Raw genomic sequence first — 72,089 nt, 5'->3', positions numbered from 1 at the left:
TAACACATATGATATGTGGATGTCGGGCTAAGGATATGAGTAACATCTCACTATTATAAAACATTTTAACTTCACGCAAGACAAGACAGTGAGGCAGGAAAATTGGTGATGTACAGGCTTTTAAATTATTGACACGCAGAGCGAAAAGCAGCACAAAGCCAGCACAAAGTCCACTTCTCCTTAGCGTTCATTCAGCTCCCCACCCCCTTGACAATGCAAAGTGGCAGGAGCTTACTGCGCTTCCGGGGAGGGGGGGTTTGAGCGAAGGTGCGTTCAGCTCTCACACACCCACACACCTCCTTCCGAACGCGCAGAGCGACAAGCAGGCATTTTGGCAGAAGCAGCACAAAGTCCATTTCTGCTCAGCGTGAGTTCAGCTGCCCCCTTCACAAAGCGAGTGCAGACACATTGACGTCTGATCGCTGTGTGCAGTGTGCAGTGTTGGTCTGAGGTGTTTAAGAGTGTAGAAAGATTTAAAAGCATAGGAAGTGTTTATAAGAGTGTGGGAAAGGTTAACAAGAGAGTGAGAAAGGTTTATAAGAGTGTGGGAAGGGTTTATAAAGCCTTAAAATATGTATAAATAATAAAATAAATATAGGTCGCTACTTTGCGGATTTTCACCTATCGCGGGGGGCTCTGGAACGTAACCCCCGCGATAGGTGAGGGATTACTGTACAAAGATTGATTTTGTGACTGAGAGACCAAAAAAACAAGCGCAAGAAGCACTTCAGAAAAAACTGGTCGAGATGTCAGCTGGTGAAGGAGATGCAGAGAGCAACAGCGAACCACAAGAGAAAAAGATTTGCACTCAGATGTTGCTGCATCATTCCTGGAGATGTATGAAGAAATTCTTGAAGAAAATTTGTATGTGGCTGTAAAATCACATTCAACTGCCGCCGAGTTAAAATAACAGAATCACAAACTTTTTAACAATAGTCATACTAATTGGGAAGACCAGACATCCCGAATTAATAATAATAAACTTAGGAATAAATTAAAAAAAAAGAAAAAAACCCAAGCCATACACTGCTGCTTCCTAATATCCAATCAGTATTATCGTGCATTTGCCAAAAACTCGCAGCTAGCACGGCGGCTTGTTGGGACCAAGCGTAACTTAAGAGTGTGGGCCAAACTGCTCCGCAAACATTAGCTGAGAAGAAGAGGAACATGTTAATGGCATCACCTCACCTTGTTGTCAGGTGTTTTTTTTTTTTTTTTTTTTTTTTAATTTGTTTGCCAGATGAACAACAAAACTGTTATTGCAGTGGCGCAGTTTGTGGGTTTTCCATTTTAGACATTCTAGTATCTGCGGAAAAATATTGAAGGAATTTAATTTAGTGGGTACTTAACAAAAAGGAGGAACAGGTTCGTCTGCTTGGTAAAATACAGCTTCAAGTTTTGTACCTTGTGAAAGATTTGTCTCCTAAGCAAGGTTATTATAGTTTTGCCTTTTTCTATTAGTTTTTATTTCTATATTTTTTCTGACCTTACTTGGAAATTCAGTTTAGTTTTAGTTTTCCTTCATCGTGTATTTTTAGTTTTAGTTTAGTTTTTATTTCACAAAGACATTTCTATTTTATTTTTATATATATTAGTTTCAGTTTTAGTTTTAGTAATTATGGCATGGAGTGCCTACGGAGTTAGTTTTGTGTCACAATCAGTCAGAACTGTACACTTAACAGATTTGGATATGAGTTTAATGTTAGTGGAAGCTTACTACACTGCCTGGTTTACTATCTGGTTTTGTTTTTGTCTGATAAAAACAAAAATAATCAAAACTAGACAATGAATATGAACAATTTTACACAATTTTATAATTTTTAAAATATTTTCTCATGAAAATCACAGGGGCTTTGGACGAACAGGGCTCTTAGACTTGGATGAGTGTGCAGACCCCACCTAGCTGTATTGACGGAAACAAAGAACAACAAGCATGTAGTGTCAAGGTTAGGGGCAGTGAGTCTTGAATAGACCACCATAAAGGACAGTAAACCCATAATGAGCAGAGCAAGAGCGGGTAATAGGAGTATGGACAGGCATAAAACAACAGAGACCGCGTCTGAAGTTAAGAACAATATATACATTATCTAAACCTGTTTATCCAGAGTAGGATTGATGGAAATCTGGAGCCTACCGCAGCAGGGTTCAATGCAAGGCAGGAAAAATCCCTGGTATGCAATATGTATGATAAGGCTGATGTTAAGAACAAAAAAAATATGATATTTCAACTATCTACTTTGAGAGAGAAAAACATTGAAAAAAGGGAGACAAATATTTTAAAATATAATTCTGCTAATGGATTACTTTCACAGTATCAGGTATTTTGAGTTGTGAATATGAACTAAAAAAGATAAATGAATAAATATGGAATAAATACAAAAACCCATTAGCATGTTTGGTTTTTCATCACTTGTCAGACTCTCTACTTTTGTTTGTATCGCTTCGTTGTTAAACGATGTTTTTAAAGCAAAAGTGATTGGTCAGCAACAATATGCTGATCTTACCTGTATATGATGACCTAGTCAGTCTCTCAATCAGTGCCATTTTATTTTGAAAAACCAGGAGTGCTCTCCCTTTGACTTTCTTGTATACTCAGATATGGGGATGGATATTTGAGGAGTAAACCGCAAGACAATGATTATATTTTTATATTATGTACATTAAGGAACCATCAACAACAAATCAAATTAATAATATATTGAACAATTATTATACTGCGGTGGGCTGGCACCCTGCCAGGAGTTTGTTTCCTGCCTTGCGCCCTGTATTGGTTGGGATTAGCTCCAGCAGACCCCCCGTGACCCTGTAGTTAGGATATAGTGGGTTGGATAATGGATAGATGGACAATTATTATAAAAGTAAAGTTAAATAAATTGAACTCTGCAGCTGTATAAGTAAAAAAAAAAAATTAAGTATGTGTTCAGGTAAAGTACCACTTCCGGTTGATGGATTGGCCCAAAAGTTAATACAGATCTATAACTGTGGTGTAACAACCACATGCCGAATTTCATCCATCTATCTAGTTGCGTTTTTTAATTATCGTGTTTACACACAAACAGACACACACATACATGCGCGCACGTACACACACAATTCCAAAAAACAGTATTGTTGGACACTGGTTAGTCTATAACGTCAAGATTCATCAAAATATCGAGGTTGAATTTTTTCATGATTACTATACTTTCTCTATACTTCGTATATGAGAAAGTAAAAACGATTTCTCCTGTGCGAAGTGGCAGGTGAACTGCTGTCAATAAAAAGCAGACACCTGAGAAATAAACTGAAACGTTACTCACTCGTGATTTTTTTGTCCATATGGTAAACGTTTTGTTGACCACTAAATTCTGATTTCAGCCGTATGAATTACATCTTGATATACAACGAGCACAAAGAAAGGCAACGCGCAAATCGCTTTCTATTTCTCACGCTTGACGCACCCGCACTCAGCTTGCTCTGTCACCACAAATGCTGTGTGAACAGCCACCCTCCGTCACCAGCCCCCGTTCACTGGATGAATATATGCGGGCAGCTCGTGGTGGACGACTTTCTGTTTTAGAGAAAGTTTACGAGGGTTAAAGACTAACAGCAAAAACGAAAACTAAAAATATTTTGGTAAATTATTATTTTATTTCAGTTAGTCTTTCCAGCTACTTTTATAGTTTCATTTAGTTTTAGTTTTTCATTTCAGTTTTGTTAATTATTTTATTTCAGTTTACGAAAATGTTTTTTTAACAATAGTTTCAGTTTTGATTTTAGTTTTCGTTAACTATAATAACCTTGCTCCTAAGTCTAAACTGTAGAAGATTTTAAGACAAGATCTACTCCAGTTTTAATCTAAGCATTACTTTAAAACAAAATCACCCTAAAATAAACACACTATATACAGCAGTCTCTCAATATTTCAAGGCACACCTGTGTTTCACTGTGGAACAGCTTGTGCTGAATCTCTTAAAAGTACATCCACATCACACTTTATACAGAATGCCCTTTACATGACCCAAAGCACTATACATCACAAGTTTGAATTAATGGCGGTGGTTGGTACAGGCGGTTGTCTTGTTTTTCTTTACCACATATCTGGTCAAACTATTAATAATTTACTTTATTATAATATAGGTAAATGTTTGTAAATTTGTTGTTGTTTTGTTTTTTTATATAAACTTTTTAAGCTGAATAACTCTCTCAGCGAGCCCCCTGTCTCCAGTAATAACTGCACCCTGCAGTATTGGAAAAGCAGTGCTGCCTGTTTCCCAACCTTGGCCAAGGCAGCGATGGCACCTTGTACCAGTGTAGACACTAAACACCTTTAAGCTTTTTCAAATACAGTAAATGAAAAGAGAAGCAGTCTTGCTGGTGAAAAGGCAGATATGCTTCTTTTTGTTAAGAAAAAACTACCATTTGTTCTTTTCAAGAAGCTAACTTAAGACCAGAGTTACTGGCTTCATTGTACCATTTGTTTTAGTTTTACTTAAAGTAAATATACTGTATGTCTGACTATAGCACAAAGAATATGCATTATTTTTTTTTCCCCAATGCCATGTTCTGTAATGACATGGTGTACTGATATGCTTAACTTACCAGAATGTGTACATTAAGCAGATTTTGCACATGACCTGAAGTATTTTTTCTATAGATACAAGCCATATCTTGCTCTAGCACCTCCTAGTTCAGTGATGTTGGCATGGTGGAGGTCTCATGTGCCTCTGTCTTCCTTAGAGCTCCATTGTCTGGAGATGCGAGATCCTGATGGACCAGTTTGCTATGGGTAATCATCAGTAGAGGGGCCAGAAAAAAAACATCTCATTATTGACCCTTAAATTTAATGAAAGTGGATCTTGCCCAGAAGAGGGATTCTAGTCCTGAAAGTGGTGTTAACATAAGAGTGGCACAAAGGGGTGACCCACACAGCCTGGTTGGGCTCTGCATGATACAGTTACATGTAGCAGTCACCAAATTGGACTTAGCTTCCATCTCACCACCATAGTCCAGTACAAAACAAATTGGGAATTGGGGCAAAAACCAGAGTACCTGTACAGGTCAGGAAAGAGCTATAGACCATCATAGGGTACACTCACATTCAAGTCCACGACCACACCAAGATAAGTCAGACTTGCCATGCCTCTAAACCTGAGCATCTTTAGAGAAATGGAGAAAATAAGAATAAAAGAGCAGACATGGAAACTGCATAGAGAATTAAAAATCAGGCTGAGATACAAATTCAGTCAGCTAGAACTGTGAGGCAGTAACAGAACCCACAAATCTCTATTAACTTCTCTAATACTCACTAACAGGCATTACTGGTTTGGCTTTAGCAATAAAATCTGGGAGTTTGTCATATTTCATAACGAAAGAAAAGTAAATAACTTTTACATAATTGTCCATTCAAGCAATGCATGGATTGTCAAAAGCAACATCCAGTGCTACCACGAATGGCCACATGTAACAGCAGCACCCGTGTTTGGTTTTCTTTGTTGTTATTTTTTTTTCTGGAGATCTTCGATAACCAAAGTGTTGAGGAAGGTTTGACTCGCCTACCTGCGACAGCAACTGCCAGACCTGCGCCCTTTGTCTCCCAGAGTGCCTGATCTAATTGCTGAGCTGCCAACAGAGCTACAGAGAGGAGGCTGAGGTAAAAAGAGCAGGTGTCCGACTCCACAACAAGATAAGAAGCACACATCATAGCTGCCTTCTGTCACTATGGGCATGAAAAGATCAACGGTGAATAAAATGGATGAGCTCTCAGCTGGTCAGGAGCCAAACGGAACACAAACTCAGCAGTTTCATGTGCTTCAGTTAGATGAGGCTTAGAGCTGAAACACCAGACTCTATGGGTGCACTGGATGGATTTAAAATTGTGTGGATGCACAGAAGCAGAAACAAAAGTGGTAGGAAGAAAGAAGGTGGACTTGCCATTGTTGAGAATGAAAAATGGTGCAACACTGGACACATTACTATTAAAATTAAATCCCATTGGGATTAATGTGAATTTCCCATTGGGATTAATAAAGTATCTATCTATCTAAAGCACCGGGCCTGAATGTAGTGCTTTTATGGGGTGGGGGTGGGTTGCTTACAATCTTATTAAATGCTGAGTTTTCACATGCCATTGTGCTGATAGTTAATATCTCCCCTCGGCAGATGCAGCAATCACAACAGACACAGTATACTCTGTAATAAGCAAACTCTACTGACCATCCCCGTGCTTTCATCACAATTTTTGGGGTGTTTGACCCTGTTTCACTTTCATCCACCCTCACTGATTTTTGTAGCATTTTGTAGAGTGTACAGCAAAGGAAAACAAGACCCTAGACTTCTTGTGCACCAGTATTAAAGAGGCATATAACTCTGGTGCTTTGCAAACTTTATGCCAATCAAACCATAATTTGTTACAGCTCATACCCACATATAAACTCATTGTCCAGCAGCTGCCAATTACCACTAGGACCATTCAGGAATGGACAAGAAAAACTGAGGAGGCTCTGAAAGACATCTTTGAGAACACTGAGTGGGAAATGCTTTGTGACTCACACTGCCAGGACACTGGGGGTCTCAGCCACTGTATCACAAATTATATCAACCTTTCTGTGGATAGTACAGTCCTCACAAAGGCAATGTACTGTTTCCCTAAAAACAAACGATGGATCGCAAAAAACCTGAAAGCCTAATGAATATGAAGAGAGCCTGTATGTCTGGAGATGAGGAGTTGCAGAGCACACAGAGGGCTGGACTGGCAAGAATGAGTCAAACCCGTTGAAGATCTGCTTCAGTTCATTGTCTCTGCTCTTGTTACCTTCCTCTGCATGTTTTACAGCTGCCAGTGATGATCCTCACCCCATTCCACACTTCCTTCATATTGTTTTGTTGTAACTTGTGGTCGCGTTTGTCTCTGTAATGGGCTTTCTTCTCACAGAGCTGACACTTCAGTTCTGACTGCACCACCTTGATTTCATCTCATCATCAGCAAAACAAAAGAGCTGCTGGTGGACTTCAGGCGCGCCAAAGAGCCTCAGAGACCAGTCGCCATTACAGAGGAGAACACAGAAGTCGTGCAGAGCTACGAGTACCTGGGGGTTCACATAAACAACAAACCGGACTGGTCTGATAACACAGTGGCGCAGGTTAAGAAGGGCCACAGCACACCGAACATCCAAAAGAGACTCCGGGCTTTTGATGTATGAAGCAGTTGCGTCTGGGTGCTCTTAAAAATGGGACTCGACCACGTGAACTGAATCGAAGACACACACCAATGAACAAAAGCACGTGGGAGGCCACAGGGGGATTCACTCGAGCAAAGTCCGCAGCTGAGCTGAAGAACACGAACGCACCGCGCGCCTCTCACTCAAGTCGCGTGCAGTAAGTCTGAGTGGAGCGAATTAAAACTCATACATGCATAAAGTGCGCCCCCAAAACCCGAAGCACTTACCCTCCGTTTGTCGGCGATGGAAAACTTTCTAACCTCGTTGAAACCTCTGACTCATCCCCAGCAGTCTTCCTCTCGTGCAGTTGTCGCTACAATGCGGGGAAGCAGCTTAGCTTCAGTAGCCGTCGCCCTGGGTGACGTCAGCCGTACGCGACCATAGCTACACGTGACAGTTTGCTCAACAGTTGAAGGCGAAATTAAAACGTCGACTATGCGCCGGGAAACTTAACAGCTGTTCTATCTAATCATGCCATCCATAGAGGAGGTCTTTCTAGGATTACTATACATGTTCACATCCTTTTTAAAAAGACTTGTGATTTATGCCAATGCTTGGAGACTCCAATAATATCTACTTGCAGAGCCACAGCACCATACGTTACAGCGATTGTAGACATTAGTGATGGGCTGCTCGATACTGAGGTTTCGACACTGTGTCGATCTTTCGACGCACTGGAGTTCAAAGTACCGCTTCGAGGCTTGTTTCAAATGCGCCCGTCACGTGATTTTGAGGCACGCTAGCGTAATGACGTCATTGATATCTGCGCAGTCAGCAGTCGATTTGGTCACTTACTCGTTTGCTGAACTGCTTTAGCTCAAAGTGTAAAAGCAGTTGTTCTTGCCACAGCGATAAGGTGCGCTAACCCGAGTTCAAATACTAATTGGGACTCACATATGTTGACATAAGGACCTTGTATAAAACAGTTAAGTAGTACTTGTCCGTAAGTTAACAAATATATTTTGGAGACATTATGAACGATTTACATGGGGCACCTTTTTCCTTGGTGTGGAATCGTGTCCACCTATAATCTGTAACAAATTAATGAGCATATTTTGCGTAAGGTAGCACGTATTATAACAATCCAGAATCTATTCTACCCCATGTCGATCATATCAGAGAAGCTAAGAAACGCTTCACTAAAGCCGACGTGGTCATTACACCAGTATATGCGCAAGACACTCGTCATTAAACGTTTTTACTATTCAGTGATTCCCAGATGTGTAGCTGAGTTGTATTATTGATTTCCAAAAAACAATGTGAGTAAAAGTATCTGTTGCATAACTAATCACAACTGACTTTGTCAGCAACATCCTTTCCTTCTGAATGCATCTTATCAAAGGCTGCGCTGGGGGGTAAATAAGTAATCTTACAAACTGCAGCACAACAGATAAATCATTGATGTAAATAAAATTATTGAAAGACTAAGCTTTTGTCGTTTCTGTATTCTTAAACCATCTTCCAGTTCCACAATCCCCCGCAGTCACTGTCACATTTAACGTTCCCTGCTCCTCACCTGTCTTGTTACCCAAAGCATCAACACTCAGTTTCATTCAAGGCTTTACTGTCCTTCCTTTCATAAACATAAAATAAGACACACATTCCCTCTACATACGTGTCCAATAATAATAGTAAACTGGCAAGAACGAGAAAAAGCACAAGATGGGAATATTCATGACAAGAGCCTCGGCATCAGGGTGAGGATGTGCCTTGTCACCCATTACGTGAGCTCGTCTGCCACCCTTCAGTTGTACTGGCACACGTTACACTGGGGGGCAAATGCAATGGAGAATACCGACAGTGTACACCTTCAGAAGTGGAATAAATCGACTGTATAAGTAGAACATTTCACATAAACTATGAGTTTTGTTAATCATAAACAATGCAACATAACTATTATATGTGTTGTTACTTTTTATTTATTCTCACCAAACGTTACATATCTACATGGGAACTGAACGGGTAATATGTTTATAATCATTCTCACTAAAATACACTGTTAAAATATATTAATGAGCAAACTGAGACACATTGGCCTTTAGGAAATATCAAAAAGCGTGTGCGCTGTCATTTAGGACAGAATGCATTGTTAACGTCACACACTCTCTACTGACGCGATGTCACGAAAACAAAGAAACAGCACAGTCCATGCAAACTCATATCCTCCTTGATTTATGACCTTATGATTAATTGTCAATATCAAATCAATAAAGTCATTTTAAGAAGATAACAAGTCTGCTATAGTCAGTTCATTTAACGCTCCTTTTAAAAAGTTTGCTTATACAGAATATAAATCAGAATCTCAATGATACGGGACTCGCGAGTAGTAACTAATAATATGTGACACTGAGAAATTATAATTCCTAATAACGGGAACAAGTAAAAACTATGACTTCCTAAAACAGACACTGTAAACGTAGGCATTTTAATAAATAATTTAGGAGACTTGTGTGTGCATTTCAATATCAATTTAAGAACTACGTAGGCTACCTGTTCTACTGTAAACGGTAGCTCAAGCAGCACTTAACAGTAAATAGTCTAACAGGACAATGACTGACTGAAACGAAGATGCTGCGCCGCTACAATAAAGGGTCACACTGTCATTCTGCATGTTTAGAAGGCGCTGATTGGCTGAAACTGTTTATAGCGAATTGTCTCAAATTGGAAGTGCCGTATAGCGATCAGAAACGAAAAGACACATTTAGGCATGCTGCACAGTAGTTTGTTTTTCTACAATACAAATTCAGTACGACACCAGGGTCTCCAAACACACAAATATGAAGCTTATTACGTTTTACAGTGAAACTCTTTACATAATATAATAGGGACGAGTGCCCCCTGCTCGACTATGGCGGCCTAACCTTCCCTCGACAGCTCGATTCGCTCGCTATCCATCCAAGTTCGAAAATATTGTTAAACTAGTCATTTAGCCCGTTACAATAACGGGCGCTAGAACGGTAGTGCATAAACATTAGTAGGAACAGTCTATATTAAATGGCAAGGGACCTTGACCTCATTCTTTTTGTTGGTCGTATTTTTCTTTCTTTCAGCCTTTCTTTTCTTGATGTTTACTTTCTGAGCTGACCGTTCTTCGTGGGCTGCCGTCGTGTATTGTGTGTCTTTAATTTTCTGTGACAGTAATACTGTCTTGTACGTCCGCTGGCTTGTACGTCCTTAATATACCTTTAATTTTCTCTGGCGGTACACTGTAAAAAGTAGTGTGTTAAAATTACTTAAAAAAAATAAGGCAACAAATTACAAGCAATATTTTTGAGTAGATTTACTCTACTGAACTATTGAGTATACTTAATATATTAATTTACTCAAATTTACCTAAAATAAATGAGTTTGACTAAATATAAGTAGTAGCAAAAATAAGTTTTTTTGCTCAGATTTTCATTTGAGTTACACACAAAAAAAAAGTAATAATCCAACATTCTGTGCTCCACAGTAATGACTATAACAAACAAATGATAAAATTGCATATATCTTGATTTATTCAAACATACCCAGATAGTCAAACAAACTGAGTTATATTTTCAAATTTAAACATTTGATACTTGAGCACCAGGAACCTTTGCCAGAAATCTCTTTTGAAATTAAACAAACTTTTATCTTTAAGGAGATTGCATGACTTTTTAAAATTTGTTCAATTTTCTGTGTATTAACCACTGTTTTGGTAATAGATGTTTAGCAACTTTAACATTATAATATGACAAATGTATCTTTCCATCCTCCTAAAACCAATAAATTCGATGATACATTAAATTGGTGTTGATTAGTTGAACATTTCAGTGAAAAAACTATCCATTAAACTTAACATTCCTTTTCAAATTGAACATAAGAAAACTGACAAAATGGATATCTTAATATCCAAAGAATCATCCTAAATAACACAATTACTACCAAACTTGTATTAGAAGTGCCCGAATGGCCCACAATTTTCCACAACCACTAGCAGAGCTTATCTGGCTAATCAGAAAAATCAAAAATCCCTTGAAACCCCAAATGTAATGTAATTTAAGAAAAACTAGGGTCTTGGTAGATCTTGATAGGGTCTGCCACTGTACAGTTGTAAGACAGGTTTCTTTATCTGATTAAAAACTATGTCAACTTGATTAAATGGAGCAGGACTTTGTGTCAACAAAAATTTTAAGCAGCATTTTCTTGAAGTACCCTGTGATATAAAATCACACATACACATTTCAGAAGAGAACACATTTCAGACATTTTGAATGAAATAATCCTATTGCACAACTCTTTATAACAAAATAAGAGTATTGCTTCTCCATAAACACATTAATGTTAATTGGTGCTGAACTGGGCACAGAAGTCATAACAAAGGCAAGAAATAGTCAATATAATACTTTTAGACTAAAAGTTTGTTCTTAAGAGCCTGCACTTTGGAGGAGAGATTTGAATTGTCCAGATTCAAAAAGAGCTTCTGAAACACCTCAAAAGTATATTTAAGCTCTTTTGGGTAGCTGAGGTTTAGTGCATAAGTCAAACCTAGAAGTATGGAGGAAGCCTTGGCCACACTTCCAAGATTAGTCATAACCTGGGTACCCTCCAGGACAATGCTGACGTCCTCTGGGCTTTCACCCTCTTTGATCACATATATTTTCATCACATGCTGGGTGAGGTCCTGCAATATACTGGTTCTTTCAGCATCCTATAAAAAAAAAAAAAAAAAAATCAGGAACCAGCTTTTGAAAATGTGTGAAAATAAAATGGGACATATGCATTTTAAATTGACATACTGTAATTAATATAAGGATGCACAATATTCAATAATATTCAATGGTTCATTAAGTTTCCATACTTGCCAGCTGAATACACAGTGGTTTATCTTCAGTTTAAGGTACAATATTTATTTTATATGTTGCTGGTTAGAAGGAGCTATTATACTGTAATGGAAAACAGCAAACTACTATGTACAATCCCCAGTGATCCCACAGCTTTCAACTTACTTGGTAGTATTTAATGAGGTCATCTACTTTCTCACCCAGATAATCAACCAAACAACATAAAACTTCTCGCTTCCTCTCAATGGGAGAATTGTTTGAAATCTAGAATAAGACAGAATATTGAACTCAACTACATGCAATTCAGTTTTTTCAAACAGACACTACATTTTATAAAGAACCAGTGAATGAGAAACAAATATATACACCTCATATTTTCCTATTGGACTAAATACATATTATTTTGTTGTTTGCTATTTTATTCATATAGTCAATTAGAAAACAAACTATGCAATTTTTAACAGAACAGATTTTCTTTTTTCAGATTTTTGCTGCAAAAAGCATTTTTATATTTTGTCATTTTAAGTAAGTTTTAAGTCAGTCATTTCCCAACCTGCTATATCCCAACACAGGGTCACGGGGGTTTGATGGAGCCAATCCCAGCCAGCACAGGGTGCAAGGCAGGAAACAAACCCAGGGCAGGGCGCCAGCCCACCGCAAGGCACACAACACACACCAAGCACACACTAGGAACAATTTAGGATCGCCAATGCTCCTAACCTGCATGTCTTTGGACTGTGGGAGGAAACCCACGCAGACACAGGGAGAACATGCAAACTCCTAAATTTTAAGTAAATCTTTCAAAGTGTTTAAGTTAAGAGTACCTGATGAAGTTTTGTCATTTGGATCTGTAATCTTTGTCCAAGTGCTCCTCCCTTGCTATGAAACATGAATAATAATTTTGGAGTATATTGGTCCAACATCAGCATAAATGATGGTTTTAAATGTAGAGTTGTGATCCTCTGAAATTCTTCATTGAGCTGAAAGACAGAGAAAAAACATTTATCCTAGCAGTATTAAGAGGAGAAACTAATGCTGGACAGGGTGCCAGCTGGCACAGTAATAAACATACAAATAAATAAATATAAAACTGTGTGCATAATTAAGTCTCACATGTCATTCAAGAAATGTTATCTAACATTTATGGCATAATATATTCCTACTTATCATGAAGAGGACTATATTTACTCAATAGCTCATAGACACTAATGTGACAAAAGGAACTTTAACTGAAGTATATAAAGTCTATGAGATTCCTTATGAACAGTAAGTGCTGTTTCAGTACTAATGACTAACCTCATCTGTATCAAAAAGAGCAGCCATCTCTCTTTAACATCTTGAACACTGGGGCACAGGTTAACAACTTCATTTCTTCTTTGTGCGAATGTTTTTGCCATTTTATCTTTCCGTACAGAGTTGTTGTTCTTCTTTTGTGTTTCATTCAGTAATTGTATTCTCTCTTCCTCCATGCTTTCCTCATTTTCTCCTGCAGGGTAAGGTGGCAGGTAGTTGACCTCTGCTTTTCTAGCTTTTTAAATATTTTTTACTGACTTCCTGTCTTCTGGATGTTTATGTTTGAGAGAATTGCAGGTGACCTCTGGAACTCCGAAGGCTCTCAGCTTAGTTCTAAAGTTGCCCATCTTGTATTTGATACTGGTCTGCCAGCCATAATACCCAGAATAAGAGCCAGGCTCTTTTAAACAAGGATGTCTTCTTATAAGAGCTTCTGCAACTGCAGAAATCTGTGCTGCTGTTGGATACACTGTGTATGTATGAATGAACTGCGCCAATTTTTCTAGTATGTCTGTTTTCACTTTTGGCATAGTCAAGAGTGTGCCATCCTTCATATAAGCCTCATTTGCCCTTTCAAGTACTATCTCTGTTTCAGGGGCAAAACATGGGATTTTGAAATCCTTTGGCCATGGTAATCTGTCTTGAGTACTTCTTGAAGGCAGTTCAACAGTATCTTGTGAGGTTGTTGAAGCCGTATCATCAGAGATATTGTTAATTTTTTCTTCTGGGGAATATACATTCAGAATTATGGGAGCAAGTTGCACAACTTTTATTGTGTTTTTGTGCTTAATTTGGTTAGTGGAAATCAGGGAGAAGTTGTCTGAAAATTCAGAGTCTAGATATTGAATGCTGAAATCCCCCGTTAATCCAAATTCTTCTTTTACTGCGATATTCAGTTCTTCCACTGTAGGTGGTATTCCAGTGGGAAATGTTAACTTTCTGATATCATGATCAAAGATCACTCTAAGCGCTGCAGGCTCCATATCACCTATGAACCTAAAAGTTATGAAAATAGAAATGATTAAAGACATGTGTATCCTAAACCTTTTAGGGACAGTTTACATACAGATGTACAAGATCAGCATGTTTAGGTACTGTGTTTGAATTGTGAAGATCTTATAATGGGTGTTCTGTACTCAGAAAATTTACAATCTTACTAAAACCTCTATACTAACTGCTCAAAAATAAATAAGACAAATTAAATGTTTTACAATTGTATGTCAGGAAAATATACTCAAATCAAAAGAGCAGTTACTATAAATATGAGATATTTTATTGCATTGGCTAAAATCAGCAGCAAATATAACGTTTCAGAGTAACCATGCGCTTTCCGGCCACATTATAAGCTGTAAGTGGGTAAACATCAGCAAGATTCTGTGGCTCCACAAGAATTATTTTACCAGAATATTCAAGCTGATATGACCTAAAATGCTCATGATACCAGGCATTCAGAGTCTTCACAATGAAGCTGATATTATTTTCAGAGACAAGTATCTGAACTATTTCTACAAAATCAGGAAGACCTCCAGTACAGCCATATGGCAAGATCATTCCAGAAGTGTATCTTGTCCTATAGTGGGATACGGCATTGGATAAGTTAACAGGTGATAATGCTGACGATTTTCTTATTGCTTTCTGTATGTCTACATGTAGCATTTCTAAAGGCATTGTTGAAACTTTAGTAACACACACTTCAGGTGTCAACACATTTGCATGAACGTGGTAGGCCATCATTAACTGATGCTTCATTGATAATGACAGCAATACATTTTTGAAATTGTTAGTATGCCTTACTACTTGCTTAAAAAACCTATGTTTGGCCTAAAAACGCATTGTCCACAAACCAGCTAAAGGACCAAAGGCTTCTATCATTCCAGGGTAGTGTTCTAGAAAATGATGCTTGGGGGTCAACTGCTGATGAGGAAATAATTCTAAAAATCTATAGCGATGTTCAGATATTTTAGAATCAAGATAAGCTATACTTTCCTCATTGTGGACAGGGGCTACTACTAGCTCAACTATATCCTTTAACATCATTAGAATCTGCCATGCTGGCTCATCTGAAGGCTCTTTTGATCCCATAATAAAGGGCAAAAACCTTATTAAGGCCCAGTTCTCATGTGCATTTCCACCAATATTTTTTCGGTTGGCAAAATTTAATGGGATTGACTGGGGTGAATTTGTTTTATCATTCCACTTAAAAGGAAAAAGTTTGATTGCATCATTAAATTCAATTAAAGTAAAGTATTTCTTCTGGAGGAGAACGGTAAGGCACAATGCAAATTCCAATGGAATTATGCCTTCAAAAAGATCATGTAGCACATCAGGTGGGTAGCCATGGACAAAATGAAAATGATTTCGTTTTTCTGTCAGTGGGCACGCTCTTTTAACACCAAATGAATGTAGCAAGGTAGGATTTTTCTTTACAGCTTGAATATGAACAGCATAAGTTTCCTTTGTACGAGGTGAAAAAGCTCCTGAACGCACTTCTTTTTGATGATATTCCTGATGAAGACCAAGGCAGAATCTACATACATAGGACCCAGAGAAACTTTCAACAAGCCCACTAATTGAATGAGCACCAAGATTGTCTGCTACAACACAATGCACAGTTCCTTTGACATTTCTACCAAAACCTGAAACATAAACCCCTTCCTGCTCCAAGACAGACAAATCTTTTAAAAGTGGTTTTAGAACTACTTCATAGCCAAAGTTTTTCACATCTTCAGCCTTGCACAGAAGAGCTACGTTTATTGATGTTAATGTAGATCGCAATTCTGATGGAACATTTGCCAAAACCCAGTACACAGTTGTTATTTTATGTTTCTTCCGAGAAGTTCCAAGTGGGTTACACACTTCAAAATCATCAATATAAAGAATAATAGACATTTTTAACTCTTCTCCAATATAAAAATAATTTTCCTTGAAATTTCTGCCATCATAAAATGATTCAAACTTTGAAGACGTACTTAAACGTTTTTTTTAATATATCTTCGGTAAGACCTTTATTATTCATGATTAGCTGTAAATTTTGAAGAAAAGGTACATACTGAAAGCTTCTGTTCTCACTAGCACTAAGGATGTACTCTACTGGTTCAACAACTTGTAAATGCTCCCTAAAATACTGTCTTCTTTTAAATGCAGAGGAAAGGAGACCATCTTCTCCAAATGCCTTGCTAATCGGATTGAGTTCACATAATTCTTCTACTATTGTTGTGATACTATCTTCATCAAGGGTGCATTTATTCTTTTGCAAGTTTGATACAACAATGTTTCTTGTAATTTGAACTGATGCTGAACTTGATATAAACTGCAGTTCATCCACTAAATCATGAATACATTTGGTGGAAATATTATAGATACTTTCTAACTTCAGCATCAGAAGGCCAATCTTCTGCAAAACACAATCTGATGCATCTTTCTGATTAATACAATATAAACGTGGGCCTTCATTGTCTTTATCTTCTGAAACAAAAAAGGCACTTATATTTGGCTGAACGCTAGCTTGGTTATTGTAGATGTTAATCACATCTTCCTTAAAATCTTTAAATAAATGTGGATTATGCTTTCTGCTTTTATGAGTGACAAATGTTCCATATATATTTGTCCTGAAATTACATCCATCAAAAACACATTCCACTGTTTCATTGCTTTTTAGATGTTTTCCAATATGTTGAAAGTACTCCTTCTCTGAGGAAAAATGAGCACTGCAAACTTTGCAAGTAAAAGAAAGTGGCACTCCAGGCTCTATGGATGTTTCTGCTACATGGTATCTTGATAAATGTGTGCGAAGGGCATTCCATGTTTTAAAAGAGCAAGGGCAATTTGAATGCAGACAAGGTAAATGACTTCCATGTGCTAATGTCCCATGATGTAGCCTGTAATGCTTCAGGAGATCTCCTCTTTTGGGTAAAATTAGTGTGCACATCTTACATGGCCACCTCATGATCTCACACCTATGATAAAACAGGCACAGCCAACTTAATAACCCCATGATAAAACAATGAGTAACAGACAACAGCAGCCATTTTACACTGATAATCAAGTCAAGTTATTCATTCAGAAAATGACTTCAATCTAATTTTTAAGCATACATGAGAAGCTATAGCATTAGAAAATGGGCAATGCAAAAAAAAAAAAAAATCAAAAATATGAACAGATGCACCTTACTAATAATTAATCGTAATCACAGCACTTTTACAGAAAAACAAAACAAAAAAAAATTGAAGGTGTTCTGACTGATAACCTATAGACTTATTGACACAGAATAAGCCAACTTCATAGATTTTTAAAAAATGACTATAAATTCAAAAGTATTAGGTAATAAAATGATGGTGGCTATATTTAAAATTATTTTAAATTAAATCAAATATCTGTGGATGAAGTGTAACTAATGCAAATTTAGATTTGTTTAAGGCAGGAGAAAGTAAAATCTTTATAATTAAAAATGATTCAAATGATTCTTGGGTACAGGCATGTCTTGATAATAGTTTTTGCTTATATGAATGCATTATATTAAAATCATTCAGTTGATTATCCAAATAATGCACTGAAGTGGGAGTGAATAACTAATTGACCAAATATTACTTTCTTATATATTTAGAATTATACTGCAAAGCTTGACATTTCTTACAGTGACCTTTAAATGAAAACTCTTGTTGTGAAACTAGAAATAGATAACAAAAATAAATATATAAGTATATTAAGAAAGAGATTTTTTGCAAGCAACAAACAATGACACGCTAGTAGTTCATTATGACAATTGCCACGGCATATGCTCTAACATTCTAACCTTCAAGTGAAAAGAAGGTTTCTTTTGCTTACTTATACAAAAAGTATTTCTAAATTAAGTAATGCCCCTGGAATGAGAGGTACACGGCAAAGAAAAGGAGAGCGTGAAGTGAGTGAAATCCTGTGGCCTATACGCAAGCACAAACGGTTAAATGAAGGCCCACATTTTTCAGTGAAAATTGAGAAATAAAATAGGACGTAGAAAATCGCAAGTTTTTTTTTTCATCGCGAGAAAAATAACCAGAAAATACAAGACCTATGCAGAACACGAATTAAATAAGAGGTCAAATAAAACTGTGACGGTTAGGCAAACATTTTTTAATATTTATTTACAGGCCGTAGTTTAGGACAAATGCCATATCGTTCTCAAACTTATCTCAAAGTGCCATTTTCTTTTTCTGTGTAAAATGGTAATTTTAAACAATAAAAAATATATATGAACATACGTAGCTTTCCGAGAAATATGTTTGCTTTTTAAAGGAAACTAACGAGGAAGGTTGTTAAAAAGACGCTTGCCATGCTTAACACATAAAGGGAAAAGGTTTGATGAAAACAACAAGTGCTTACATCTGTAACTAACCAAATTAAATACTAGTTATTCATTACAGGATTTAAATGCTTTATACTTACACATTCGTAGTAAAAACACTCTTGTTATGAATAAATGTTAGAGGTGAATGCGTTGTTGTTGAGACATCGAGTGAGCGGAAGTGCAGTATCATTAAATTTAACTTAACTTAAATGTGTTAAATTCACAGTACACTTTTTTACTTTGAATAAGTTATAAAAAATGTTTAAATTTAAAAAAAATAATAAGTTACATTTACAGTGGTGTGAAAAACTATTTGCCCCCTTCCTGATTTCTTATTCTTTTGCATGTTTGTCACACAAAATGTTTCTGATCATCAAACACATTTAACCATTAGTCAAATATAACACAAGTAAACACAAAATGCAGTTTTTAAATGATGGTTTTTATTATTTAGGGAGAAAAAAAATCCAAACCTACATGGCCCTGTGTGAAAAAGTAATTGCCCCCTTGTTAAAAAATAACCAAACTGTGGTGTATCACACCTGAGTTCAATTTCCGTAGCCACCCCCAGGCCTGATTACTGCCACACCTGTTTCAATCAAGAAATCACTTAAATAGGAGCTGCCTGACACAGAGAAGTAGACCAAAAGCACCTCAAAAGCTAGACATCATGCCAAGATCCAAAGAAATTCAGGAACAAATGAGAACAGAAGTAATTGAGATCTATCAGTCTGGTAAAGGTTATAAAGCCACTTCTAAAGCTTTGGGACTCCAGCGAACCACAGTGAGAGCCATTATCCACAAATGGCAAAAACATGGAACAGTGGTGAACCTTCCCAGGAGTGGCCGGCCGACCAAAATTACCCCAAGAGTGCAGAGACGATTCATCCGAGAGGTCACAAAAGACCCCAGGACAACGTCTAAAGAACTGCAGGCCTCACTTGCCTCAGTTAAGGTCAGTGTTCACGACTCCACCATAAGAAAGAGACTGGGCAAAAACGGCCTGCATGGCAGATTTCCAAGACGCAAACCACTGTTAAGCAAAAAGAACATTAGGGCTCGTCTCAATTTTGCTAAGAAACATCTCAATGATTGCCAAGACTTTTGGGAAAATACCTTGTGGACTGATGAGTCAAAAGTTGAACTTTTTGGAAGGCAAATGTCCCATTACATCTGGCGTAAAAGGAACACAGCATTTCAGAAAAAGAACATCATACCAACAGTAAAATATGGTGGTGATAGTGTGATGGTCTGGGGTTGTTTTGCTGCTTCAGGACCTGGAAGGCTTGCTGTGATAGATGGAACCATGAATTCTACTGTCTACCAAAAAATCCTGAAGGAGAATGTCCGGCCATCTGTTCGTCAACTCAAGCCGAAGCGATCTTGGGTGCTGCAACAGGACAATGACCCAAAACACACCAGCAAATCCACCTCTGAATGGCTGAAGAAAAACAAAATGAAGACTTTGGAGTGGCCTAGTCAAAGTCCTGACCTGAATCCAATTGAGATGCTATGGCATGACCTTAAAAAGGCGGTTCATGCTAGAAAACCCTCAAATAAAGCTGAATTACAACAATTTTGCAAAGATGAGTGGGCCAAAATTCCTCCAGAGCGCTGTAAAAGACTCATTGCAAGTTATCGCAAACGCTTGATTGCAGTTATTGCTGCTAAGGGTGGCCCAACCAGTTATTAGGTTCAGGGGGCAATTACTTTTTCACACAGGGCCATGTAGGTTTGGATTTTTTTTTTTCTCCCTAAATAATAAAAACCACCATTTACAAACTGCATTTTGTGTTTACTTGTGTTATATTTGACTAATGGTTAAATGTGTTTGATGATCAGAAACATTTTGTGTGACAAACATGCAAAAGAATAAGAAATCAGGAAGTGGGCAAATAGTTTTTCACACCACTGTATTCTTGATTTTTTTACTGAATTGGAATTAAATAATCAATAAAAAGGGTAAAAGTCGTTTTTTTTAATTAAAGTAACAATTTTTTTGCTTATATTTAGCTAATTTTTTAAATTATTTTTCACACATGCAAGATTTATTTTTTACAGTGTAGTTTGTTTTTCTACAATACAAATTCAGTACGACACCAGGGTCTCCAAACACACAAATATGAAGCTTATTACGTTTTACAGTGAAACTCTTTACATACACAATATAATTAGGGACGTGTGCCCCCTGCCCGACTACGGCGGCCCAATCTTCCCTCGACAGCTTGATTCGCTCGCTATCTGTCCAAGCTGAGAATATTGTTAAATGGAGGAATTGAAAAAAAACCTTTCACAAGTGGAGGATCAACGATGCGAACTGCTGGTGTTTTTACCGAGAGACAGTTGCGATACCATTGAGCCACCTAATCAGGATAATCAACGAGCTTCGCACAACTGAACTACTACTACTGTTCTTACTGCGGTGGATGTGGAAATATGTTGTTTGACATATGCACGTTAAATTGGTTTAATTGACAGGAGAGTATGATTGTTGTATTCTCCTAATGAAGACAAAAAAATATATTTATAGATGTATACTATATGACGTACGGTTTTGAACAAAATTAAGCGTTCCATAAAAAGGTTGCATGATTTAACTAATCTTTTTATATATATATAAAGTTGATATATGACAATATATCTTTGACACTATGTATCAGACAAAGGAAATCACAGCAAACCACAAGAACAATAATTACTTCTCAGCAACTACCTGAATTGTAGTTTAACTATATTAAGTGAAGTGTGTAATGTCAATACGAATTACAAAATATAACTAAAGAGTTAAGTGTCAGATAGACTCTCAAAATATAGAGGTCAATGCCTTTGAGTGTGCTGAGGCTTCACAAAGATTCAGTAACCAGTGACCATGTCTGCTCGAGACTTCGAAGCCCTATCGTGATCCAATCTCTGTATTACGCATGTCTGAGGCTTCAGAGCTCCGTCATGAGCTCAGTACTATGCATGTCTGAGGCTTCGAAGCCCGCCATGACGCAATTTAAGTACTACGCATGTCTGAGGCTTTGAATCTGCTCGACGCTTCGAAGCCTCAGTTAACCCAGTGCGCATGTCTGTAGCTTCGGAGCTCTGTCATGATCTCAGTACTACGCATGTCTGAGGCCTCAAAACCCCGTTTGAAGCTCGTCATGATGCAATCTCAGCACTACGCATGACTGAGGCTTCAGAGCTCTGTCATGATGCAATCTTAGTACACATGTCTGCTCAGTGCTCTAACCAAGCTTGATGATTCCAGTGTGCATGTCTGCTTGGTGCTGACGAGCTCCAGTTTGAAGTACATATGGCATCAACAGAGTTCAAAAACTCGACAGAATTCCCATTGAAATGAATGTTTGTGGATGATCCATACATGTTAAATGATTGTGCCCTATAATACTTTGTGGCAAAAAATAAAATTATAAATTATACATCGTACAAATGCCGACTTGTAGAATGCATAATGCTGCTCTCATAAATATCCATTCTTCACCTCATGCAATGTTTTCATGCAACACTGAACGTATGTTATATAGTACACATCTATATATAATTGTTTTTGTCTTCATTACATACATACATACATACATACATACATACATACATACATACATACATACATACATACATACATACATACATACATACATACATACATACATACATACATACATACATACATACACACATTGCTGAAAACAGTAGTGGTGCAGCAATAGTGTTGCCGCTCCATAATAAGGCTTGCGTGGGTTCGGGTTCCACCTCCACCCGTTGTGAATTGTGACCCAAAAGAGTCTGTTTGTCTTTTTCTTTTTTCCATTTAACAGCAAATCCCACCGTGGACCGAGAGCGAGCAAGGCGAGAACACTAGTAAAGATCTATCAAATGGAAATGGTCATCTTGTTTTATGTGTATAACAAAAAAAAATATTTGAGTGACGATTTCAACTGTTATTGTAGTTGTTGATGGCGGGTTTAGTGGTTTAAATTTTTAAATATTAAATTAATAAGGTGGAATGTGTTCTTACTTTGAGTGTTGGGGGGTTCTACACGGTAAATGTGTTAGTAACTGGGTTTGCGCCTCAATAACTGGAAGATTGCTTAGGCATGATACAGACTGGACAACTATATGTTTTAGGAAATGTTTTATTATTGCACTGTGCTGTGACTAAGACAACTTTTTACTGATCGCCTGTCCGGACCTTGAAGATGTGTTTACGAGGGAGGGATGCTGTTGTTAAAAGCAAATGCTTTTTCGGCAGCAGGTCCAGATGTTTTAATCCCGCTGCTTTTTGTTGTTGCCTCAGCACTCAAGAGGATCTTTAATGCCGACCTTGATACGTGCACTGCTCACCTCGGAGTGTCCCGTGTGTGTCTGTGTGTTGGTGTGCCGATGACTGATCTGCGCCGTGTCTCTCAGCCTCTCTGATGAGCTCCAGATTGACACCTTTGAATGTTTGGTGCAGCAGAGCAAATTCAACCTGATCTACCACAATGGGTTTGTTATCACCTTATTCAATGGAGGGGTTCATGGATGTCAAATGGCGATGAATAGAAGATGAATTAATGTAAATACGTGAGCTGCCTTACGCAATTAGTCATCGAAATATTGATGGCGATTCTAAGTGGGGATGATTCACGAACAGATCTTTTATGCGATCCTTCCACAGTATCTCTCAAAATTATTTAGTTCAAATTGGTTATAAAGATTTCACCCGAGATTATTTTTTTAATAATTAGGAGTCTTTAGCTCAGATAGAACTCGGGCTAGCACTACGGTCAGAATTTGAAAAGCAACCACCTTAGTTAATTGAGCCACTGACGGCGTCTTTTCTTGTAGCGAACTCGTTACTTTTGAGCTCCAAAAATATTGTAAAGTATTAATTAATGAAATATTTTAATACTTGATTGAATAATAACATCTGTGATTTAAGGATTTCACCTTTTCTTTCTCAAATGTGCTTACCTATATCGTGGCAAAGTACAGGGATAAACCTTTATTTTCTGTCTACTCCGTTTTAATTAAGTCAGACCAAAGAAAAAATTTAAGGCTATTAAATGTGATCTCAAGAAAAGATGAGGTTTAATTATAATACTAAAAACAGGAGCGATTATAATGATACAGTGCAAAGTAAATACTAATTGAAAGAGCCGGGAATCCATGAGGTGAGGCGTCTTATTTTGTTTAACTCTTGCTATCGTATAGTGCATTCTGCCTGTCGGCGTTAGTTATATTTATATTTTTTAGACATCACACACTACAAGCTGCTGACGAACCCTTCTCTTCGTTGTCAGTCTGAAGTAGCGAAAAAATAAAAGCAATAAGAGTTTTAACAGACATCATTGAAGTGGATCATAAGTTTCTGTAACGTTAATGAAAATGGCCTGGAGGTGTCACTAGAGAGGTGAGTGTTAAATGCTTCGAAGCTTCGAGACGATTTCCGACACAATTGCTTCAAACGTGTTGATGCTTCGTGAGGCTTCACTCCGCCCATCACTACTTCATAGTGTCTGAGGTGCGCTGGTATATTAAGAACTGAAACATGCCCTGACTGCAGTTGGATGCTTGTATAGTTTTTTTTTACATCACTGCAAATTTAAATGTTTGAAAAGCAGAGTGGCGCAGCGGAAGCGTGCTGAGCCCATAACCCAGAGGTCGATGGATCGAAACCATCCTCTGCTAAATATTTTTTTGAACATTAGCATATCTCAGCATTGTATTCTTCACGTGCTATTTACGTAGATCCATTGGTATACGTTAATATTAAAACCCTATACATTTGAAATATTGTTTTCTCTGGAAAGTGTTGTGTGATCGCACACATTGCTATTAAAAGTACAGAATATATTCTATTTCTGGGTAATATGCACAGTTCAAAATGACAGATTTTTATCCGCGTCCCGGCTTTAGTCTTTAAACAACGCAATTATATAAGAAAACAAACGAGTACTTACCAAAACAAAATACTTTTTACCTATTTTAATAAAGTGAATGCCTAAACACCGCTGGCATTTTAGTAGTACGATGGTATAGAAATTATGGTGTAATGGGTAGCACTCTGGACTCTGAATTCAGCAATCCGAGTTCGAATCATGGTGGAACCTGCGTTACGTTTTAAATAAAATTGCTATTGACCAGTTAATAGTCGGTAAAATGATTTCTAATTACGTATATCTGATAAATACATTAATTGTAACAAGTCTCAGTCATAAACAAAGATAAATATCTAGATAGATTGACACGCGAACTCAGTTTGGCATAGTAACACAAGGGCGCTTTACTTAATGTCGTTCGTTAAAGCAAGCTATTGACTGGAAGATATTTAGCAAAGTAACTTTTTAATGGTTCGCCAATCCTCAAAAAAAATTATTTGTGACACAACAAGTTCCAAAAAAAGTTGAATAAAATGTCTGCAGCACGTAGTTATTCATATATTATGGGGCGGAGTGGTGGCTCTGAGGCTAAGGATCTGTGCTGGTATCCCGAAGGTGGCCGGTTCGAATCCCCGTCACTGCCAAAAGGCCACTGCTCTGCTGGGCCCTTGAGCAAGGACCTTAACCTGTAATTGTTCCAGGGGCGCTGTACAATGGCTGACCCTGCGCTCTGACCCCAAGGGGTATGCGAAAACTACCAAATTCCTAATACAGTAATCCGCGAAGTAGCGACCTATATTTATTTTATTATTTATACATATTTTAAGGCTTTATAAACCCTTCCCACACTCTTATAAAACTTTCTCACTCTCTTGTTAACCTTTCCCACGCTCTTATAAACACTTCCTATGATCTTAAACACTTTCTACACTCTTAAACACCTCAGACCAACACTGCACACTGCCTGCACGCAGCGATCAGACGTCAATGTATCTGCACTCGCTTTGTGAAGGGGGCAGCTGAACTCACGCTGAGCAGAAATGGACTTTGTGCTGCTTCTGCCAAAATGCCTGCTTGTCGCTCTGCTCGAGGAGTGTGTGTGTGTGTGTGTGTGTGAGCTGAACGCACCTTCGTTCAAACCCCCCCCCCTCCCCCCCCCCAGAAGCGCAATAGGCTCCTGCCACTTCGCATTGTCAAGGGGGTGGGGAGCTGAATGAACGCTAAGGAGAAGTGGACTTTGTGCTGGGTTTGTGCTGCTTGTCGCTCTGCGTGTCAATAATTTAAAAGCCTGTACAATCAGGCTTTTAGGTGTACATCACCAATTTTCCTGTCTCACTGTCATGTCTTTCGTGAAGTTAAAATGTTTTATAATAGTGAGATGTTACTCATATCCTTAGCCCGACATCCACATATCATATGTGTTAACAAAGTGTGTTTTATAAGTTTACATGTGTTTAAAGCATGTGGGATGGGTATTTTAAGGCTTAAACTAAAAAAATGTTTATTTATATGGTCTTTCTATATCGCGGATTTTCTCCTGTTGCTGATGGGTCTGGAACATAACTTCCGCGATAGGCGGGCAATCACTTGTATTTAAAAACAGGCGAAGTCGTGAATCCGCGAAAAGTGAACCGCGAAGTAGCGAGGGATTATTGTACAATACAAGGCGAAATAAAGAACAAAAAAAAAATGTACTGTAGATTCAGAAGGCTCAATTAAGAAAGGCTTGCGATAAAGTATAGGCAAAGAGGATAACTATAGTATGTGCATGTTCAACAGTAAGAGAAGAGATTCTGCAGGTAGAGGAGCCTGTGGTGTCCCGGATAACGAGACCAACTGTCAGACAGACCTCAGTTTGTGAGACTTAAGGACCACACCTCTGACGTGGATGTGAACAACACTGGGACACCAAAAGGAACAGTCCTGCCTGCTCTTCTCTTCACTCTGTACACCTCATACTATAAATACAGGATCAGGTCATGTTACTTGTGGAATGTCTCAGATGATTCAGCAATTATGGGGTATATAATGATAAGGGGGATGAGACAGAGGAGATGAGTCAGGTAAACAACTTTGTTTCTTGGTGCAAAGAGAATTGTCTGTATCTCAGAAATCAGCAAAACCAAGGAATTGCTTATTGACTTTTGACACACCAAATAGCCTCTATGTCTGGTCACTAAGCAGGTAGTGGATATAAAGATAACGAGGTTCTACAAGTACTTGGGGGGGGCCACATCAATAACAGGGTGGACTGGTCTCAGAACACAGAGGAACTATATAAGGAAGGGCACAGCATGCTCTTTTTTACTTGGGAGACTCAATAGTGACATCCATCACATCTTCTGTGATTCTTCGATAACCAGTATTGTGTGTGTTGGGCTGGTAAGATCACTTCAAGAGAGGCCACTGAATGTACAAGCTAACTAAAAGGGCAGGCTCAGTTATAGGATGCATTCTGGACCATGGAGGTAGCAGCAAAGGAGAGAGGTAAAACAAAACTGAGTGGCATTATGAACAATGCTGCACATTCTCTCCATGACACACTAACACTGAGGCGTTTTCTTTCTTCTTCCTTTTTAGTCATTCTGGTATATGTGTGTATATTTGTATTTATCTGTCTATTTATGTTTTTATTCATTTAAAGAGCTTTTATAGAAAGCCAAATTTCCCCTTGGGGACAAATAAAGATCTATCTATCTATCTATCTATCTATCTATCTATCTATCTATCTATCTATCTATCTATCTATCTATCTATCTATCTATCTATCTATCTATCTATCTATCTAAAGAGCAGACAAGTGTAACTGAGGGATGTCCAGCTACTGACATTTGAATACATTTATGATGTTGTTGCAATAATTTGCAGAGCTCTGAATTGTTGCAAGGTTTATTCAGTGAGACAAAGGCATGTTACTGTGCACTATTTTGTTTCCTAAGTATAAATTCTTAAACTTCACAATTGTACTTTTCCAAACAAAATGTATTTTCCAGATGACTGGATAAGCAGGTTAGAAAGATGGAAGGACAAATGGATGTAATTGGGTAAAGCACGATGCACATAGCCACCGATTATGTTCGGCAACAATTATCCATCCATCCATTATCCAACCCGCTATATTCTAACTACAGGGTGACGGGGGTCTGCTGGAGCCAATCCCAGCCAACACTGGGCACAAGGCAGGAAAGAAGGGCGCGCACACACACACACACACACACTAGGGACAATTTAGAATCGCCAATGCACCTAACTCACATGTCTTTGGACTGTGGGAGGAAACCCACGCAGACACGGGGAGAACATGCAAACTCCACGCAGGGAGGACCCGGGAAGCTGTGCCACCCAGGCAACAATTATGACTTTAAAAAAAAAAATAAATAAATATTTTAACTATTGTATGATACACAATATTTCAATTGAATAATAAATGTATTGCTTTTCTTTTGCCTTTTTCTTTTTATTTTTATACTCTGGTGTCTTTTGTGATTTAGTTATAGTTTTGAACATTTGAGACCTATTTAAATCATTTTATGGCACCGTTAAGTGATCATTTGGTTTACTTTTATTTTATTTAAATAAAAATAAACTGGATTTGATAAACATCACCCTCTACCGACATGTTGATTATTTATTTATTTAATTTACAAGTTGCTAGAAATATCGAGCAGAGTGGCGCAGCGGAAGCGTGCTGGGCCCATAACCCAGAGGTCGATGGATCGAAACCATCCTCTGCTAAATATTTACTTTTAACCTTTTATTATTCTGTCCAAAGCATCAATTGTATCTTCCTGTTATGTAACATTGCTTATTTTGCAAAGTTGTTGTGCCAATAACATACTGAAATAATGTTTTTTTTTAAAAACTCCTTGCAAAGGAGCACATTGTCAATCGTTTTATAGACGAGTCTATGCTGCTGGGTACAAGGCGGGACCTCACCCTGGTCATTGTATACCCACACGTCTATCTGCACTCAGTAAGGGTTTCCCAGGTGAGAATTTCACATTAGATAGATAGTTCCTTTCTAAGTAGTACCTTCTAGTGAGACAACGAAGTAAAAATAAAACGGCCTTATCCAATGTACAAAACATACACACTGTAGTAACCAGCATTGTCACCTAGAGACGGGGATGGAGAGGCGATCGATAGCAGGGTATTCACAGGTGTCCTGAGTTCTACGTTCCTGGAACCCCAGGACATTTCTCGTTATACCTTTCAAGTCCGAGAAGGCTCGAGAACGCTGGTGGAGATTGTCAGGACAGTATAAACACGGCGATGTAAATGATAACGGAGAGACGTGGAAAGGGACACCACACGATCTGTAACACTGTGAGAGTGCAATAGCCCGTCTAGAGAAGTGACTGTTATTTTTACGGAGCTGTTTACATGGCTTTTACAGCGTAGTTTATTTCTGCAAGAAGACTATTGTACATCATTTGTTGTGGAAACAATGCGCCCATTATGTGGCTTAACTCCCATTCGTTATGGGTCTTATAGTCTTTCTATCTCGATGCTCTACAATAATGTATAAAAAATGGGACCCAAAAAAATTTTTGTTGTCGCGTTTTATCTAGAGAAATTCGACACGTTTAATATTGTAACGGGATTGGAATGGAATGGAATTTGCCGCTTTACACTCCGATGGGCGCTCCCAGCTGCTTATCTCATTTGCCCACACATAAACACCGCCTGCCCAGTGGCGTCGTTAGGCAGGGGTGTTCCAGGGCTTTAGCCTCCGATCTCAAGCGTGTTGCCCCTAATCTTCGAGAGACGTTCCCCAACATGTTCACAGAAGCTAGACCTATAGCCCCTGATCTTTGAGCCTTGTTTCCCCTGTTCAGCTCTCGGAAAACGGCCGTGGACAGCGCGAAATCATCACGCCACCCCCCATGCGGTTTTCAATTGGACGCATCTGACAGTAAAAGGTATATTACAGAGGTAGGGCTAAATTCTCGCGTAACCGGGGTCACAGGCAACGTGTCTGTCTCCCTGTTCCTCCCCTCCGTGACGTCTCAATGACGTCTGTTAAAACTCTTATTACTGTACTTTTATTTTTTCGCAGCTACAGACTGACAACGAAGAGAAGGGTTCGTCAGCAGCTTCTAGTGTCTGATGTCTAAAAAATATAAATATAACTAACGCCGACAGGCAGAATGCACTATACGATAGCAAGAGTTAAACAAAATAAGACGCCTCACCTCATGGATTTCCGGCTCTTTCAATTAGTATTTACTTTTGCACTGTATCATTATAATCGCTCCTGTTATTAGTATTATTATTAACCCTCATCTTTTCTTGAGATCACATTTAATAGCCTAAAATATTTTCTTTGGTCTGACTTAATTAAAACAGAGTAGACAGAAAATAAAGGTTTATCCCTGTACTTCGCCATGATATAGGTAAGCGCATTTGAGAAAGAAAAGTTGAAATCCTTAAATCAGAGATGTTATTATTCAATCAAGTATTAAAATATTTCATTAATTAATACTTTACAATATTTTTGGAGCTCAAAAGTAACGAGTTCGCTAGGAGAAAAGACGCCGTCAGTGGCTCAATTAACTAAGATGGTTGCTTTTCAAATTCTGAGCGTAGTACTAGCCCGAGTTCGATCCGAACTAAAGACTCATCATAATTAATAATTAAAAAATAATCTAGGCTGAAATCTTTATAACCAATTTGAACTAAATAATTTTGAGAGATACTGTGGAAGGATCGCATAAGAGATCTGTTAGGGAATCATCCCCACTTAGAATCGCCATCAAAATGCGATGACTAATTGCGTAAGGCAGCTCACGTATTTACATTAATTCATCCCCCTGGCTGCGTGGCTCTAATGTGTACCCGAGTATTAGGTCGGCTCACGGAGGGGAGGAACAGGGAGACCGACAAGTTACCTGTGACCCCGGGTACGCGAGAATTTAGCCCTACCTCTGTAATACACCTTTTACTGTCAGATGCATCCGATTGAAAACCGCATGGGGGGTGGCGTGATGATTTCGCGCTGTCCACGGCCGTTTTCCGAGAGCTGAACAGGGGAAACAAGGCTCAAAGATCAGGGGCTATAGGTCTAGCTTCTGTGAACATGTTGGGGGACGTCTCTCGAAGATTAGGGGTAACACGCTTGAGATCGGAGGCTAAAGCCTTGGAACACCCCTGCCTAACGACGCCACTGGGCAGGCGGTGTTTATGTGTGGGCAAATGAGATAAGCAGCTGGGAGCGCCCATCGGAGTGTAAAGCGGCAAATTCCATTCCATTCCAATCCCGTTACAATATTAAACGTGTCGAATTTCTCTAGATAAAACGCGACAACAAAAATTATTTCTTTGGGGCCCATTTTTTATACATTATTGTAGAGCATCGACATAGTAAGACTACAAGACCCATAACGAATGGGAGTTTAGCCAAATAATGGGCGCATTTTTTCCACAACAAATGATGTACAATAGTCTTCTTGCAGAAATAAACTACGCTGTAAAAGCCATGTAAACCGCTCCGTACAAATAACAGTCACTTCTCTAGACGGGCTATTGCACTCTCACAGTGTTACAGATCGTGTGGTGTCCCTTTCCACGTCTCTCCGTTATCATTTACATCGCCGTGTTTATACTGTCCTGACAATCTCCACCAGCGTTCTCGAGCCTTCTCGGACTTGAAAGGTATAACGAGAAATGTCCTGGGGTTCCAGGAACGTAGAACTCAGGACACCTGTGAATACCCTGCTATCGATCGCCTCTCCATCCCCGTCTCTAGGGTGACAATGCTGGTTACTACAGTGTGTATGTTTTGTACATTGGATAAGGCCGGTTTTATTTTTACTTCGTTGTCTCACTAGAAGGTACTACTTAGAAAGGAACTATCTATCTAATGTGAAATTCTCCCCTGGGAAACCCTTACTGAGTTCAGATAGACGTGTGGGTATACAATGACCAGGGTGAGGTCCCGCCTTGTACCCGGCAGCATAGACTCGTCTATAAAACGATTGACAATATGCTCCATTGCAAGGAGCTTTAAAAGGAAAACATTATTTCAGTATGTTATTGGCACAACAACTTTGCAAAATAAGCAATGTTACATAACAGGAAGATACAATTGATGCTTTGAACAGAATAATAAAAGGTTAAAAATAAATTTTTAGCAGAGAATGGTTTCGATCCATCGACCTCTGGGTTATGGGCCCAGCACGCTTCCGCTGCGCCACTCTGCTCGATAGTTCAGTCTGCTTGTAAATTAAATAAATAAATAATCAACATGTCGCTAGAGGGTGATGTTTATCAAATCCAGTTTATTTTTATTTAAATAAAATAAAAGTAAACCAAATGATCACTTAACGGTGCCATAAAATGATTTAAATAGGTCTCAAATGTTCAAAACTATAACTAAATCACAAAAGACACCAGAGTATAAAAATAACAAGGCAAAAGAAAAGCAATACATTTATTATTCAATTGAAATATTGTGTATCATACAATAGTTAAAATCTTTATTTTTTTTTTTTTTAAAGTCATAATTGTTGCCTTGGTGGCGAAGCTTCCCGGGTCCTCCCTGCGTGGAGTTTGCATGTTCTCCCCGTGTCTGCGTGGGTTTCCTCCCACAGTCCAAAGACATGTGAGTTAGGTGCATTGGCGATTCTAAATTGTCCCTAGTGTGTGTGTGTGTGTGTGTGTGTGTGCGCGCGCCCTTGTTTCCTGCCTTGTGCCCTGTGTTGGCTGGGATTGGCTCCAGCAGACCCCCGTCACCCTGTAGTTAGAATATAGCGGGTTGGATAATGGATGGATGGATAATTGTTGCCGAACATAGTCGGTGGCTATGTGCATCGTGCTTTACCCAATTACATCCATTCGTCCTTCCATCTTTCAAACCTGCTTATCCAGTCATCTGGAAAATACATTTTGTTTGGAAAAGTACAATTGTGAAGTTTTAGAATTTATACTTAGGAAACAAAATAGTGCACAGTAACATGCCTTTGTCTCACTGAATAAACCTTGCAACAATTCAGAGCTCTGCAAATTATTGCAACAACAACATCATAAATGTATTCAAATGTCAGTAGCTGGACATCCCTCAGTTACACTTGTCTGCTCTTTAGATAGATAGATAGATAGATAGATAGATAGATAGATAGATAGATAGATAGATAGATAGATAGATAGATAGATAGATAGATAGATAGATAGATAGATAGATAGATAGATAGATAGATAGATCTTTATTTGTCCCCAAGGGGAAATTTGGCTTTCTATAAAAGCTCTTTAAATGAATAAATACACAAATAGACAGATAAATACAAATATACACACATATACCACACTGTAAAAAATTATTTGTTGGTGTAACTTAAAAAAATTATGTCAAGTAGTAACAATCAATTGAATCAATTTTTCTCAACGAATATTTTTGTATAATATTAACCCATTTTTTTGTGTCAGGTCAACTTATCAATGTTTAACCAAAGAAAGAATTTAATTTGAGGAAATGTAATTTCTCCCACTCAAAAAGTGGTATTTCCTTTGAATAAAAAACTGAAAATTTTAACTTTATGTTAATTAAATGTTTTTTTAAGTTAACTTATAATTTAAGTTTCATTCAACATATTTTTTTTAATTGAGCGCATTTCATTAGAATGCCTCAAGAACTAACCAGCAATTGAATTAGTTTCCTTCCAATTAGTTGTGTTGTTTCACAAACATAAATGAAATGCAGAAGACATAATAGCAAAACACTTAGATTTATTACTGAATATTTGCAACACAAAAATCATAATTTTTTGGTCATTTTCATAACATGTTCTGTATTAAAAATTTACAGAGCAAACATTACACACACACAAATAATGTTTTTACTAATTATATTTAAAACATCTATATGAAAAATTATATATACATATATTAAATAAATACATTATATTTTATATATTACATAGTATTCTACATACAGTATATGCAAGCTTTATATAAAATATCTATATGAAATTATATATACATATATTAAATACACCTTATATTTTATACATTATATAACATAGTATACATAAAATGTGTGTGTGTATATATTATACTTTACATAAATGTTGTATTATATAAAAATAAGAACTCAACCTAACACAGACTAAGTAACAATAATTAAATAAACAACTTCACATTTTGAACACACACACACACACACACACACACATACATACACACATACATACACACATACATACATACATACATACAACCAATTGAACAATTTACCAAAGATTCAAGTAATGCAATGCAAATTCAGTTTAGTTAATTCTGTAATTTTTTTTTTTTTTTGAATAATAAACTTTCAAATGCTTTATTAGACTTAGTGCAATGAATGCTCTCTTTCAAAACACTAATTAGAAGAACTAAAACACAACTATAACCTTGGTTAGGGAGATCAATACAAAATATCACAGGAGTTTAAAGACAAATTCAAAAAGCAACAAATGATATTCTACAAATAAACTGCTTTGTGGTGTAGTCTTAAAACTTGGACATAAATACATTTATCGCCAAATTAATCTCAGCTGAGAAGCTTACTGCTTAGGCTCTGCACTCTGGGAGATTTCTTATTTCCCTCCAGTTCCATAAACACTTTTTGGAAAACTTCAAAAGTGAGTTTTAACTCTTTAGGGTATCTAAGATTTATTGCATACATTAGACCAAACAATATTGGACAAGCTGCTGCAACAGACTGTAGTCCATTTAACACCTCTACACCTTCAATAACAATGGCAACTTCTTTAGGTGTGTGAAAGGGTCCTTCACCCTCTTTACGGATGACAAATATGGCCATTTTGAGTGTCTTCATTTCTCTTTCAGCATCATCTTCTAATGTATCCTAAAATTCAAAGATAAAGATGCACAAATACTCATCCATTATGAGATAGTGAACTTTGGCATAGATAAACTCTAGGAACCATTAAAGTATTGAATGATAATGTCTTATCAGTGTCATATAACAAATATGTTCAAAATGCCAAACTATAAAGCAGTATATCTGACACAAGTGTCTATACAGAATATTACGTCAGAATTGTGACTGAACATACTGTGAAATTTAATAGTAAAGGAAAAAACACAAATCTCTGTTAATAAACAAATAGCATAAATATATAATGTTGAATTGCACACTAAGACTTACAAGATATTCTTTGATAAGATCCTTGTCATCCTCACCAAGGTAAATAATAAGTGACCTCAGCAAAAACTCTCTTCTGATGTTTACATCATTTTTCTGGATGCAAAAGTACACATTTATTTAAAAAAAAAAAAAACCACTAAATTCATGTGGGCAAAAAAAAAAATTGCCTAAGAATTCAAGATCGCTGCCTCAATGCAATTAGCAAATGTAACATACCTGATCTACGGCTTGAATGAAACTGGCAGTCTTATAGCGGGCAGCTCCTCTTTTATGTCTTATGATGCTTGTCAATTTATTGGTATATTTGTCCAGCCGTGCAAGAAATTTGGTCTGGAGAGGGATTGTAGTAATCCGCAGGAACTCAGCATTAATCTTAGAGGAAAAAGATTAAAGTTAAAGAAATTAACTAACTTCAAAAATTCAAATATTTTTAAAATAAAACACTTTCAGGGAAAAAAGTTACATACCTCATTCACTTTGAAAAGTGCAGATCTTCTATCCACAGCAATACCACAGTCCTTACATTACCACACTTCCATATTTATTGGTTTGTTGAGAAAGAGCGAGATACAGGAAAAAATATACCTCACTGCTTGAACTCTGTCCACCTCTCACATTTCATATCATTATTTAAAATAGTAATGAATTTGTTTAATTTTGTTCAGTTTTTATGTTATGCATCTTCACTGATTGAAAGTGCTGGGTTCTAATCTCAGCATGGTCACTGTCCATGTGGAATTTGCATGTTCTCTCCCCGATACAAGATTGGGTTTTTTACTAATATTACCAAACACATGCAGGGAAAGTAAACTATCTACTGTGTGAGCGTGCATGAACAAGCTAAATGAGCAGCTATGTACTGACTTGTTGCTGACATGTTCTGCCTCCTCATGACCTTGAAATAAATTAAGCAGGTTAGAGACTTTTATATTATTTTAGTTGAGGTGTTCTTTTGCCCTTAAGATCAGCAGAACCCAAATATGGCACAACTCTTGGGGCCAAACTGAGTCTAGATACAAACTGGTAGGTTTAGAACAGCATATCAAAGTTTTACACAGAAAGTATGTTTTAAACACTTTTTAAATTTAGTAAGGAATTTCAAACTTGCCACTGAAAACTGCAAACAATGGCACCAAACAGGCAAATTCAAATCTGGAGACCCTGTAGTCGAGAGAAAAAAGAAAGTATGCTTAATCAGTCATCTACACTTTGACAGATAACCACCATAAAATCAAAAAAGCAGAATAAGCTTGTTAACTGTATTAAAGAATTCCTCCTTTCACTTTCTAAAGTAGACAACTGAGTCACGTCAGCTATTACTGAACATTTACAACTATAGTCTACTCAACATAAATGAGTTTGTAATGTTATTGTTACTATACTCTAATAACAACACCAATACGTCTGTGACTGCGACAACCAAGTCAGAAATTTTCTTTTTAATTTTTTTGCTTTAAAGTCATTATAGTGTGTGTTCAGTCCAAATTGTCTGTATATGTATTTATTTATGTACCCACCTTTTTACTTATCTACCGGTTTATATATTTATTTATTTATTTAAAGAGCTTCAGTAAAAAGCCAAATTTCCCCCAAGGACAAATAAAGTTCTGCCTATCTATATTCATCATGACCTGATGAACTTCTAATTTTATTTTTTATTACGGGACACATGCCATCTTTTAATGCTCTTTGTATAATTAATTTATATGACACAGATAATTTTCTCAAAACAAAAATAATTTTTTGATTACATTTTAATGTAATCAACCTAGAATGGTCAAGGCAATAATATATGCCCATGCTTTGTCTAAAGACTTATGATATTATTGTATTTAATAATATTGGTACTATATCTGGATAATACTTAAAACCTGGGTTTGCAATTACTACATACGGTCATTTTTCAATTTCAGCCTCTGACAAATTAAGAGGGCAACCCCATTAACCCCAAACAACTGGTCGATACAGAATATGCATATCAGCGTGGTAGATATTCAAACGGGGATACCCCAACCCTCTACGAAAGCATATTAGGGCCACGGTGAAGAAAAAAATATATATGTCGAGAATAAAGTCGACATGTTGGCTTTATTCTCGACACATAGTTTTTGTCTTCTTCACTGTGTCCGTATGTTTTTTTTTCTTCACCGTGGCCCTAATACGCTTTCGTAGTAACCCCACCACACTTAAAGAAAAAATTGCTTGTAATCGCGAGTGTGGAAAAAAAGCCGACACAACAGCACCGGTTGACACTGTATACAGTGTTATACATCTTAAATGATACGGCATTATCGATTCAGTCTAAATAATAAACTGCATTTTGCACGTTATGGCACTTAACTTCAATAACGATGATGATTAATTACGTTAAAGCTTCATAAAAACCCATTAGAATGTGCTTCTTAACTTGAACGTTGTACTCTCAGAAACGAGGGTATGCAACAAAGTAAAAGTAATTTATATTTTGTTCATGTCAGTCCAAAAAAATGAGGCAATTACAATGATTAATTAACAAATAAAACGTCACAATACGTTATCATTTACAAGCGAGGTATTTTGCAAACATTACAAGAATATTTCACATTAATGGCGTCACAGACATAATCTTCTGTAGTTACACTGTAACTTATATCACGGCTCTCCTTTGACAGTGAATATCAAATACTCACAGCTGTAGGGAAAAACAAACAAACAAAAAAAACTTACCTGATTTTGAACTTTATATCACTCCAAATAATCGTGCAATGTTCCACAAACTCTTTCTACGCTCGTTTTGAAATCAGAACTCGAATGGCGCCAACCGCAGCAAACTGCACACTCGTTCTTGAACTCTCACGATATGAGACTATTGCATCAGACATTCTATCGTGTACTGCGCAGGCGTCAGAAAATTTACAAAGCGATTTTTTGCGTTAGATTAAATGGAACAAATAACATTAAGCGACAGCAAGGTTTTTCAATTTGAAGTAATGCAAAACAATTACGTTAGGTGAACAAACTTATTAATATAGTTCATTGCAAACAATAAAATCACCTTAAGTTAAAAAGAGCACGTTTTCTCTTTTTACAGTGTTTTAAAGCTCCTTGCAATGGAGCATATTGTCAATCGTTTTATAGACGAGTCTATGCTGCTGGGTACAAGGCGGGACCTCACCCTGGTCATTGTATACCCACACGTCTATTTGCACTCAGTAAGGGTTTCCCAGGGGAGAATTTTACATTAGAGTACCTTCTAGTGAGACAAAAAAACGGCCTTATCCAATGTACAAAACATACACACTGTAGTAACCAGCATTGTCACCTAGAGACGGGGATGGAGAGGCGATCGATAGCAGGGTATTCACAGGTGTCCTGAGTTCTACGTTCCTGGAACCCCAGGACATTTCTCGTTATACCTTTCAAGTCCGAGAAGGCTCGAGAACGCTGGTGGAGATTGTCAGGACAGTATAAACACGGCGATGTAAATGATAACGGAGAGACGTGGAAAGGGACACCACACGATCTGTAACACTGTGAGAGTGCAATAGCCCGTCTAGAGAAGTGACTGTTATTTTTACGGAGCTGTTTACATGGCTTTTACAGCGTAGTTTATTTCTGCAAGAAGACTATTGTACATCATTTGTTGTGGAAAAAATGCGCCCATTATTTGGCTTAACTCCCATTCGTTATGGGTCTTATAGTCTTTCTATCTCGATGCTCTACAATAATGTATAAAAAATGGGCCCCCCCAAAAAAATTTTTGTTGTTACGTTTTATCTAGAGAAATTCGACACGTTTAATATTGTAACGGGATTGGAATGGAATGGAATTTGCCGCTTTACACTCCGATGGGCGCTCCCAGCTGCTTATCTCATTTGCCCACACATAAACACCGCCTGCCCAGTGGCGTCGTTAGGCAGGGGTGTTCCAGGGCTTTAGCCTCCGATCTCAAGCGTGTTGCCCCTAATCTTCGAGAGACGTCCCCCAACATGTTCACAGAAGCTGGACCTATAGCCCCTGATCTTTGAGCCTTGTTTCCCTTGTTCAGCTCTCGGAAAACGGCCGTGGACAGCGCGAAATCATCACGCCACCCCCCATGCGGTTTCAATCGGACGCATCTGACAGTAAAAGGTGTATTACAGAGGTAGGGCTAAATTCTCGCGTACCCGGGGTCACAGGTAACTTGTCTGTCTCCCTGTTCCTCCCCTCCGTGAGCCGACCTAATACTCGGGTACACATTAGAGCCACGCAGCCAGGGGGATGGGCTTCAGCAGCGGTGACACGCCCCTCTCAATTTCCGCTCACTAGCGAGGATTTAAAGTCCGCTTCTCCAGGAATCCCATCATTTTGGACTTGGCCTCTCAAACAGTTAGTCCCTCTTATATCCGGACACAGGTATGCTACAATATGTTTCGTTGGCTTCTTATTTTTTACGATTTTTTTAGAACATCTATAATTGCTTTCTGGGCAGCATAGGAAATGAACAGGTACTGCCATCCAAAGAGTCTCCTAAGACACTCAGAAAACTTCAAGTGAGCTCAACTATGAGGGAAGGTGAAATGTCACAGGTAGGAACTGCGGAAATTCTCACCAGAGGTAAATAAAAACTCTTAAATGTGTGAAGGTCGTCCCAAATATGAGACGCAAAAATGCAGTGTATGCATCGAGTAAAGATTCCGAGGGCACAGAAGTATTACAAGTATATTTACATTATTAAAAAAGCACTGAAAAGTTTTTAGTATGTCAAACTAGCACCTAAAATGTAAATAAACACGTTACAGTGCTTTGCCATTACCGTATTTACTGTAGAAAAGTACTTAAGACGGTTCCATGGTGTAATGGTTAGCACTCTGGACTCTGAATCCAGCGATCCGAGTTCAAATCTCGGTGGAACCTGTTTGTCTGTCTTGGTTCATAAAATTCGGACGCACGAAATAGAGACACATTACTGTTCGGTGATAAAAGTTCAGAGTGAGTTTTAAAAGCATACATTTAAAAGGACTGTAACTGGTTACTTCACTTGTACACTTCGTGAAAAATCTAAGGCAGTTTACTCGGGTTTGTGCGTTTTTTAAATGTCTGCAGTGTGGATAGCGGCTGACAATTGAAGTTAATCTGCTTGCAGGGGGACTGTGCAGACCTCCAAATTCTCCTGGAAAGCACTTACTTGCCCTTGGCTCTCACAAGTGATCAATAATCTGAGGTAGCTAACATCTGTTAATATTAATAATAATTACTATTTGCTAACTGCGGTGGGTTGGCACCCTGCCCAGGATTGTTTCCTGCCTTGTGCCCTGTGTTGGCTGGGATTGGCTCCAGCAGACCCCCGTGACCCTGTGTTTGGATTCAGCGGGTTGGCAAATGGATGGATGGATGGACTATTTGCTAATATTAATCAGCTAATATTTGTGTTCTCAACACCCTCCATCCAAAATCTATAAAAACAATCGGAGAATTATTTACATTGCAGGGATTTCTTTTCTTACCCCGAACGGGGACCATTTCTTTCTCTTTCTGTATTTTCTTCCACATAGAGATATTTGAGGGCACTTTTTTTACATGCACACATTTAACATGATATGGGTGATTTATGATTTATAAATATGCCACAAGTGTGAAGAGTTTAGGAACATTTATTAATTCATACAGTTGTCTTATATACTTTGCACAAGAACGTTTTGGGAAGTAATTGTACATTAGTTTTGAATCATTCATGTTTTTATAAGTTAGGATATGTTCAGTATTTTTCAAATTGAAGTTACCTCTTCACTGAAATGGTATATTTTAATTTGTAACATGACAATGATTTTTGAAGTGAAGCATATTTTTTTAAAAATTCAAAAAACTAAATAGCCTGCTCTTGTGTTTTACAATCGAGCTAATGGGTGGAACGCATATTTGTCATGTTCCTGAGGCATCGTTGTAACAAACAAAAGTAAACTGGAAAAATTTAATTTTACCACAGATTCTTGGTATTATTTAATTAAGGTTAGGCTACGATTCTTGCTTATTTTTCTGCTCACAGTGGGTGTCATAGCTGGTGTTATGATACCACCATTCCTCTTCTTTCTTCAAATTACAACCCCAATTCCAATGAAGTTGGGACGTTGTGTAATGCGTAAATAAAAACCGAATACAATGATTTTCAAATCCTTTTCAACTTATATTCAATTGAATACATATGCTGTGAGCATGTGCAGTAATCCTAAACAGCACGGCTGGACAGATAGCATGTTACAATAAAGCACTGGTCATACAAAATCACAGCAAAACATTCATTGGAGAAGTCTAGTCAAAAATAGAGACTTTAAAAATGAGAATAGCTACAGAAGAAGATTTGAAAAGGTGAATACGTGCCATGAACGTCGTGAACACGTGTCTTGTTATAATCAGATTCAGTTTCCACGTCCGGCTCATGAGAACTTCATGGTAATGATGAAGCACTCATGTCGAGCACTAATAGAAAATACAATAAAATGAGGGAATGTGATTATCAACAACCTGCTACTCAGTAAGGAGTTTAAGAAGCTACGGCCCAGTAAGTAGATGGCTAACTAATGTCATTTCAATATAAATTAGTGCAGTGGTTAGCGGTGCTGCTTCTCGGATTTAACGATCTGGGCTTGAATCCATAGCCTGCTTTTATAAACTTGCCAATATCCATTTCTGTGGACTGTAACTGTGTGAGGAAAACATCAGACTGCCCAGTGATATGTCCTGTTTCCAGAAAATAATGTACAGTAGCACACGATGGCATTTGGTGCTCATCTGAATGTATGCGGCGGCGCACACGCAGTATTGGCCGGTGCGACCTTAAAGTACCTGGTGCGCAGGCTAAAGTAAGTGGTGGGCACAAGATAGTAATTTGTACGCACCAAGTTGTGTCCCAGGAAGACAAAAAACACCATATCTCCTCAGGGGCTCCGTACGAGTGTGCAGACGAATACCTGTAAACATAAAGCACGTACCTAAACCCTTACCCTCCCACAAGCCTAATCTTAACCATAGTGTAACGGGGTACGCGATGGGCATTTCGTGATTAATGTTGTCGGCATTATCAGACGCACATCATACGAATTGCAGGCTGCAGTTAAACCCATCTCCTACCATCCCACACTACTTTAATAAATAAAAGCCCAGCCGTCTGCTTTTTATATCACCGCCCTACAAGAGCTGTAAGTGGCGTCAAACTGAAGCGCCGTACCCTTGGTAAGGTCGTAATCAGGCAGCCCCGAAGCGCACGTTTGTAATTTTTTAATCCAACATTATCTCGTACGAACGTGACATTTTCACGTACGTATGAGATAAGGGTTATCCCATAAACTTTTTAAAAGTGCGGTTCATAGCTTCCTGTCGCGTGTAGCTATGGTCGCGTACGGCTGACGTCATCCAGGGCGACTGTTACTGAAACCACGCTGCCTCACCGCATTGTAGTAAGAACTGCACAAGAGGAAGACAGTGGTGGAGTGAGGCAGGAGTTTGAACGAGATTAGAAAGTTGTCTATCGCCGACAAATAGAAGGTAAGTGCTCCGTGTGTTTTTTTTTTGGGGGGGGGATGCACTTTATGTATGTGTGAGTTTTAATTCGCTCCACTCTCAGACTTACTGCACGCGATCTGAGTGAGTGGCGCGCGGCGCTTTCGTTTTCTTCAGCTCAGCAGCGGACTTTACTTGAGTGAACCCCCATGTGGCCTGCCACACGCTGTTGCTGTTCATTGGCGTGTCTCTCCGATTCACTTCACGTGGTCGAGTCCCGTTTTTAGCTCAAAGCACCCAAAAGCAACTTGCTTTATATATCAAAAGACCGGAGTCTCTTTAGAATGTTCGGTCTGCTGTGGCCCTTCTTGACCTGCGCCACTGTGTTATGAGACCAGTCCAGTTTGTTGTTGATGTCGACACACAGCTCTGCACGACTTCCTAATGGCGACTGGTCTCAGAGGCTCTTTGGCGCGCCTGAAGTCCACCAGCAGCTTTTTTGTCTTCAGAGCCTCCTCAGCCTTTGTTGTCCATTTCTGAATGGTCCTGGTGGTGATTGGCAGCTGCTGGTCAATGAGTTTATATGCAGGCATGAGCTGTAACAAATTATGGTCTGATTGGCATAAAGGTGGCAAAGCACTAGAGTTACATGCCTCCTTAACGTTGGCGCACCTTGCTTTCTTTTGTTATACACTCTACAAAATGCTAAAAAATTGGTGAGAGTGGAGGAAAGTGAAACGGGGTCAAACAACCCAGAAATTGTGACGAATGTACGGGGATGGTCAGTAGAGAATGTGCTTATTACAGAATATACTGTGTCTGTTGTGATGGCCGCATCTGCCCTTGGGAGATATAAACTATCAGCACAATGGCATGTGAAAACTGTCTCAGCATATAATAAGATTGTAAGGCGACAACCCCCGCCCCATCCAATAAATGCTCTACATTCAGGTCTGGTGCTTTAATAGTAATGTGTCCGGTGTTGCACCATTTTTCATTCACAACAATGTCAAGTCCACCTTCTTTCTTCCTACCGCTTTCACTTTGGCTTCTGTCCATCTGCGCGATTTTAAATCCGTCTGGCGCACCCACAGAGTCCGGTGTTTCAGCTCTAAGTCTCATTTCACTGAAGCACATGAGACTGCTGAGTTTGTATTTCCATGGGCTCCTGACCAGCGTTTGATTTTACATTGCCCATGATGACAGAAGGCAGCTACGTTCTGTGCCGCCTTCTCTTGTTGTGGAGTTGGACACCTGCTCTTCTTTACTTCAGTATCCACTCTGTAGCTCTGCTGGCAGCCCAGCGATTAGTTCAGGCACTCTGGGAGACAAAGGGCGCAGGTCTGGCAGTTGCTGTCGCAGGTATGCGAGTCAAACCTTCCTCACCACTTTGGTTATCCAAGTTCTCCAGAAAAATAATAAATAACAACAAAGGCAAGGCAAACATGTGTGCTGCTGTTACACATGGCCATTCATGGCAGCACTGGATGTTGCTTTTAAAAATCCATGCATTGCTTGAATGGACAATTTATGTAAAAGTTTATTTATTTATTTGGGGGCTTTGCCAGCCACTTCACGTCTCTGCCGATCACATTGTGAAGGGGGTGGCTGAACACATGCTTTGGAGATACGGACAGATCAACTGGGGTCCTTCTGCTGCGTGTTCTGCTTCTTGCGCTGTGCATTGTCCATTTCAAATTCTGTACAGCAGCTGTCCTCGTTTTGCTAGCTTAACTCCTGATCTGGGGTGTGCTGAGCGCCTGCCACTAAGCGTCTCTGCCGCTCGTGGTGTGAAGGGAGGGTTGAACGCAAGCTGAGGAGATATGGATGGATCAGCTGCTGTCCTTCTGCTGCTGAGCTGCGTGCTCTGCTTGTCGTGCTGCGCGTTGATCATTTAAAACCCTGCACAGTAGCTGTCCTTTGGTCTCACTGCTTTGTCTTGCGGGACGTCAGTGTCTCTTTCGGGATGTACGGGCTGATTATTACTTTCCTTATTCCCTGAATTTGCACATATATTATTATTTTGTTGTGCATCCTATTTCGCTTTCATGTCTGTTTTCAATGTGCTGCTCTTTCTTCCCTTAGTCGTTCATGTGCTGTCTAGAATGTATAACATTTTTAACAGCTGGAAACACATGAAGTTTGTCTGCCAAAAGCATTCCAACAACTGTGAGGTTAGATGTCAGTGAACTTGTTTTAAATTGTTCGTAAGTAGGGCGTGATGTGCAAAAGTCACCATCTAACGGGTCGTGCTTCCTAAGGTTGTAATGTCTAGTCTCACTTGACGTCAAAGTGTCTCTCTGAGATGATCATGTCTCGAACCAAGATTTTTTTATATAATTTATTTTTTCTTTTAATTGTTATGAAATATGACAAACTCCCATGTTTCATTGCTATAGCCAAACCAGTAATGCCTGTTAATGAGTATTAGAGAAGTTAATAGAAATTTGTGGTTTGTGTTACCGCCTTACAGTTCTAGCTGACTGAATTTGTATCTCAGCCTGATTTTTAATTCTCTATGCAGTTTCCATGTCTGCTCATTTATTTTTATTTTCTCTATATCTCTAAATAGCCTCAGGTTTAGAGGCCTGGCAAGTCTCACTTGTCTTGGTGTGGTCGTGTACTTGAATGTGAGTGTACCCTATGATGGTCCATAGCTGTTTCCTGACCTGTACAGGTACTCTGGTTTTTGCCTCAATTCCCAATTTGTTTGGTGCTGGTTGATGGTGGTGAGGTGGAAGCTAAGTCCAATTTAGTTACTGCTACATGTGGTTTTATCATGCAGAGCCAACCAGGCTGTGTGGGTCAACCCTTTGTGCCACTCTTATGTGAACACCAGTGTCAGGACTAGCATCCCTCTTCTGGGCAAGACCCACTTTCATTAAATTTTAAGGGTCAATAATGAGATGTTCTTTGTCTGGCCCCTCTACTGATGATTACCCATAGCAAACTGGTTTGTCAGGATCTCGCATCCTTAGACAATGGAGCTCTAGGGAAGACTGAGGCACATGAGACCTCCACCATGCCAACGTTGTTGAACTAGGAGGTGCTGCTGTTTAATAGGAGTTTATTACTGTGGTAATTAGTAAACTCTTTATGATGTGGTATGTTTGTGTGGAACATTTACTTCCACAAGATGAAGTTGATAAATGTGAAATTTGTTGTTTCCAGTTGTTGAAAATGGCAATACAATTTTGTTTCAGAGATTTTAATGTGAAGCCTGTAAATGTTCATTTAAAGTTTTACCATTTAGCTGCTCTCCCCCGTCATCAAGCCCCCTTTTTTCAGACAGTTTATTTTGTAAACCCTCTGCTGATGCCTAATGCCTCTGTCATACTCGATGTATGAGCCAAGTTCTGTATTAACGTTTTTATGTTCAGTTAATTTGAAAATATATTAAATTTTATTCTGTAGTTCAAGATTAGTTTATATATTAAGAATAGGTCTAGATAATTATTCATTTCTAATGGGGTATTGTTACTTTAAGAAGAGGTGCTGGGTAGCGGGAATTAGGAAGTTATTGTAAGTTTTTGTGTGGATTGATAAGGCCGTGGAAACACTCAGGTTTTCTTACCGTGTCCGTCTTGAGTTTCATTTTGACTGTGGAAATATGTGACATTAGCCAACCCACGCATAATTATGTATTGATGGGTAAACACTTCCTGAAAGACACAGATGTCCAAATGGGGTGGGTTTGAGGATACGACTGTAAGTGAATGAAAAGATGGTACTCTGGACAGAGCAACACACAATTGTCCGTGACTGAAAACTGGAGGACCGCCGCCGTGCCCCCACCTCCCAGAGCGAGGGACGGGGCTGGAACGGGGTGAGAGGGGAAGGACGCCCTTTCTGCCCTCTCTGCCTATCCGGAGAGAGGGCGGGGAAGTGGGCCCGAGAGGTTTCGGGTCCTAACCGTCCAACGATGGGTCAGCACAACCGGTAACAATCCTTCTGCAGGTATACTTACGGAAACCTTGTTATGACATTTACATCCTCTAGATAGGCAAGTTCGATCATCTGACACCCATTCCGCCCCGGCCCCCGCCAATCTAGTCTTTCGATTTCATAGTAATCTCTTAGTCATCGTTCAGTACACACTGCCTTCTCATTTGCCCACCACCCAACTCCTCACCTGAATTGTTTTCAACTGTGTACAGTCCACATGCACTTGTGAGTCACGTTGACTGTTCATTTTCCAAACACCGCCTCAGCCGCTTTCGTCTGTGCTACAGTTCACATGCACCTCTGAGCCACGGTCAGGCTGGGTGAGGTATCCCATGTTGAGTCAAATTAACTCTTTTAGGGCGGATGTCGACTTTTGTCGACAGGAGGGGTTGAAGGCGGATGTCGACAAAAGTCGACATCCAGGGATAGTTGGCGACAATCAGCTGTTAATGGCGACAAATCTCACTGTCACGTCACAGGCATTCCCTCTGTGCTTGGAGGAATGCTGGACTCGTTGACTCGGCAAATAAACATTGCGTGTGCGTGAGTTGCGAAATGTAAACAAAGGCAAGATGGCACCGACATGTGAAAAGGCAGCGAAGCAAGTGCAGAAAAGAAACACTTGGCAGACGTTGTTTTGTGCATTATCGCGGAGTCGGACTCTTGATTTTTCAGAATCTGACTTTATTGGCAGTGATCAGGAGATCGAGCAAGAGAGTTAGAAGCAGGCATCAGCTGATCAGACACCAGCCGATGCCGCGCCAGCGGATCTGCTGCCAGTTGAGTGCAGTGCCTTCGCGCAGCCGATGCATCTACGGCAAGGTTTGCATGGGATAAATACACAGACATTGATCCGTTGAGAGCCGATATGGCTACCGGAGTTTACAAGACGGCATGGCTTGCTTTTGGACACGACAGATCACCAGCTGCTGTACTTCATGCTGCTCTCTCCTGATGCTGCTTTTCAGCTACTGTCAGACGAGACAAACAGGCAGGCAGAGATTTTTTTTGAATCGCGGGCTGCGTTTGCATCGCATTCTCGTTTTTCAAAGTGGAAACCCACAACGAAAGATGAGGTGAAGCGCGCTGTGGCATTACAAATAGAGATGGGACAGAACTGGTGATATAACTTCAGGGAGCATTGGTCCCAACGTGTTTTGTCCCCTGGTGGCTTAGGTACGTGCTGCTGCAAAGTTTTATTCACTTCTGTAATAAACAGAAGCAAATCCCATGGGGTGAGCCAGGCTATAATGCCATACATAAAGTTCATAAAGTTTCAGAAGATGAAAAGAGGTGACAATACGGTTTTCATGCAGGCAGAAAACTTGGTGGCAGTGGCATGGCATGATGGCAAATGGGTGACTTGTCTCTCTACAGTACACACTAACAATATATGTGAGAAAGTGCAGCAACAGACAATTGAAAAATAGGCACCAAAGCAACACGTACTGTAAGGAGTGCAATGTGGCAATGACTGAAATTGGCTGCTTTGAGCGAGATCAGACTTTGCTGTGTAAAATGTATGTATGTAAATATTTTTTGTTGATTTGATATGTTAAACAATTGCTTTGTGTTCTTTTTTTAAAAAATGTTAGTTTTTGGAAAAATATTCAGCCCTGGGAGAAAAGAAACAAAAAAAAAATTAGCCCTAAAAGAGTTGAGCCAAAGGCTCCACACCTGGTGGTGCCCTTCTGTCAATTCCTTTAACTTTCAGCTTTGCAACCATACTCCCCCCGGATCCCTAAGACTTTGGTTACCCGGTTGGCTGCCCGGCGGGTCATGGGAATAATGCCACCGGATCGCCAGTTGGCATCGTTTATGGTCGGAACTACGATGGTATGTGATATTCTTCGAACCTCCGACTTTCATTCTTGATTAATGAAAACATTCTTGGCAAATGCTTTCGCTCTTGCGCGAATTGTTGTCATGCGTGTGCCATGGTCAGCTGCTTAGTGAATTGTTGGTGGGCGGGGCTCGGTCTTGCAGTCGTCTTGCTTGCCATGGACTTAGTGAATTATATATATAGATGGAAAATAAACATTGTTTGTTTTTATACAATAACAGTGGATTAATTTGAAACGCCAAGGACTGGACATATGTACGTTCCTGTCATAGCCATACATTCTTTCCCACCTACAGTTGTATTTCCTTTATTTGCAGTGTTATTATTATTTATTATTCCTGTTTTATAATTTGTGTAAAGTGCCTTTTGATGGTGTCTGCTATAGAAAATGTTAATTGAGCTTGTTGCTACCAATGTCATGTCTTCTAAAAAAAATTGTGATTAGTTATTTGCCATATCAACTATGTGGCCTTTAAGATACCATCTCAGCTTCTGCACTAGCTATTCTTCAGTAAGGTTTAGGCTCATCTCACCCTCATCCAACTCCAGTGCAGACAAGTCTTCCAACTTTCCAATTGAGCACAGTTGCCCCTTGGAGTAAAGCGAATGCTCCAACCTCTGTTACGTCCAATCCCTGTAAGCTATGGACAGCCAAAGTTATGGTCAGGCTGAGAGCTGTAAGCTTGATGAGATGATCAGTGTCTTATAAGGGTTTTTAAATGAAGGAATAGAGGTCTTGAGATTTGTTTCTTGAGTTTGCATAAAAGTCCATCCTCTTGACTGACTACTGGTGCAAAGTGCTGTACATCAGTGTTACTCCTCCTTGATTTATGGCCCTTTGTTTGAACTTGAGTGTCCAGCTTGTGCCTCTGAGAGACGTCCCTGCATGTTAACATGGTCTGGTATCGATTGTCTTATCAGGTAAGGCATGAAGGCTGCATTCAGGCGAGGGGCCCGGCCATGGAAACTGAGAGTTTTTAGCTGGCAATACGAGTGTCTGGCAGCAGCATTTTAAAACAGGACTTGTGTTCTAGCCATGTTAAAAATGGTAATGTCAGTCTGTCCTACACTGCTGTTGACAAAGCCTTCCAAAATAAAGACAGGTTGATTGTCACTCCGTACACTGGCCTGTCCCACACTGTTCATTATCTCTTTGTCTGTAAATATGTTTTCACAACTCTTGACAACTGGTAGCCAACATTCATTATTGAAATTGAAAACCTGCTCTTCAGTATTTACACCTGAAAACTAGTGATGGCTGATGCTGTTGGTTTTCTTTTTGATCCGATACCAGGTGATACTGAGGCCAGCATTGGTGATGCTGATACTGATACTGATACAGCCAGAGTGTCATCTTGTAAGAATGGTTAATCTTCTATAAAAACTTACAGTGAGTGTGGACGTCAAAAAGTCACATTTTAAACACTTTGCATTAGCAGACTATTACATATAGTGCCAAAGATCAGACTTGTTTACTTTTTTATTAACAGAAATTATTAAACGTGTTCAGTTCCACCAAATGATCTCTGGAAGAATAACAAGCGTTAGTGTTAGATGTTTTCTGTAAAAAGCATACATTTTTTGGCTCAACAAATTACATTATTTTTTTTACTGTAAAACTTGCAAAATTCTAGAAGTACACAGTGTGAAGTGTAAAACATATAGTAATGCAATTACCAAGCAATAATTCATCAGAATCTCTTTTGGTTTCACTGTTCATTTCATTTGCATTGCCTGAAGACAGATTCACTTTGTCATCACTGCTGAAGAGAGGCTCCCCAACATCACTGCTCGTATCACTGGCAAGAACGGGCAACACTTGGGATGTGAAAAACTACAGATGCCATTATTACTGGGCACACCTACAGGTGAGAGGAGAAGCTGCGCCTGTACTGTTTACCAGATAACACTCGGGACTGAAGCTTTTAGCACAGCCTGAATGTAATAACGTTAATTTTGAGTAATACTTTTTTTTTTTACGCAAAATGGACATAAATTTGGAAAGTTTGAAAATGTATTATAAGTATGTCAATTCATCAAGCTATAAATGTAATTTACTCCTCCTTAAAAGCTGACATTGTTTTCTGTCTATTCTAACAGCATCAAGTGACTCCGTGAAAAACCCGAACTACAAAGAGGACTATTTCATTTATGTTAGGTAGAATGACCAGAGGGGACTGGGCGGTCTCGTGGTCTGGAACCCCTACAGATTTTATTTTTTTCTCCAGCCTTCTGGAGTTTTTTTTTTTGTTTTTTCTGTCCACCCTGGCCATCGGACCTTACTCCTTTTCTATGTTAACTAATGTTGTCTTATTTTAATTTCTTATTTTGTCTTTTATTTTTCTTCTCTTCATTATGTAAAGCACTTTGAGCTACTTTTTGTATGAAAACGTGCTATATAAATAAATGTTGTTGTTGTTGTAACAGTTACAAGACCCCTACATCAGTTTACAGTACCAACGTTCGCTGGGTACTGCCAGCCTTTCTTGAAGCTTCTTTGAGTCGACTATGGCCCTTTGGCACCTGTGCCAGGCTCTTTAGCCTGAGTGTTTGTGCTCTCTTCTGATTTTTTCGAGTTCAGCAATGTGTCTAACTTCCATGTGTTTTACAACGTTTGTGGTGTTGCCTTAATAACGTACGGCCTTCTGACACGTATCACATTTTGCTTCATTATTTCTCAGTGTAGTAAAATAAGTCCAAGCAACGCCCCGCTTTCTTTTGGCCATTATATGTATAATGTGTGTGTGTGTGTGTGTGTGTGTATGTATGTATGTATAGATGTATGTGTATAAATATATATATTGTGGTGCATGACCCGGACACAGACAGGCAGACACGTTCAAATCACCCCACACACGTTTATTTACAGGTTGCATATTTACAGATAAGTGCTCACAAGTCTCCAATAGTCCTGGCCAACACCACACATTATGCCTTCTCTTCTTCAGGCTGCCTCTTTGCCTCCTCCTCCCATACCTCGTCTTTCTCTCTCCCAACTCCAGCCCCTGTATGAAGGGAGGCGGCCCCTTTTGTGATCACCCGGATGTGCTCCAGGTGTGTCCCGGCAATCTTCCACCGACATGCCCCAGTGTGGCAGAAGTGCCGGCTGCATCCCCAGAAGCACTCCGAGTGTCCCTGCTCCTCTCCCCTCCCCACCAGCACTTCCGACAACTTTTTTCTAATTTTGGTTCTGTACATTACCACAATGAATTTTAAATGGAAGAACTCAGATGCAGTTGAAGTGCAGACTTTCAGCTTTAATTCAGTGGGGTGAACAAAACGATTGCATAAAAATGTGAGGCAACTAAAGCATTTTTTTAACACAATCCCTTCATTTCAGGGGCTCAAAAGCAATTGGACAAATTAAATAACTGGAAATAAAATGTTCATTTCTAATACTTGGTTGAAAACCCTTTGCTGGCAATGACAGCTCATGAACTCCTGGACATCACCAGATGCTGGGTTTCCTCCTTTTTAATGCTCTGCCAGGCCTTTACTGCAGCGGCTTTCAGTTGCTGTTTATTTGTGGGCCTTTCTGTCCGAAGTTTAGTCTTCAACAAGTGAAATGCATGCTCAGTTGGGTTAAGATCAGTTGACTGACTTGGCCATTCAAGAATTTTCCACTTCTTTGCTTTAATAAACTCCTGGGTTGCTTTGGCTGTATGTTTTGGGTCATGAAACGCTGCCCAATCAATTTGACTGCTGGATTTGAGCAGACAGTATGTCTCTGAACACCTCAGAATTCATTCTGCTGCTTCTGTCCTGTGTCACATCATCAATAAACACTAGTGTCCCAGTGCCACTGGCAGCCATGTACGCCCAAGCCATCACACTGCCTCCACCGTGTTTTACAGATGATGTGGTATGCTTTAGATAATGAGCTGTTCCATGCCTTCTCCATACTTTTTCTTGCCATCATTCTGGTAGAGGTTGATCTTGGTTTCATCTGTCCAAAGAATGTTTTCCCAGAACTGTGCTGGCTTTTTTAGATGTTCTTTAGCAAAGTCCAATCTAGCCTTTCTATTCTTGAGGCTTATGAGTGGCTTGCACCTTGCAGTGCACCCTCTGTATTTACTTTCATGCAGTCTTCTCTTTATGGTAGACTTGGATATCGATACGCCTACCCCCTGGACAGTGTTGTTCACTTGGTTGGCTGTTGTGAAGGGGTTTCTCTTCACCATGGAGATGATTCTGTGATCATCCACCACTGTTGTCTTCCGTGGACGTCCAGGTCTTTTTGCGTTGCTGAGTTCACCAGTGCTTGCTTTCTTTCTCAGGATGTACCAAACTGTAGATTTTGCCACTCGTAATATTGTAGCAATTTCTCAGATGGGTTTTTTCTGTTTTCGCAGCTTAAGGATGGCTTCATTCACCTACATGGAGAGCTCCTTTGACCGCATGTTGTGTGTTCACAGCAAAATCTTCCACATGCAAGCACCACACCTCAAATCAACTCCAGGCCTTTTATCTGCTTAATTGATAATGACATAACGACGGACTTGCCCACACCTGCCCATGAAATAGCCTTTGAGTCAATTGTCCAATTACTTTTGAGCCCCTGAAATGAAGGGATTGTGTTAAAAAAGATGCTTCAGTTGCCTCACATTTTGATCGTTTTGTTCACCCCACTGAATTAAAGCTGAAAGTCTGCACTTCAACTGCATCTGAGTTGTTTCATTTCAAATTCATTGTATGTACAGGACCAAAATTAGAAAAAAGTTGTCTCTGCCCAAATATTTATGGACCTAACTGTATATACAGTGATCCCTCGCTATATAGTGCTTCGATTTTTGCGGCTTCATTCCATCGTGGATTTTATGTGTAAGCATATCTAAATATCACAGATTTTTCGCTGGTTCGCGGATTTCTGCGGACAATGGGTTTTTTAATTTCTGGTACATGCTTCCTCGGTTGGTTTGCCCAGTTGATTTCATACAAGGGACGCTATCGGTGGATGGCTGAGAAGTTACCCAATCAGAGCACGTATTATGTATTAAATTAAACTCCTCAATGATGTACGATATGCTTCCCGTGCGGTGCTTCGCATACTTAAAAGCCCGAACAGTACGTATTGATTTTTGATTGTTTGCTTTTCTCTCTCTGTGTCTCTCTCACTCTCTGACATTCTCTGCTCCTGACAGAGGGGCTGTTCGCACACTGGCCTAGAGGATATAGACGCTCCTCTAAAAAATCCTGAAAGACTACCTTCACATTGCTCCCTTTATTGCGGCTGCTTTGTTGGGCGGTGCTTCCCATACTTAAAAGCCCGAACAGCCCTGTTGATTTTTGATTGTTTGCTTTTTTCTCTCCCTCTCTCTCTGACATTCTCTGCTCCTGACGCGCACTCCTTTGAAGAAGAAGATATGTTTGCATTCTTTTAATTGTGAGATGGAACTGTCATCTCTGTCTTGTCATGGAGCACAGTTTAACCTTTTGAAAAAGAGACAAATGTTTGTTTGCAGTGTTTTAAAGTCCCTGTCTCTACAACCTCCTGTGTTTCTGTGCAAATCTGTGACCCAAGTGTGACAATATAAAAATAACAATATAAACGTATGGTTTTTACTTTGTGGATTTTCACCTTTCACGGGGGGTTCTGGAACGCAACCCCGCGATCGAGGAGGGATCACTGTATTCGATTTATAAATAAAGAATCGTACTTCGCAGAAATTCATTAATCGCAGTAGAGTCTGGAACTGATTAACCGCGATAAACGAGGGCCAACTGTGTGTGTGTATGTATGTGTGTGTGTGTGTGTGTATATATATATATATATATATATATAATATATATATATATATAAATTATACAGTATATACAGACAACATAAAAATGCTCAGTTCCGACTTCTGTGTGGGCAGAGCCTAAGATTTAATGAAGGCTGCTACTTCTTTCGGCTGCTCCTGATAGTGGTTGCCACAGCGGATCATTTTATTTCCATATCTTCCTGTGCTCTGCATCCTGCTCTGTTATACTCATCACCTTCATATTCTCTCTCTCTTCACATCCATAAACCTTCTCTTAGGCCTTCCCCTTTTCTCTTTCCTGGCAGCTCTATCCTTAGCATCCTTTTCCCAATATACCCTGCATCTCTCCTCTGCACATGTCCATACCAACACAATCTCACCTCTCTGACTTTGTCTCCCAAACGTCCAACTTGAGCTGACCCACTAAAGTACTCATTTCTAATCCTGTCCATCCTTGTCACACCCAATGCAAATCATACCATCTTTAACTCTGGCACCTCCAGCTCTGTCTCCTGCTTTGCAGTCAGTGCCACAGTATCTAGTCCATTTTGCTGGTCTCAGTACCATCCTGTAGACCTTTCTTTTCACTCTTGCTGATACCCGTCTGTCACAAATTAATCTTGACACTCTTCTTCACCCATTCCACCCTTCCTGCACTCTTTTTCACTTGTCTTCCACACTCCCTGTTACTGTGTACTGTTGATCCCAAGTATTTAACACTAGAATTACCAAAGCCTACGAAAAAACTTGTAATCCCGGCCCACCTTAAATCCCTTTGCACCTCTCCGTCAGCGTCTTCTGCCTTGTAAATGTGCCGATCAAGACAAGCAGCAAGCAGCCTACTATTCCATCCCCCCACCGCTGCAGAATGGGCACAAAGTTCTCCCAGGTCAAGCCTTTATTATCTGGGATTCAGGTACCTAGAGTTGTAGTGGGAGATAATAGATTGTTGTTTGGAACACATGCATTTCATGTGTGTTCCATGTCTACAACAATCTGTGTAAACACATCGTTTAAAACAGAAGTGTTTTTCATATTTTAGTAATAAATAACAAAATGCAGACAAACTGTAAAATGTGTGAAGACTGAAGTCCAAAGATCAAGTAAACACTTTCACAAAAGGTACAAGGATGGCACAATAGCTTCTGTGGTGCCGTGGTAAGAATTGCTGATTTGTAATCGAGAGTCCCCCGGTTCGATCCTGACTGCCTTGCAAATTTACTGTTTTGAGTAGTGAGCTGCTTTTATTGTTAATATCTATATATATATATATATAATAATTCTTTTTGCGTATGAAGCGAAAATTATGTATGACCACGCAAAACGGAAATTACATATGACCACAGAACATATAATACAGGAATTAATCACTTCGTTTGTGGATGCCATTTTTATATCGTCTTTACGAATTATTATTTGTGTGAGAGTTATTTTACTGATATTGAAAAGAAGTAAATATAAACATGCCGATCTATCCCATAGAAGTGCACCCCGCGTCGCCCTCTCCCAGCCCTCCTCTCTGGACTCCAGTGCTGAGCCGTCCGCCGCCAGGCGCGTTCTGACAGACAAGTTTTATTTATTCGTCCACGTGACTGTCGCAAAAACTGCCACATTATAACATTTTTTTAATTGCCAGTACTTGATAGTAGAAGAGATGAGGAAAACAACTTTTGGTCTTTCTACTTTTTAACTGCGCCAAGCTGTAAACAATGTGAAGACAACACCGCCTCAGCGGCGAAGGGTCGTCAGAACAAAGTGGACGCTCGGAGGCGCGGGATGTCGGGCTGCTCCACCGGGTCGAGAGCTTTGCAGTTTCGGGCGGTGTCCTCTCTTCTCGCACTGTTTGTGACACTTCGAGTCCCCCTCGGCTCCTGGGAGAGTGGAAATCTTTGTGAATGAGTGTAATCGGTGCCATTGAAGCAAGACTCTCTTTGTAAATTGCGCTGCATGACTACTTACTGCCCTTAAGGTGATTTCAGGTCACTAAAACCTGCAACATTCAAGGTTGCTTTTGTGATTAATTCTTTTAAGAAGATGGAGGGTTTTGTGACGATACGGGTTCGTTCCATGCTCCCAACTGTCTTCATGGGAGCCTTTGAAACCTACACCATCGGTAATGTTACAGATGAGCTTAGCAGTGAGGCACAACAAAGCAAGGGGATGGTGAAAAAGTGTCAAGTGCTTTTGTTTAAAAACAACAACAAAAACAAGGTGTTCAAAATAAGTGCAGTGCATTCAAAAGTCATTAAACAAATAATCCATTAAAATGAGTGTTATAGTGGAGGTTAAAATTAAATAGAACAAATCTTCTAAAAACAATGAGGTTAAAATAATGCAGGAAGCAATTTTTTTAAACAACAAAGCCCGGTGTCGTCTTTCCTGCGGAAACTCCCCTACTCCTCCCATCTGGGCTTCTCAACAGGGGAGTCGCTCTACCTGCTGCTTGCCCTCTGTCCACTCTCCTGCTGGTGGGTCGCCTTACTGATCCCTGGCTCCGGTAGGCTCTATGAACAGCGACTTGAGATTCCCCAACGACCAAGGCTCTCACGCTGGGGACACCACGTGCCTTCCACTGCCTTACACAGAGAGTCATCCGCCTTCCGGTCACTCCTGTCCTTCATAAAAACAAACTCTGCGGAAGCGACCAGAACTACTATGCCCCGGGTGTCGGCCAAACACCCAGGCTGCCTGCACAGCTGCATGAGAGCCTTCACTCACTCTTCCGCACCGGCTTTCTCTCTCTTTCCCCACTGCTTCCTGCTTTTTTCTCCTGCAACCTCTCATCCGTTCTTTCTTTCCTTTCTTTTCCTTCCCCTCTATCTGACTCGCGCTTCTGTTTATCAAGAGGGCATGGCAGCTGTGGCAAATCAGCGGCCCCAGGAACAATCACGGATGTGGACAGTTTCTCACTTGTGCACTTTGGTGAGAAACGGACACACCATGAATTGCCCCGACAACCGCTTCAGCCACAGTACCAGACCGCCTCGCTAAGCCGTGATCGCGGTGATTATTTATTTAAAAATGGACCTTTTGTCGTGCACTGTGGACCCGCTTCACCACAGGTTTACATCTAAGAAGATGTACCGACCTCTTCATGTTAAGTTTTGGACTTGGGAATTGTTTGGACCTTCTGCCCATTAAGCACGGAAGGGCAGCGTCCACATTTCTCAGAATAATTTTTCTCTTAAATCACAGGAACATAGTGCAAGGTTGTCAGGCAGAAATTTGCAGGATCGCATAGAAAATGTAACTTCTATATCACAGCGGTCGTGTAGCACCTTTCACAAGGGATCTCCTACCGAGAGATGATCCAAATACTGCTGTTAGTGCTACTTACCTGTTGTGTTATTACACCTTTAAAATGTACTTTACCCGAAAGCACTCCAGTACTGCTCAATGTATCTTTACTTCTTACATGTTAATGTTTTACTGTTTAATAATTTATCTACTACTGTACATTTTATTTTTATCCCTTGCACTCAGTGAGTGAAGCCACTGGGTAATCAGCTAGTTATACAATAATATTTGGTTTGTGTCTGTAACACCTGGTGAAAATTTATAGTACTTGTAAAAGTTAGTGTTTTTTTTTTTTTTTTTCACCTTTATTCTCTCAGTCATAGTCACAATCACGATACAACCCCCCACCCTACACCACCATCCCAGATCTGATGCTGTTAGTTTTTATTTGAAACTGGGAATAACTGTAGGTGTGAGTGGTGTTTTGAGACAATGGAACTGGAAATTCTCTGGTCTGGATGGACAAAAGCTGACACACAAACGCTGGTGAATCTCCCTTCTTGGTATCTCACTGTCACTTTATTTTTTTTATTCAGTTTTATTGAGTGTTCCTGCTCACGCTGAATTAGTATGCACCTTATGGTCCATGATGTCAAAGCCTCACTGGCAAAAAACAGGGACATATGTATATATGATATTTGGAATAACTAATTTTATGACCTGTATAGTACATTTCGGAAAACATTGTGCCACGGATGCAACATTGTTCATATTCATCCGCATACCTTTGTGTGGTTGTAATCAGTGACATTTTTTTTTTTTTTTACCCCCCGATCTTGCTGTCTCCACATTTTGGTGCATGGTGGTGTTTCTTTTTTACTCAAGGACATGTAGAGGAAAGAATAGTACAGTGAGGTCAGTTCTGCGCTATATGCAATCCTCAAATTCAAATGTTAACAGTTCCCACACACTCAAGGACCGTCCTTTCTATGTTTATGACATGTGTACCTGTTGCAATGTTCATACTTCTCTCTCTATGCTGTGGTTTCTGTTACATTGAAGGGGCGCCTGACACTAACTGAGTTTGCTTACCTGGGGGAAGGGGTGGTCTTAGAACAGAAGCTTGTCGATGTTGCATCCTCTTTTTCTTTTTCCATCAACTTTTCTTGTAAGAAGCGACGACAAAGTTCCTCCGCAAGGTGAGCCAAGAACACTCTAATTTTCTCAGTGGACCCATGCAGGCCTTGTACAGTACGTGTGCGTTTATCACCACCTGCTCAAGCATGTTGTAGCACAAGCAACCGGCTACCCGCATGTTCCAAAATGTGGAGACTGGGCAAGATCGAGGGGGTTGTGCTTGGATGCTGTCACTGATTACAACCGCAAGAAGGTACGCGAATGAATATGAATAATGTGAATAATGTTGCATCCGTGCCACAATGTTTTCCGAAATGTACTATACAGGTCATAAAATGAATTCCAAATATCATATATACCTATGTCTCTGTTTTTTGTCACTGCGGCTTCGACATCGTGGACCATCGGGTGCATACTAATTCAGTGTGAGCAGGAACACTCAATAAAACTGAATAAAAAAATTCAAGTGACAATAAGATACGAACAAGGCAGATTCACCAGCTTTTGTGTGTCAGCTTTTATCCCTCTAGATGAGAGAATTTGCAGTTCCATTGTCTGAAAACACCACTCGCATCTACAGTTATTCCCAGTTTCAGATAAAAACTAACACCCTCAGATCTGGGGTGGGGGGTTTGTATCATGATCATGACTGAGAGAATAAAAGTGAAGAAGAAACGCTAATTTATATAAGTACGATCAATTTACTCCGGCTGTTACAGACGCAAATCAAATTTATGTTTTTTATTGTATAACATTAACAATAAGAGCAGCTCACTGCTCGAAATGGTAAATTTGCGAGACACCCTGCATCGATCCCATGGCCTCTTGATTACAAGTCAGCAGTTCTTACCGCTGCACCACGAAAGCTGTCGTATTGCACATGGCACCTTTTGTGAAAGTGTTTATTTGATATTTGGCCTTTAGCCTTCACATAATATACAGTTCATGTCAACATTTTGTCATTTATTACTAAAACATGAAAAATCTTTGTTTTAACGATGTGTTTACAAAGATTGTTGTAGACACGGAACACACATGAAATGCATGTGTTCCAATTAGTGATCTATTTCCCCTCTAAAACTCCAGCACTTCATTCCAAGATAATCAAGGCTTGGGTTGGCCATATCTGCATGGCTGGAAGGGGGGGCGGGGTATATGGGGGTGGTAAATCAGGCTGCTTTGTCTTATCGACACATTTACAAGACAAAAGACGCTGACGGAGAGGTGCAAAAGGATTTAAGGTGGGCTGGATTTGAGTTTTTTTCATAGGCTTTGGTCATTCTAGTGTTAAACTCATCTACCTTCGCCAGCTCTACTCCTTGCATCCTCACTAGTCCACTGACCTCTATCTCATTTACACACACGTATTCTGTCTTGTTCCTACTGAACGTCATTCCTCTCCTCTCTAGAGCATATCTCCACCTCTCCAGTGTCTCCTCAACGTGCTCCCTACTCTCGCTACAAATCACAATGTCATCAGCAAACATCATAGACCACGGGAGGACTCCTGTCTATTTTCGTCTGTCACCCTGTCCATTACCATTGCAAATAAGAAAGGGTTCAGAGCTGAACCCTGATTTAAGCTCATCTCCACGTTGAATGCATCCGTCACTCCTACCGCTGACCTCACCACTGTCAAACTTCCCTCATACATTTCCTGTACATCTTCATACTCCTAACTTCCTCATACAATACCACAAGTCCTCTCGATGCACCCTGTCATATCATTTCTCCAGGTCCACAAAGACACAATGCAACTCCTTCTGCCCTTCTCTTTACTTCTCCATCAACACCCTCATAGCAAACCACATATGTTCTGCTCTTTCTTGGCATGATACTACACTGCTGCTCACTAATCATCACCTCACTTCTTAACCTAGCTTCCACTACTCTTTCCATAACTTCATGTTCAATTTTTGGACAACAATACAAAAATGAGCGCTATAACTTAAAATTGCTCAATAAGTTGTCCATTATGATATCATCCTAAGATTGCAAATTTCAGATCCATTATTTAAGTTCCTCCTTCATTTGCCCCGTTTCTTAACATAATCCTGAAGCCTGACTTGTGTAAACCTTCCTTAAGATTAACTGATAACAGAATTCTGAGAACCAACAGTACTGAATGTTCAATCAAAGTAGTGAATACTGTTGACACACAACTGGGAAAGATGGCCTCCTTCTTTTTCTAACCTGTCTTGACATCAGCTTTAACTAAGAGGATGTTATAAAAATCAAATGTGTTTAGATCTTGATGATGCAGTTTGAATTGAATCCTGTTTTTTTTTCTCCACAGAGAAAAATCTGCCATTTACTGTAATGTATAAATGGATGTGAAAGAGAAGACTTACGAGGCCAACATGAATAGCATGGAGGAGAGGACTGTAAATTTTGAGGAGGACGACTGTGAGTGGGAGAGTGTCCATCCTAAACAGGGGAGTCTGAGCATTAAGGAAGGGGACCATGAACTGGGGTCAATGAGTAAAGAGGAGTCTTCTATCAATGTAAAATATGAATCATTACAGTCGGACACAAAGATGATTGAAGAAATTTCATCTCCTAGAACTTGGGGAGGTCAGTCACCACCTAAGACATCATCTGAAACAAGTAAGTGAAAAATAAAAATGGGTGTACATTTTAGGGTTAGGGTTATAGGCTTGAAAGTGCTGTCTTGTGCTTTTTAACACTAGAATTATCAAAGTCTATGAAAAATCTCGTAAATCTGTTCTACCTTAAATCCCTTTGCACCTCTCCGTTAAAGTCTTTTGTCTTGTAAATGTGTTGATAAGCAACATGCAGTCTACTATCACATCCCCCCCACCGCCACACAAAGTTTTCTCAGCTCAAGTCTGTTTACCTGTGTGTCAGTCGCTTAGAGTTGTATAGAGTAAATACTATATCGTTATTTGAAATACATGCATTTCATGTGTGTTCCTTGTCTACAACGATCTATGTAAACACATCATTAAAACAGAAATATTTTTCATGTTTTAGTAATAATTGACAAAAGGTAGACATGAAGCGTATAATGTGTGAACCTTGAAGTCCAAATATCAAATAAACACTTTCACAAAAGGTACAAGTATAACACAACAAGTGCACTTTTATTCAAGAATATAACTGCAGAAAAAGAACCCGCGTTAGGGTGCGACATTGATACGGACGTAATTTGACTGCTTTGGTGGCGTAACCACTGACTGGTAATCAAAATGTCATGAGTTTCACTCCGGACGACTCCATTTTGAGAAGTGAGCTGCTCTTATTCTTACTATTTAAAAAAAAAATGAATCAGTTTAAAGACTTGTGGGGTACTACTCAGAATGGTTCAATTTAAAGAAAGCAGTAACGTGGTTCCTTAGGTTCAATGAAGTGCTACTGCGTCTGAAAGAAGAGAGAAAGGCAATCCAATATACAGTCAGTCAATATGGACACGGCCCAGAAAGACAAAAAAATACTAAACAAAGAACATATCAAGGAATGCAAATCAACAATGAGGCTGAAGCCACTGTCTCTGAAAGACTTGATTAAGGCAGAGAATGGACTTATTCACCTCAGTCAATTATAAGCTTATCCAGAAGAGGTCACCTCTTTTAGGTCTATTTTTTTTGTTTCTTTTCTCCCAGGGCTGAATATTTTTTTTAAAAACTAACTTTTTAAAAAAAAAAAAAGAACACAAAGCAATGGTTTAATACATCAAATCAACAAAAATATTTATTTTTGACAAATGTTACTGTCTTGCATGTTGTTTGAGCCTGCATACTACTGTATATGATGTCACATACTATGATTAAAAAAATTGCTCTGCATACCTGTTTGTCTCGTCTGACAGTAGCTGAAAAGCAACATCAGGAGAGAGCAGCCTGAAGTAGTCCAGCGGCTGGTAATCTGTCGTGTCCAACAGCAAACCATGCTGTTTTGTGAAGTTCGATCGCCAGTTTGGCTCCCATGGATCAATGTCTGGGTTTTCCTGCCACATGAACCTTGTTGTAGGTACATCAGCTGCGCAAATGCACTCAGCTGGCCGCCGATCAGCTGGGGCGGCATTGAATAGAGTCCGATCAACTGATGCCAGTTCCTCACTCTCTTGCTCGATCAGCGGTAATGCGCAAAACATTGTCTGTGGAGTATTTTGTTATCTGCACTCGCTTCGCTGCCTCATGAGATTGTCGATGCCATCTTGCCTTTGTGTACATTTTGTAACTCACGCACACGCAAGGATAAGATGTCGAGTCAATGAGTCTAACATTCCTCCAAGCAGAGAGGGAATGTCTGTGACGTAACAGTGAGTTTTGTCACCATTAACAGCTATTGTCACCCTCTACTCCTGGATGTCGACTTTTGTCAACATGTGCCCTCAACCTCTCATGTCAACAAAAGTCGACATCCACCCTAAAAGAGTTAAAGCTTTGCACAAAAATCAGTAAAGAAAAGTAGTAAAATCAACAAACTAGACCCAGTCCTGCAAGAAGGAGTATTGAGAGTTGGAGTAAGACTCAGCAAATCTGCTATGCCAGAAGAGGCAAAACATCCATCCATCCATCCATTGTCTTCCGCTTATCCGAGGTCGGGTCACGGGGGCAGCAGCTTGAGCAGAGATGCCCAGACTTCCCTCTCCCCGGCCACTTCTTCTAGCTCTTCCGGGGGAATCCCAAGGCGTTCCCAGGCCAGCCGAGAGACATAGTCCCTCCAGCGTGTCCTGGGTCTTCCCCGGGGCCTCCTCCCGGTTAGACGTGCCCGGAACACCTCACCAGGGAGGTGTCCAGGAGGCATCCTGATCAGATGCCCGAGCCACCTCATCTGACTCCTCTCGATGCGGAGGAGCAGCGGCTCTACTCTGAGCCCCTCCTGGATGACTGAGCTTCTCACCTTATCTTTAAGGGAAAGCCCAGACACCCTGCGGAGGAAACTCATTTCAGCCGATTGTATTCGCGATCTCGTTCTTTCGGTCACTACCCATAGCTCATGACCATAGGTGAGGGTAGGAACATAGATCGACTGGTACTTTGAGAGCTTCGCCTTGCGGCTCAGCTCCTTTTTCACCACGACAGACCAATGCAGAGCCCGCATTACTGCGGACACCGCACCGATCCACCTGTCGATCTCACGCTCCATTCTTCCCTCACTCGTGAACAAGACCCCGAGATACTTGAACTCCTCCACTTGGGGCAGGATCTTGCTACCAACCCTGAGAGGGCACTCCACCCTTTTCCGGCTGAGGACCATGGTCTCGGATTTGGAGGTGCTAATTCTTATCCCAGCCGCTTCACACTCGGCTGCGAACTGATCCAGAGAGAGCTGAAGATCACGGCCTAATGAAGCAAACAGGACAACATCATCTGCAAAAGCAGTGACCCAATCCTGAGCCCACCAAACCGGACCCCCTCAACACCCTGGCTGCGCCTAGAAATTCTGTCCATAAAAGTTATGAACAGAATCAGTGACAAAGGGCAGCCCTGGCGGAGTCCAACTCTCAATGGAAACGGGTTAGACTTACTACCTGCAATGCGGACCAAGCTCTGGCACCGATCGTACAGGGACCGAACAGCCACCTGGTGGTGAGTTGGCTTCGATGGTGGGGGGAGGATGCCGGTCAGGCGTGGTAGGCCCAAACGTGTTGTGAGGTCTGCTGGGAACGTCTGGCAGAGCCCCCTGTCAGAAGTAGCTTCAACTCCCACCTCCGGCAGAACTTCGACCACATCCCGAGGGAGGTGGGGGACATTGAGTCTGAATTGGCCATGTTCCGTGCCTCTATTGTTGAGGCAGCTGACCGGAGCTGTGGCCTTAAGGTGGTCGATGCCTGTCGTGGAGGCAATCCCCGAACCCGTTGGTGGACACCGGCGGTGAAGGATGCCGTCAAGCTTAAGAAGGAATCCTACAGGACCCTTTTGTCCTGTGGGACTCTGGAAGCAGCTGATAGGTACCGGTAGGCCAAGCGGAATGCGGTTGCTGAGGCAAAAACTCGGGTGTGGGAGGAGTTTGGGGAGGCCATGGAGAACGACTTTCGGACGGCTTCGAGGAGATTCTGGTCCACCATCCAGCGTCTCAGGAAGGGGAAGCAGTGCAGTGTCAACACTGTATATGGTGGGGATGGTGTGCTGCTGACCTCGACTCGGGACGTTGTGGGTCGGTGGGGGGAGTACTTCGAAGACCTCCTCAATCCCACTAACATGCCTTCCAATGAGGAAGCAGAGCCTGGGGACTCAGAGGTGGGCTCCCCCATCTCTGGGACTGAGGTCACCGAGGTGGTCAAAAAACTCCTTGGTGGCAGGGCCCTGGGGGTGGATGAGATACGCCCGGAGTTCCTCAAGGCTGTGGATGTTGTAGGACTGTCTTGGTTGACACGTCTCTGCACATCGCATGGACATCAGGGACAGTGCCTCTGGATTGGCAGACTGGGGTGGTGGTCCCCCTCTTTAAGAAAGGGGACCGGAGGGTGTGTTCCAACTACAGAGGGATCACACTCCTCAGCCTCCCTGGAAAAGTGTATTCGGGGGTCCTGGAGAGGAGCGTCCATCGGATAGTCGAGCCTCGGATTCAGGAGGAACAGTGTGGTTTTCGTCCTGGTTGCGGAACAGTGGACCAGCTCTACACCCTTAGCAGGGTCCTGGAGAGTGCATGGGAGTTTGCCCAACCAGTCTACATGTGTTTTGTGGACTTGGAAAAGGCATTCGACTGTGTCCCTTGGGGAATCCTGTGGGGGGTACTCCGAGAGTATGGGGTACCGGCCCCCCTGATAAGAGGCAAAATACCCTGCAATCATTCATAAGAATTCACATATTGCTACTGTCATTATCCAACACTTTCACTAAGAACATGGACATTGTGGACGTAACTATATGCTAGCTCAGTTACATCAGAAATATTGGGTCCCACAAGCCAATTCAGCTATTAGAAGGATTATTTCAAAGTGTATTACATGCAGAAGATACAATGCACAAATAGGTGAGCAAAAGATGGCCGATTTGCCAGAAGATTGTCTACTCCCAGACCAACCACCCTTTACCATTGTTGGAGTCAATTATTTTGGTCCATTCCTGGTAAAGAGGACGAAGCCTAGTGAAGACGTACTTGCCTAACAACTAGAGCAGTACATTTAGAAATTGCATATAATTTAGACACTGGTTCTTGTATCCAAGTCTTATGCTGATTTATTTGTAGAAAAGGACAAGTTAAAATCTTGCGCTCAGTTAATGGAACAAATTTTATTAGAGCAGAAAGAGAGCTATTAGAAGCAGCTGAAACTCTTGAACAAAAAAAAAATTGCAATGACATGATGAAGAATGAAATCAAATGGAAATTTAATCCACCAATGACCTCTCACCAAGGCAGAGTGTGGGAAAGACAAATTAGAAGCATAAGAAAGGTCCTGAATTCAGTACTTAAACAACAAAGTCTAGATGATGAACATCTCCACACAATGATGTGCGAAGCAGAATACATCCTAAACAAAAGACCCCTCACAAAGGTATCAGATGATCCGAATGACCTGGAGTCACTGACACCAAATCACATGTTACTACTCAAGACAAAACCCAGCCTTCCCCCAGGACTTTTCTCAGAAAATGACCTTTATGTCCAAAGCCGTTGCAAACGAGGACAATACCTCTCTGGTTTGTTTAGGAAAAGATGGACTAAAGAGTATTTACCAGTACTTCAAGAACATCAAAAATGGCTCACACCAAAAAGAAACTTAGAACCTTGTGACGTTGTTCTCCCTGTAGATCAATCAGTACCCCAAAGTTCCTGGGTAATGGGGCGTGTCATCAAGACACTGCCAGATATGAAAGGAGCAGTAAGAAGAGTTTGTATGCCGACCAAAACCAGCACACTGGACAGACCTGTGAACAAACTGTGCCTGCTCCAGGAAGCAGCAAATGATTAATGAAATGAAAAGATTAAGTTTTGCTCTTATAGTAGAATTTTTAAGTTTTATAAGTTCGGTTTAAGTTCATTAAAGTAGTTTAACATTACTTAGTAAGAGCCTTAAGTAATTGATTTCTGCCCTAGCATAAACAATTAGTGGCCGGATGTGTAAGAGCCATTTCCTAGTTACATAAGATACATAAATGTTTTACTAAATGATAAGTGCATAATCTATAGGAGGTTCCTGTAACCCCCATCAGTTGAATTGAATTGGTATATTCCAGCTATTTCTAACTGCTCTGACTAAACATTATTCTCAGTTAGTGATCAGCCTTGCCATGTGTAAGGTGTTGAGGGCACATGGTTTTATACCGGGCCTTTCGTGTCTTGCGTGCCTTGTGTGCGTGTTGTGTGTGCCAAGTAACAAGTAAGACAAAGCACTTAACTGAAAGTGCTGCACCGTACGTTTAAAGCATACAGAAGTAGCTAAGAATCTTTAAGTATAGAAACAACTAAAGTTTTACAAGAAAAGGTAAGTTTTGAGAAGATACATTTTTTTCTTGTTTGCCTTTTATTCTACGTGTGTAACTACTTTTTTCTTTATTCTTATGTGGATTATTTGCTTTTCACTTTCACTAAATATTTTTAAAACAAACTTTTGGACTGAGATTTCTTTCAGTATGCATTTTACCCGTGCTTGAACTTGCCTTACACTCCTGTGGCTACAATTAGAATTATTGGAGTTCCAGATGATGTTCAGAGTGGGAATATGTTCAGCTTTTTGGTTTCTGACCATCTTAAATTTGAGGCGTGAAATTGTGTGGGCACTTAGAATATAAACCAGGGAATGAGACAGCGCACGTCTACATCCAATCATCATCGAGCTGCTTCGCTATTCTGACTGAGTTACTATTCTGAAAGAGGAACTCATCCATTCAAATGTAACTTCTGAAGGATGGAAGATCTACGTTTACTGCCAATTACTCAGTCCACACCACACAAGGCCACGTCTCTGGTGATCACAAAAGCTCCACAGATTGGTCTTTCTGCTTTCCTGATTTATCTGGCCAATCCTCAAATGTCCTTCCCAGGAGGCAGCGGCTGTTCACCAACCCTCAACAGGCACTCGATGTCCTTGACTCCTTAATGTCACTGGTGATTGGCTGCTTTGATTGTTTTATGTGTGATGTTGCAGTACTGCTTGGATATTTTCCTGGATGTTGATTCATAATTACTACTACTTTCTTTTTTTCATATGTGAATTTTATGTGTACATGTGATTAGAGAGGCACTGGAGGCTGTGAGGGGTCAGGACATGAGCCTTACATACGCCACATATTCTCAACCCACAATGGTTTAATACTTGCTTGCATGTCATATTTATCTTCAGATATGCTTTTTCATATTTTCACTTCATTGACTCTTGTATTGTGAATGTTGGGGTCAGGATGGGATTATTTACTGAGCTCTCTCCATGTTTGCCCACTCATAAGCAGAACCTGGTGATTTTTACCTGTGTTTATTTCAGAGACCCTCATTTTAGTTTTTTGCATATACAGTTTAGGGGTGGGATTCTGGAGTTACTGTCTACATTATACATGATTATTGGTGGGGCTACGGAGTGAACTCATTTGGCACCTTGTAATGTATTTAATTTGCAGTTCTCCTTTATTGCTGTTCTTTGTTTTCCTCTCTCCTGTCTAATCTCTGTGTCTTTTCTTGGATTGTAAGGTTGCTCTCTTATACTTGCAATCATTCAAGTGTTGCTGATTTATTATCTTTGAGCTTGGCTGATACAGCCTGTTATCAAGAATCATTTCTTTTGGTTAAAGACATTCATCCAGCTGCCTCAAGGTGCTACTATGTGGCTGTGTCCTCCTCTGCCCCTAGTAAAAAACATGGAGGTTTGGGCTGAGTTCACTATGCTGTGCCTCTGAAGGTTTGTGGTTCTGGAGGTGTTTCAGGTTTTATGTGTTTATGGAGACTGGCTGAAGAAAACTCAGTCAGCATACAGTAATATTGACAATCTTGAGAAGCATCTGAATAATCTTGAAAATACACCCGTGTGTTTCTGATCCAGTCCACAAGCTCAAAATGACGCTAATCAGAGAGAAGGTAAATGACCATCTTGTGTAGAGTAGAGAATTCAGTTCATGTGCACTCGTTGCTATCTCTCTGGTGCTAAACTGAGTGAGTTGTGAGCTCTTAGGACATGGAGGCTAACAAATCTCATCTGTGCAGTCTAAGTCCAGAAAAATTACAGTGATAATACAGATATATATATATATATATATATATATATATATATATATATATATATATATATATATATATATATATATATATATAGATAATATCACTAATTACTGCTTGGAAATTAATAAGGTTTATTTATTTATTTATTTATTATATAACCCCCATCTTCGGAATGATTGATGTGCTTTTTAATTTTTTTAATTTACCAAAACTCTCACAAAATGATTCTGCTTTTCTGGAGGTCCCTTTTTTAGCTAAAGAAATTAAATGTATTTGCAATAACAAAAAATGCCCCTGATGCAGTTGGTATGAAGACAGAAGTATATTTTGCATTTCAGCCACAAGTGTCCAGTTTGCTGTTTCAGTTCGGGAGGCATGTGGGTTTCTGGGATTTTTCAGTGACCTGTGTGTTTTATACATTTATGTTTTACTCTGTTCTCATTGTATATTTAAAGCTTTTTCCTTTGCTATCCTCTGCCTCTTAAAATCAAATAACAAAAAAAAAAAACACACATTATGGAGTCAGGTGGCTTTGGACTAATCGTTTACAAATATTAAGACACATTCTGTTTAATAAAAGTGCATTTCACATGTTTGACGTGACACTCTCCAGTATAATGAAAGGTGAAGATTATCATACCTTCTGCCTCCAGTAATTGTATAATTTTATATAATATTTTAAGAATATGATGACAACATGATGATGGCAATCTGTAAATGTATTAAAAAAAATCAATTATTTTGCTGATTGTGACTATTCATTTTACTGTTTAAACATTTTGCATTACGCTCATGTATTTAACAGTTGTTAATTTTGTTTTCATTTTCAAGTGTCTATTCATGTGCTACTTAAGTTTGCTAATGCTTATGAAAAATTGTTAAATTAAACCAACATCTATTAAATGTTGTAAGATAATGTCAGTATTAAAGCAGTAGATTAAAAACTAAGTTTTTTTTTTTTTGTTTTTTTTTTAACTTTATACAGGAATCAAACTTCACTGCTGTTCTGAATGTGGCAAACAGTTTTCACGAAGAAGCCATCTTCTACGCCACCAAAGAATTCACACAGGGGAGAAGCCATATTGCTGTTCTGAATGTGGCAAAACATTTTTACGGAAAAACAAGCTTCAGAGCCACCAAAGAATTCACACAGAGGAGAATCCATATTGCTGTTCTGAATGTGGCAAAACGTTTTTACAGAAAAACAAGCTTCAGCACCACCAAAGAATTCACACCGGGGAGAAGCCATATGACTGTTCTGAATGTGGCAAAATGTTTTCACACAAACAGTATCTTCAGCGCCACCAAAGAATTCATTCAGGAGAGAAGCCGTATTGCTGTTCTGAGTGTGGCAAAATGTTTTCACACAAACGGTATCTTCAGACCCACCAAAGAATTCACACAGGGGAGAAGCCGTATTGCTGTTCTGAATGTGGCAAAACATTTTTACGGAAATACTATCTTCAGAGCCACCAAAGAATTCACACAGGGGAGAAGCCGTATTGCTGTTCTGAATGTGGCAAAATGTTTTCACAGAGAAAGGGTCTTCAGCACCACCAGCAAATTCACTCAGGAGAGAAGCCATAGTGCTGTTCTGAAATATTTTTATGGAAAAATGAGCTTCAGTGCCACAAAAAAAAATTCACACGGGGAGAAGTAATATTGCTGTTCTGAATGTGACAAAAAGTTTCCACAGAGGCGCAATCTTCACAGCCACCAAGGGATTCAGAAAAGAGAGAAGCTTGTTTGCTGCCCTGAATGTGGATAACAATTCTCTTGCCATGGTAATCTTCAGACGGACATTAAAACTTACACAGGAGACAAACGTATTCTTGTTCTGAATGTGGCAAACAGTTTTCACAGAGAAGCAGTCTTCAGAGCCACCAAGGAATTCACTTAGGAGAGAAGCCCTATTGCTGCTTCGACTGTGGTAAACAATTCTTTCTCAGTAGTTATCTTTAGAGTGTGAAAGTAGCACTATGTAAGCGCCTGACCCGGCACAGACTCACACTGAGGCTCATGTATAAAACACCAAGACTCATTTTCTTCACCTGTGGGGCACGTCTTCCCTGTGAACCCCATAGGCAATACACAGTCCCAAAAGCACTCCAGAACTAAACACAACGCTCCCTTCTCAAACCACCACTCCTCCCTGGCAACCTCTTTCCTCCCAATTCTGGCCTGAGTGGTGGTTGCTGGCCCTTTTTATAGCCCACCTGCGTGCTCCAGGTGCTTGATCACCTGCTTCTGATTGCACTGCTGGGCAGAGTTGTAGAGTTGTCCAGGCCGGCTCAGGGATCCATGCAGCACCCTCTGGCGGCCACCCCAGATCCCAACAGGGTTGTGGGGAATTCAGGTACCATCCTCAGCCATGGAGGCTTCCACCAAGCGTCCCAGAGCAGGTATTGAGCAGTCCATGATTGATCCCCAAAACAAACATCGAAGGGGCATCCCGGCCAGGTCTCAGGAGTTACACGTTTTCACCATGAACTGATCTTCAGAGCCACTAACGAATTCACCCTAGGGAGAAGCCATATTGCTGTTCCGAATGTGGGAAACAATTCTCGCACCATAATAATTTTCTGATACACATTAAAATTCACTTGGGAGCGGAGCCATATTGCTGCTTTGAATGTGGTAAACGATTCTCTCTCTGTAGTTATCTGCAGAGACACATTAAAACTCACACACAGGATAGAAGCTGTGTTGCAGAAAGGTTGTACAAAGAGGCTGGTTTCAGAGATATCAAAGAATGCACATGACAGAAAAAAATTACGGAAACTCCCCTACCTTGTCCACAGATGAACACTGTACAATATGCTAAGCAGCAGAAAAAAGAATTTAAAAAGTTTGATTGAAACAAAAAAGAACAAATTGGGGAAACTACAAGTAAAGTGGTAAATACACTTCCCCTTCCTCCCCCCCAACATCCTCCTGTGAACACAGTTTGCCCCTCATAAGCCATGCATGGGTAAGTTCTAAGACTAAAAGGTGAACACCTAATCATAGTTGTACAAAACAGTGGCTTGGATGTAAGGTGGTTCACATCATAAGTAAAAAAAAATTGCAAAAAATAATCCATAGTTGTTACTTCTACCAAAGAAAACTGTGAACAGTCACACATCTTGTTGCTGAGTTCGAGATACTGATTGCTGAAGAATTATACACTGCACAACACAACAACGTGACCAGGCTCATTCGCTGGAAACTCTGCAAGAAGTACAACTTACTAGCACCAGAAAGACACTGGGACCACAACTCCGCCCGCACAATGGAAAATGAGGAGGTGAAGGTCACTTATAGCACAGCAATACTGACTGACTGAAAAACCAGATGTAATAATCAAAGAAAGCCTGGATCATAGAATTATTAGTTTCTAGTAGCTTCTCAGTCCTGCGAATGGAGAGGCTAAAAAGTAACAAAATACCAAGAAATGCGGTCTGAGATGTGCCAAATGAAATATGGGACAAAAAATAGTGCCTGTTGTTCTAGGATCAAGATGACTGATAAAGAAAAACTTTCAGGCCCATCTTCACAAATTACAGTAACTCCTTATGATCTGCAAAAAGAAGCCTTAGTAGGAACAATGCAGGTTGTACACTGAGTCCTTGTGGCAAACTTAAGAGAATGAGAAATTATTACAATGAGACTGTCCTGACTAAAGAGTGAAGTTCAATCCTGCTTTGATAGTAAGCACACCAAATAAATTTGGAAAAATTAAACCTGAGAGAAGTAATGATGTTGTTCTGAATGTGGTAAACAATTCCTACACAGAAATACTCTCTTGTTTCACACTAAAACTTACAAAGGAGAGAAGCCATGTGTGTTTTGTGAATGTGGTAAACAGTTTTCAAGCAGGAACAACCTTTTGGATAGAACAGCAACATTTATTTGTATTTCACAATTTCTTATAAACAATGTAGCTCAAACTGCTTTACACGATGAAATAAAGAGGAATATAAAACAAACAAGATC

The 72,089-nt window shown here is 39.9% G+C and overlaps 2 protein-coding genes and 1 non-coding gene across 4 annotated transcripts in view; 2 read left to right on the top strand and 1 right to left on the bottom strand.

Moving 5' to 3' along the window:
- Positions 1 to 7,630, bottom strand: part of LOC114669338 (gastrula zinc finger protein XlCGF8.2DB-like) — a 50,233-nt gene extending 42,603 nt beyond the window's left edge. Inside the window, exon 1 of one of the 2 annotated variants that reach the window (XM_051921889.1) lies at positions 7,427 to 7,630. The gene's annotated coding sequence lies outside the window, so the exon portion shown is untranslated. The remainder of the gene's footprint in view (positions 1 to 7,426) is intronic. The other variant, XM_051921887.1, reaches the window with a different exon arrangement.
- A 31,807-nt stretch (positions 7,631 to 39,437) lies between these two features.
- On the top strand, positions 39,438 to 39,509 carry trnaq-cug (transfer RNA glutamine (anticodon CUG)). The gene has a single exon. It is a non-coding gene; the product is annotated as a tRNA-Gln (tRNA).
- Positions 39,510 to 54,977: 15,468 nt separating this feature from the next.
- Positions 54,978 to 69,918, top strand: LOC114644770 (gastrula zinc finger protein XlCGF7.1-like). Its single transcript, XM_051921890.1, has 3 exons — positions 54,978 to 55,590; positions 60,292 to 60,602; positions 69,100 to 69,918. The coding sequence occupies exons 2-3, from the start codon at positions 60,323 to 60,325 to the stop codon at positions 69,699 to 69,701; spliced, it is 882 nt and encodes a 293-aa protein (XP_051777850.1). The 5' UTR covers positions 54,978 to 55,590; positions 60,292 to 60,322; the 3' UTR covers positions 69,702 to 69,918.
- The last annotated feature ends 2,171 nt before the right edge of the window (positions 69,919 to 72,089 follow it).

The sequence above is a fragment of the Erpetoichthys calabaricus genome (assembly GCF_900747795.2).
Source record: "Erpetoichthys calabaricus chromosome 1 unlocalized genomic scaffold, fErpCal1.3 SUPER_1_unloc_3, whole genome shotgun sequence".
NCBI lineage: Eukaryota > Metazoa > Chordata > Cladistia > Polypteriformes > Polypteridae > Erpetoichthys > Erpetoichthys calabaricus.
This window is presented reverse-complemented; position numbering and strand designations above follow the sequence as displayed.

Coding starts and splice junctions, on each gene's coding strand:
- LOC114644770 (XM_051921890.1), top strand. CDS start 60,323: ATGGATGTGAAAGAGAAGACTTACGAGGCCAACATGAATAGCATGGAG. Junction 60,603..69,099: donor TAAGACATCATCTGAAACAA/GTAAGTGAAAAA, acceptor AACTTTATACAG/GAATCAAACTTCACTGCTGT.